This window comes from Neopelma chrysocephalum, unplaced genomic scaffold (genome assembly GCF_003984885.1).
Source record: "Neopelma chrysocephalum unplaced genomic scaffold, ASM398488v2 Primary Assembly neopelma1_119, whole genome shotgun sequence".
Classification (NCBI taxonomy): Eukaryota; Metazoa; Chordata; class Aves; order Passeriformes; family Pipridae; genus Neopelma; species Neopelma chrysocephalum.
The window spans coordinates 4669653-4741031 of NW_020897781.1; the positions used below are offsets into that span (position 1 = coordinate 4669653).

General features: G+C 44.0%; 3 protein-coding genes across 9 annotated transcripts in view; all 3 read right to left on the minus strand.

Annotated features, from left to right (window-relative positions):
- The window catches only part of GNAS (GNAS complex locus), a 138102-nt gene extending 133969 nt beyond the window's left edge, over positions 1-4133 (minus strand). Inside the window, exon 1 of the mRNA XM_027697586.1 lies at positions 3870-4133. Within this exon, the coding sequence (XP_027553387.1) occupies positions 3870-4116 (247 nt within the window). The 5' untranslated portion in view covers positions 4117-4133. The remainder of the gene's footprint in view (positions 1-3869) is intronic.
- Positions 4134-29124: 24991 nt separating this feature from the next.
- On the minus strand, positions 29125-42381 carry NPEPL1 (aminopeptidase like 1). The gene is made up of 12 exons (XM_027697227.1): positions 42204-42381; positions 41151-41336; positions 39853-40023; positions 37446-37535; positions 36704-36785; positions 36364-36506; positions 35730-35807; positions 33181-33281; positions 32428-32551; positions 31574-31750; positions 30802-30912; positions 29125-30021 (listed from the first exon to the last, which is right to left on the minus strand). Exons 1-12 carry the CDS (start codon positions 42351-42353, stop codon positions 29863-29865), a joined length of 1572 nt encoding a protein of 523 aa, XP_027553028.1. The 5' UTR covers positions 42354-42381; the 3' UTR covers positions 29125-29862.
- Positions 42382-42918: 537 nt separating this feature from the next.
- On the minus strand, positions 42919-57377 carry STX16 (syntaxin 16). 7 transcript variants are annotated; one of them, XR_003536511.1, is made up of 10 exons: positions 56985-57252; positions 54667-54678; positions 53480-53587; positions 52134-52274; positions 51456-51618; positions 50430-50521; positions 49407-49550; positions 48767-48847; positions 45576-46833; positions 42919-43266 (listed from the first exon to the last, which is right to left on the minus strand). XR_003536511.1 is itself a non-coding variant. In XM_027697232.1 (9 exons), the coding sequence occupies exons 1-9, from the start codon at positions 57117-57119 to the stop codon at positions 46729-46731; spliced, it is 927 nt and encodes a 308-aa protein (XP_027553033.1). In that variant the 5' UTR covers positions 57120-57346; the 3' UTR covers positions 44845-46728. The 7 variants fall into 7 exon arrangements, 5 of the variants coding, with proteins under 5 accessions (XP_027553033.1, XP_027553032.1, XP_027553030.1 ...); XR_003536510.1 differs by lacking the exon at positions 42919-43266 and having other exon boundaries at positions 44845-45801; positions 46637-46833; XM_027697232.1 differs by lacking the exon at positions 42919-43266 and having other exon boundaries at positions 44845-46833; positions 57039-57346.
- Between the last annotated feature and the right edge of the window lie 14002 nt (positions 57378-71379).

The window sequence follows — 71379 nt, forward strand, 5'->3', positions numbered from 1 at the left end:
TTTCCCAGCCTGGCATCCACAAAAGAAGGATCCCACCTCATTTCACAGCAGTGCCATGCACTGACATTTATGAAGCATTCAGTCCCTGCAGTGATCAGCACTAGAGCAAAGCCCATGAGGAGTTCAACAGTTCTTTATTCAGCACAGGGTAGGGATGGTGTGTCGTAAATAGGGCACAGGGTGACACATTGTATGAGGAGGATAAGAATATTGAATAGCTGCTCATTCACTGCACAACATCCATCTTGTGCCCTGAATGAAGTACCAGCCCTGTGGAAAAAAATACAATGTAAACCATACAAGTCTTTAATTATATGGTTAGGAGGGGTTTACCATGCAGCACACACAGAGAGGGTGACTGTGTCTTCACACTGATATTTCCCAGCTTTTTAAAGTATGTTTTTCTTCTATATAACATATTCCACCATAAAAACTTCACATTTGCATGCCCTATATTCATATTTGTACCAGTGTAAATATTTCTGTTAAAAACATTTTTACTTAAGCACTGATATAGGTAAGATTCAAAATGGCCATTATTTAATATATTGTAGTTTAAGACATATGCCTAAGATGACAAGTGCATATATCTATATTGGTAAATTGATATCAGCATTTCCTTTACAATATGGGGATAAACTACAAGAACTTTTTACATGGGCAAGAGTTCAGCCTGAGAGAATGAAAAAGAAATAAGCACACAAAGATTGGCAAAGCACTGAGAAGGGACCAGCCCAAGTTTATTCTCTTACAGAAAACCAGATTTATACTTTAAAGTCTTAAAAAAAAAAAAAAGAGGAAGACCCACATTACTGTCACCAGTGAGAAAGCACACAAAGAATGGAATTGTTTTATGACAAAGCTTAGAATCCTTTCCCCTGTAAGCACGTACTTTCACTTTTAGAGCCAGGATTGTTCTCAAACAAAAAAACAACCCCAATGCACTGAAAAAATCACCCTCCAATTCCCAGTAGTAACCGTGAACTCACTATGCTGCCAACATAACAATGATTGTAATCTTGAAGTAGTGACTTGCACAGTTCACTAAACAAAATCCATTGAGATCACACCTGGTTGAGCATTTCACAGAAACTATAAAAGTAAAAGGTACTATGCTGCAAGTACAAAGTCAGATTATTGCTTCCAAAATAGAGCAGATGTAAAATCTTTGCTTTACTGAAATTAAAACAAGTTCCAGGACTCGGGAATTTACCTTATACAACTGTAGTGATGAAAAAAAGACTGAAAAATTATTAAAGAGACCTAAAGATCATTTAACAGGGCATAAAATCATTCACTGAGTAACTACACTGAACACCCCTGGGCACTCCGATAAAATGATGAACTTCTCCTTCCAAAAAAAGGAACTACAAAGTGGGAACATAAGTATCAGTTGTGCTGAAGAGCACTAACCCAAGTAATACTCTTGAGTAACTTGAGACTAGGATGTTACACACACACTACAACATGAAACCACACACAAGCACAGGGACTTTGTGCCGAGCACACGATAGGAAGAAACACTTCACATTTCCAGCACAGCCCTTGGAAATACATGAGCTGCTGCAGCCATATGTTACAAATAATTTAGCCTTGGGGACAGACCAGACCTGAATCATCAGTGCAGTTTGCATTTAAATTCTGTTACTCTCAAAGAGCAGGCACCCCTGGTGTCCTCCTCTGTGCACATCAGTGATGCTCCTGCAGGAGCTCATCAGCCTGAAAAGTTGGGAGCACAAGTAAGAAACCATGACTACCTACTGCAGCTTTTGTCATTGAGCCTTCACCCCAAGCAAGGAGACATCCCTGGCTCTGCACTTCTTCAGTCTTTTTTCCCCCACCTCAAGTCCATTCCTTAAAAGACTCAGTTATAGCTTTAAATTCCAGCTGGATGCTCCTGCCCCCCTCACTCAACATTACTGTCCTGCTCTATTTGTGTGTGCAATCTCTAAGCATCTAGGCAAAGTCACACTCAGCTGTGGCAGCAATACCTGCTGATGTACATGAAGTATAACCAAATATGCTCCAAACTTCATATTCCAGCTTAGGAACCGAAAATTCACAAAGCAGCAGTGAGAGTGGGATGCAGAGGAGAAGCAGCAGGGGAAGGAAGCTAAACTGACAGTCCCTGTGCAAGGAGCAGGGAAATGGGTCTCTTAGGCATCCCAAGATTTACAAGAGGGCCAAAAAGTGACTTCCTGCTATTCAAGTCCAGGCTGAAATATAATAAACGACTGCCAGCATAACACTGACTCATATCCATCAGATTTATAAATCAGTACTTTGACAAAGAATGCTCTCTCTGTTGGCTTCACCATAGACAACTCTAAACCACTAAGAAATGTTGTTTAACCCACTCAGTGTTCAATGTCATTGCTGCAAAAACCAGTTCTGTGGCACAACACGTTAGAAGCAATATTAAAAACCAGACAAATGAAATATTGCCTGATGAGAATACAGAAGCCTATCAGATAGCCTTTATGACTTAAAGGTTTGCAGATTAACATCAAAATTAGCCCTACTGTTGGGAGTTTTTCCTTAGTTATTTAATCTACAAAGAAAAAAACAGTTCTCACGGGTCCTTCTTCACACACTTGTTCCCTACAGAACAAACTTGAAATATGTTAAAAAAAAAAAAACACCAAACCATAGCATAACTACAAGTAGCCTGTGCATGGGAATGCCAGGTTGGTTAGAGGAGTGATTCCTCACCAACACAGCCACAGCACACAAGCTTTACTTTTTCCACGAGTGTTGCTCAACCCCTTTCTCATGAGAAGGAGGTACAACTTCATGAACAGACTCACATCAGCAGAGCTGCAACCACACAAAAAGATGCTGTACTTCTGGAATAAAAGCTTTTACCACTAAGACACAGAAAACGAGGTCAAACATTGTTTTCTAAAGCTCCCTAAAGGTCAGCTCTTCTTTTACAGGCTACAAACACACATCAAAAAGAGGGGGGCCAAATGTTGCTGTTTATTGCCCACAGAACCATGCACACTTCGAGAGCAAGAGGCACTTAACTTATTTGTGGACATTTGAAAATATTCTCTATTATTCCAAGATGTTCAGGATAATCTGTATTCCACCTGCGCTGTGCTGGGGGAAGAGAGATTAGAAAAATCTCCAAACCTCATTGACTTATCTGAAGGCCAACACATGACTTTCTATGACCGTTTTGGTTGGGGTCATGTATCATACAAGCTCAGACATCACGCAAGTCGCCTTTCCACAGGGCATCCCTCGGGAAGGCAGTGCCGGTGCTGCCACCGTGCAGGAGCATCCCCTGCCCGGGAGCCCTGCCCAGACCAGAGGCAGGGGCGAGGGGCCATGCAGGGAGCAGGGGCTGGTGCATCGCGCAGAGATGGATGGCACCGGCACCGCCTGGGAGGCTGCATCTCCAGAGGCGAAGTGGGCAAAGGCAGAACACTAAGGCACATAGGAAAATTCAGGCTTTCTCCTTACAGAGGAGCTCAATAACCGCTCCTGCAGTCCCGATGCGTGGCTCTGTGTCAACAGCCAGCGCGGGGACAGCGTGAGGACAGGCGGACACGGTACCGAGCATCACCTTCACAGGGGTGCGCAAGGCTGCCCCTTTCCTCAGACCGGCCACTGGCTCCTACCACAGCGGCACCCGCGGGCACGGCGACCCCCCGGCCGAGCACGGTACCCCCCATGCACGGCGACCCCCGGGCACAGCATCCCCCGGACCCCCGAGCACAGCATCCCCCGGACCCCCGCCCGGCGGTGCCGCCACGTGCGCGCCCCGCCCCGCCGCCCCTCCGCCCGCGGGCACCGGCGGCGGCCTCGGCCCCCGCACCTGCCGGGCCGGGCCGGGCCAGACCGGGCTGTGCCGTCCCGCTCACCCAGCAGCAGCAGCCGGTGCGTCTGCTTGTACTCCCGCTTCTCCGCCTTCAGCGTCTTGTCGATGCTCTTGCTCCGCTTCTTGTCCGCCCGCTCCTTGGCCACCAGGTCCTGCCGCAGCCGGTGCCGCACCTGCGGGTCCCCGTGCTCCGCCGCCGCGCCGGGGGTGTCCGGCTCGCCGCGGCCGCCGTAGGGCGCGGAGGGGTGCGCGGCGGCCAGGCGGGAGCGCAGGCTGTAGCACAGCCCCATGGTGCCGGAGCCGCCCGCCCTACGGCGCCGCGGGCATCGCTCTCCGCCGGCCGGGGCGGGCAGGGCGAGGCGAGGCGGCGGCGCCCGGGCGGCCTCTTAAAGCGGCCCCGCTCGGCGGGCGCGGGGCGCGGGTCCCGTCCCGTCCCTCCCGTCCCGCCCCCCGGCCGGTGCCGCGCCGGGCCCGCGGGAGCGGCCGCACGTGATGCGGACATGTTTTACCGTATTCTCTGGAAAGCGGCCCCCGCCGCAGCCGTGAGGGGGGGGGGGCCCCCCCCCCCCCCCCCCCCCCCCCCCCCCGCCGCGTCCCTCCGGACACCCCCCCGCCGCGTCCCTTCGTGTCACTTCTGCCCTCTCCGGGGTGCGGGGGTCGCGTCCCGCAGTGCCCGAGGACTCCCTTCCCCGCGCCTGCCCCGCGGGGGGTGCCGGGCAGCCCACCACGGGCTGCGAGTGCCGGGAGAGCCGGCGGTCAGCGCTTCCCATTCCCAACATCCCAAACGGATGGAGCCAGCGCTGGTTTGACATTTCACCCTCGCCTGGGTAAGGCTTTTGCCCCGGCCACGGGTCAAGGTCCGGACATGAGGCGATATCCCGGCCTCTGGCATGTCGTGAGGATGCTGCGGCGGCAGGGACAGCCCTGGTCCATGGGGAGGTAACGTCCAGTTTGGACACTGCATCAGAGCTCCTCCAACACAGCACCTCATCCCACTAGAAAGAAGGTCGTGACACCAAGACCTGCACCATTTTCATGCCCCATTTTTAATTCATTTCCTGCCACACGCGTATTTCTCAGTGACTTCTTGTTATTTTCTACCGATGCCATCATCTAGTGCAGAAGTTACTGATGGAGCTTGCTCTGGAGGCACCACCTCTGCCTTCTAACAACAAACTTCACAATCACCTCCTCGGTTCTATCACTGTACCTGGGCTGGGGTGATGATGCTGGTTGTGCTGTGCCCCCCTCCCTGGCAGCATGGGCCGTGCACAGCACTGCCAACTTTGTCATGCTGTATTTTGTACTCATCTCCGGCCAGCTCTGAGCATTCACTTAGGAGATGACTAATACTCTCTGGGGCCTGGCCACACATCCTGCACTCTGGAGTTGAAGCTTTCCAACCAGCTCTCTGTGCTGTAGCCTGTCCTCTGCAAATAGCCTATGTGGTTCTCACCAAAATCTCTGTTTCTCCTCTCGGGGCTTTCTCCCAAGTTATGCGTCTTCTTGATACAAATTTCTCTTTCAAAATCTTCTGCAGATCCGTGTCAGCAGAAGGACAGATCCTGCTTCAGTGGCCCTCTCTTCCCTCTTTATTAGCACCACGCAAAAGGCTGAGCAGGTCATATCCTCTATGACACCTTTGAGGATTTCTGTTGCTGACGCATCAGAACAGCTTTGCCAGAGTAGGAGCTGCCCACGGAGGTCACTGTTAACCAGGTGAGCTTTTGTTACTCCCAGTCTTGGGATCCAGCCTTAAGTCAACCCTTATGATTGCACTGGAGCAGAGGAGGAGCAGTGCCCCGGGTCCAGCAGAGAGCACCGTCCTGGCAGGCAGCAGAGAGGTTTTGGTGAGGCTCACCCTGTGCCCTGCCCTGCAGGAGGGAGTTCAGGCTTCTCTGCAAACTGGCTCCCTGGTGTCCTGTTCCCAGAGCGGTTCCAGGAACAATCAGTGACAGCAAGAGAGGGTGCCAGAACAAAGTTCAGGAAATGTGTTTGAATGGTCTGTGAATTTGGGCTCAGGCAGATCCAAGCACATGCTTCACAGTGGGGACATGCCTGGAAACACTCGCGTCTGTTCTGTAAGGAGATGCTCTGTGTGTGTCCCATGCAGGAAGGATGCTTGTCATTTCAGCAAGTTTATTTCTATTTGACTCACTTTCAGTCAGGTCTAGGAACTGATGGCCAGTTCTGTACCTCTTCTCTCCTGCAAGTTATCCTGTGGAAAGTCAGTGTGTCTTTTCCCGAAGAAAGACATCACCTGAGCAAAGGGAGACAACATCCCCTCCTTCCCTGTCCCTCCTCCTGCCTGTGTCCCGCTCAAGGCACCTAATCAATAACTCTCTGCTTGTCTGTTACAGCAATTAGTAAGTGTACAAATGAGATCATTACATGGCAGACAAGTTCACTTTACACATCACTGTTAGCCCAAGGTTCAGCAGCGGTTGCTGCCTGTAGCAGGAATTAATCCATCTCACATCAGGCTCAAAATGCCCACATGACTCATTCTGTCTCCACTGCTGTAATGTCTTTTCCTCTGGGACCGAGAGTTCGTTCTTCTGATGAACACACCCCTGAGAATGTAATATAACAAGAAAATGTAAAGGTCAGCCTAGAATATTATTAATAGTAGTTTTCTTTTTCTTCCTGTGCTTTTCAGAGAGACACCAAAACAAGAGGAGTCTTATAGACAGGACAGTTCTTTGAAGCACTATGTGTTGTGGGGATCTGCAAAAGGAAAGGGAACTCTCCAGGGCTGTGAGGAAAACAAATCCAAACCAACCCAAAAGCTAAAATGGGATATTAGTTAGTAACATTCAGCTTATGAATTTGTTCTCCTGGCTCTGAGGGTAGGCAAGCAGAGTTTTCCTGCTTGTGCAATTCACAGCAAAGAGAAGTTTAAGGTCAGTCTGTCTTGGTTTGGTTACTCTGAAAACTTTTCCAGTGCAGATGACAAGTTCTACAGAGCACACCAAACCTGCCTTCACTGCAATGTTCATCCTCTCCCAGATGTCTCTGAAGCAGAAATCTGAAAATGAAGTAGGATTTCAAAGTGGAAGACAGGCTTTCCCTCGTCCTATTATTTTAAACCCCTAGAAAAACTCAAAATCTTATCAATTACTTGTTTCAGGAAACCAAAAATTTCACATCCTGGTATAGCCCTGGCTATGGCCCTGCCTCTAGATGTAGTTACTTGAATTCCAGCTCTTTACAGTGTCAGAGGCACAATTCATCACTTCCCAGCTTACACCAGTTTTAGTTGGTGGCAAGAAGTGACAGCAAGGATAAAGTCACATGTTTCACCTGGGTAAAGAGTGCTGACACAGACTGACAGCTTCTTGAAATCACACACAGCTTCAAAGGTAGAGGAGGAAATTACCTTGAAGCTCTGCCTCTTCCTGACTCCCAGCAGGGAGGGAAGGAATAGAGAGTTGTCCTTCCCCGAGCACTGGGCTGCAGATCTCTCTGCATTTTTATTCTGTTATTTCTACCATCTGCAACGGGGGGAAATAAAAAGTGGAGGGGTTAAAAAGCATAGTGGGCCATCTGTGAATGCAAAAAATACCACAGAAGAAAGGAAGAGAGGCAACAACTGTGAGACTGCAGTGTTAAGGGACATGGACACATAAGCAAAAAAACTTGGAGCAACACCAGGAAATATGACAGCGAGAGAAATGTAAATGAGTAAAATTTGCATTTATTTGTACCTTGGGAGGGAAAATAATGGGTTGAACTCAAACTCCCACCCCTATTACTGTAAGGGATCTATATGTACAACCTTCATTTCTCGATACAGAGCACCGTGTACATGTCAGACCGGCTGCTGGCGCTGCCCTCCCACAGTCAGCCTCTCCAGGGCACTGCTTTGCACTCAACTTTTCCAATGTAGGTGGCTGTAGCCTGGCACTGTGCTAAAGACGTCCTGGGTAAAGGCATGAGCTTTTCAAACAGGCCCTGGGATTGCTGTGCACAGTGTGGCTGGAGCAACACAGGGTGCTGAGCACCCCTGAAAATAAATCGTGCCACCCAGTTAGAAAACAGGGCTTTTAGGGCAGAAGGAGAGGAATCTACATTTGTGGAACTTGCTCAGTGTTTATATGACTGAACACCCCGTACAGACTACGAGAATTTAACTTTAGCTGAAGCAGGTTCTATCTGGTCTTTGCTTTTGGTCCTTTGCTTCACTTAATACTTACTTTTCTATCATTCCTCTGTTTCCTACGTGGAAGTTTACATTTAAAATAGTGACTAATTTCAATCTTGGATTCCTAAATCCTTGTTTAAGTATCAATCTAAACTGTTAATTTTTTTGTTTTCTTTCAGAAAGCCTGAAAACCAAGAGTTCCTGATACGTAAAACCACAAAGCCACCATCAGTGGCCTCGTCACGTCTCCTCACCTAAAAGCTGGTTCATCTGCAAAGTAAACACCATGATACACAGATAAGGCACGAAAAATAGAATTAGCTCCATATGAACTGTATTTCAGATATAAAGTGACAAAAGGTGTTGGTGCTTCTAGTCATGGGAAAGTGTTCTGAAGAGATGGTCAACAAATGCAGTATTGCTGTTCAGAGATGGCAGTGGGACTTGGATATCCATACCTGAGAGCATCATTATGGATTCAGACTGGCATTAAATAATAAAATAATTAAAATTAAATAATAATTAAATAAAATAATTAAAATAAAGTGTGACTGTTTGGTCCTGGGTCCATTCCTCTTGCCAGACTTGAGAAGGCACCCATGTAGGTGTCTTTGAGTAGTAGTGATAGCTGTGCTCAGGGGAGGTAACAACTCCCTAGCAGGGAGGCTGCACTGGGCACAGAACCAGCCAGTGTCACCATCCAAGCTCCAAAGTACAAACTTTTCCCTCTCAAGTACAATAAAACTTGCCACCTTTCCCCTTGGCTATCTTTATGGTTGGTTTTCCCTTGACTATTTTTGTTTGCAGCATCATGCCCCAGTTTTCCTTCAGGAATATCAAAATACTTTCCTTTTTTTTTTTTTACTTCCCACCACAGACCATGTGTGACCTCTCTACGGTGAGGTTCTTTGCTCTGGCCATCCCAGAGCAGTCACCTGAAAACATATTTATGGCTGCAGGCGGAAAGAAGAGAAAATCCCATTGTCAAACTCATTCCATTCAGACATCACTTAACGAGATGATCTACCCAATTCCACTGATTTTACTGGGCTTTATACACATATCTGGCATTAACCTGCCACAGAAGAGACGCCCTGAGCTGGGCTAGAAAACCACTGGCATTGCACTTGTGAAAACAGCAAAGCAATATTTTGATAAAGCAGCTTATTTCCATTTCTTAACTGCTTTTCCTACAGCCTGCAGATACTTCCTGCTTCCCCTCTGTCCCTCTCCAGCAGATAAAGGGACACGTTTGTTGTTGAGATCATTGTGGCACCCTCAGCAAGCCGAGGTTGTCATGGGACTCCCTGCACAAACAGAGCAGGTTTTCAAGGATAATACACAGCATAAATGAGCAGTCTTGTTCTGTCAACAAAAGCCTGTGTGTTTATAAGGACCCTCGAACGTGTTTTTAAAAATACTCGGGCGGGTATTTTTAGCTGTGAGAGCCTCTCCAGCCGCCCCTAACACACCGATACTGTTCCCGGCGCCGCTCTCCCCCTCGCCCGGGTCTGTCGCGGCCGTCTGAGGGTGGAACTCCCACCCAGGGGTGTTCCTGCGGGAGCAGAGCCCCGAGCAGAGCACGGCCCCGTGTTATTCAGGCTGCACTGACATCTGTTGGCTCTTATCAGCCGGGGTAGGAAAAAGCAGCCCCGTGTGGTTTCCCGCCCTGAGATAGCGCCCGCGGGCAGAGGCGAGGGACGGGGCGGGCGGTCCCGCAATAGCGCTGCTGGCACCGGGGGTGACCGGGGCTCATGGGCAGCAGGCAGCGGCCGGCAGGCAGCGGCGAGCCAGTTCAACAGCTCGGTTGGCAACGTGATGTATTCCCAATGAAACACGCGATTCCCAGCCCTCATCCTTCCAATCCCGTGGCTGTCCTCGTATCCTGACACAGCTCAGGTTGCCTTTCTGCAGGAGGAGGCTGAAGCCTGCCTGGAGAAGCTCTGCGCTCCTCTGCCAGCATGTTGTTCACTTATTAAACCAGTAGGACATGAACACTCATTTCTGAATCAGTGTCTGAAAAGATCACATAACCTTTTGGAAAAAACGAGTAAGATCTGAGCAAAGCGTTTCACTTGAACTGGCAAACTGTTACTCAGATGTACAATTTGGATGATATAACTGTATGTTCGGTGCAATAAGCAAAGAACAACTGTATGCCCTGGAGTTCAGCCAGCATCCTGCTTTGGTTAGAAGCTCCGTCCTGCAAATACTGTATCATATGTCAGTGCTCTTATTCACGGAATTAACACAAGACTTAACTGAAGTGGGTAACAGTGCTACACGCTCCTCTGTCAGGCTTAGTGAGGGAGCAATTACAGCCCTCTGGTTTTAAGTGACTAATGCCCAAAGTGTGGCAAGTCCCAAGCCTGACTGTGCAGCCCAAAGGGGTTTTCTGAGAAACACTCTGTAAACATGGGGCCTGGCTGATTTGGGCACTGAGGGTCCTGCAGCGCTTTGTGAGTGAGAGAAAGAGCAAACAAGTAGCACAGAGGTGTTGTGGGCATGGGAGGAAGTCACAGAAAAGAGGACTTTTAGAATAGCATAGACTGGAGGGGCAGTCTTGAGAGAGATGGAGACTACCATCCATTTCCTGTTTGAGTGGAAACAGTTCCAGAAATCCTTCTCCCTGCTATTCCTCAAAAATACTTGTTATGTGATTGGGTCAACAGTGTTTAATTTTGGCCGTATGAAGTATAACCTCATTTTTAAATGTCACATTTGCCCTTTGATTTTAAAGACAGTTTGTGCTGTTCAGGTTTTGAAATAATCTAAAACAGAATTAGCTTATTTTACAGCTTTATAAATCTCTCCTGGTTGGCTCCAGTGTTAAGTAGGTTGTTAAATTCTACCAGTAAAGATTTCATCATTTCTCTGAGCGCTGCAGTTTAATATTTGCTGTTGAAGCACTGGGTCAGGCTGACTTTGCCTGCTAGACTTCACTGTTCTCGTGCAGCTTTAAAGGAGAAAATGTCAGAGAAACAAGGGATCTACTTTCTTGGTAAAAAAGCACTGAACATGAAAGCACTGCTGGTTGTGCAGGACAGGGAAGGTGGGGAAGGCTGGTATCCCCATTGCTGGCAAGCCCTGGAGCAGCCTGGCAGCTCTGCCACTGAACAGCTCTGTGCCAACACACTCCAGAGCCAAGGGAGAGCTGCAGCTGCCAGGACCAAGGAGGCTGAGCAAACCCAAGCTCTCAGGAAGGCACTGCAGTGACATGCCTCAAAGAGCTGGGAGGCAGCAGCCCTGCAGAGGAGTTTGAGCTCCCACTTACACCTTCTCTGTATATTTTTTTCATGCTGCCTGAACACCTGCCTCTTGCCTCTCATTAGGACTGCAGAAAATAGAGGCATCAATGCACCAGAGCTGCAGTTGTAGTAATAATTCTGATTATTTGTGCACCACTTCCAGGGCAGAATACTGTCAGTGAAGGGAGGGGAACGGGGGATATGATCCCAGAGCACAGCAGCTGCATCTGCTCTGTGTCACACACCATCACTCAACCCCGGCTCTGGGAACAGTGTCAGAGCTTCCCCAGTCACAGGCTCCTGATAAGTCAGTCACAGCAGTGAAATAGCAGATTTTTGTCTCTGTTCCTCCCTTCCAGCAGCACAGTTCACACCATAAGCTAATGAAAGCTGAAGCTACAGCGAGGGCTGCAGAGGGAGGAAAGCAGAGCGTTTCCTCAGGGGCAGTTACACGTGCACAGGGGTTGGTTTTTAATGTTCTCCTCTGCCCCATCAGCCTGAGATAAGCCCAGCTGGCTGCAGGAGATGTCCCACGGCTGGGAAGCCCGTCCTTCCACAGCACGGAGCTGTGGCTGACGCCGAGAGCTGGAGTCCTCTAGATGTCACCAGTGCCACGGGCTTGCTGGTGCCTGGTCCTGCGGTAGCACATCTCAAAGTGTCCACCCAGAACAAAGGCAGAGCTGCTGTCTTTGAGATGGCCAGCTTTAAAGCCGCCTGTAAGCTGCTAATGAGGCCCCAGTGTATTAGCACCAGCCTCATTAGAAGTTAAAAAAAGAACAAAACTGCTTCGTTTCTTTTTCACCGTTTCGGCTGTTATTTCACTCTGTGCTTTCTCATATCTGGTGTCTGATCAATCCAGGCGTTCTCTTGTCCTTGCTAATGCTGCAGTGCTCAGGTGCAGGCACAAAAAAAATCAGAAATTTACCTTTTCTGGTGCAACACCAGGAAAAAAACCTTGAGAGGAAAATACAATGTTCCTTCTCATCCTCCTCACATGCTGGATTTTGCTGTTACTTCACCTTCATTAACTGTCATATCTTTCAACTTCCCAGTACTTCTGTAGAGTAAGGATTGGTTAACTCTTTGCCTGGACAGAGACAAACCACATCTAGTTGAGGGTCCCAAGGAAAAGGCTCATGTTTGTTAGGACAGACAGGCCTCTGCCCTTTGCAGGGACAGACAGACAGCTGCCCTTCACCCAGGAGGGTCTTTCTGTGCTGAGCTGAAGACCTGAAGGCTCCACCAAACCAAATGGAAAGGCCCAAATGAAAGAGAGAACAAAGATGTCAAAGGAAAAAAGCCCTCCTGGAAATGCAAAGCGTTCACAATTCCCCTTGCTGTTATCACTACTGAAAAAAAGAATGGAACACTGGAGACAATTAGGTCTTTTCATGTTAAGAAACGTGACAAAAAAGACACCAAAGGCTGTATTAACAATGGGTACAGAGGCTACAAGAGGAAAAAGGCAGAAGTCTATCATTTTATAGATGTGAAAGCAAGTACTGACAAAGAATTCTTGCTTTCAGAGCCACAGGCCAGAATTTTTTAGGTATTCTATACCAAGGAGATTTTTTTGCCTAACCTGTACCTACATTTTGATTTCAGTCAGCTCGGGTACAGCTGGTAAGAAAACATGAAAACAAGACTTTTAAAATATTTCATTTTCTCCAAAGTTGCCTTTTCTGGGGAAAAAAAAATCTCAATGGTTTTTCCAGAGTAGATATTCATGTTTTTCTTAGATTTGTTCAATATTTTATTGCCACATCATAGTGACACCAGAACATACCAGGATGCACAAGTTCACACCTTGCTGAGAACTTAGGCAACCTCCAAGATCACTGGGCTTGTGCCTTCCTTACAATCCCCTATTTCCCACTTCTCTCTAGCCGTAAAAATCAATCAGTAAATCACCGCAGCGTTTTCCTTTAAACCACTTGTATACCTTTAATCTGTTTCCACAAATTAAACAAAGCAATCTGTGCTTTACACGGGGAGAGCTCAGCTGGATTATAACATCACCTTATCACTTTAATCATTCCTTTGTTTATATGATACAAAAGACTTTGGTTTCTGTTCCATTTAAAAACGTGCTTTTCCACGTCAGTCGTATCTCAAGTGGTGTTTGTTGCTGGACTGCACAGGAAGTTTTGATGAGCTTTATTAATTTTTGCTGATGACATTTGCACTCCCGTTATGAAATATTTCTTTCTACATCCGGGGCAGGAGATGGTGTCTGTGGTCTTTCCAATAAGATTTTAGGTGCAGAATGCAATGTCCTTCACGTGGACTGAATTAAATTCCACTGAGAGTAGGAATAGCTTGGAGGTGAAATTGGTAAACAGATGTGAGCATGTACAGCCTGCAGAGTGTCACTCCTTGACTGACTCCCTCACGCTGAGGATTTCAGAAAGACTCATTCCTCTGCAGGACTGACACTCCACAGAGACAAACTCCCTTTGGACAGACTGTAATTACAGACCCTGAACTAGTTCCTGTTCCAGTGTGGGAACAGCAGGCAGCTGCCCAGGGCTGGAGGAAGCCCTGAGAATTGGTGGGACACAGGGCACCTGCATCATTTCAACCAAGCATTTGCACCCAGGTGCTGAGCAGTACAAACGTTCCAGCACTCTGGCTGGACTCTGGATGAGAGCTCTGCTTCAGCCTGTGATTAGTTTCCTTTAAAACTCACAATAACATAAAAGGAGACTTCACACAAATGCCAGCCTCAAAACAGCTTGTAATTGTTTTCTTGGCAAATAGTCATAAAGAGCTCTGTGTTTTCAGAGCTGCAAAGTTCATTCACAGATAAATTTGGCAACAGAAGTCACAGACCCACCATACACTCTCTGTTGGGTTAGCTACTACAAACTCCTTAGCCACAGACCGAAAGGAAAATTCACAGAAGTATTTCAGCTTTCACAGTTTAAGTGGTAAATGTCTTCAGTAAATAATTAATATGACAGAAAGAGGATTTGTTGAGTGAGGCAACAGTATCAGTATCGCTAGATCAACTTCATTGTGTTCTGCCTTGCTGGTTAATTCTGCCCTGCCTATTACTATGGGTATAGGATTGCTGCTTAGAATGTTCTCTAAAGTCTCTCCACTTGGCCTATTAAACATTTAAGAATACGCTGCGTACAGACTGTCTGCACTCACCTTAAACTCAAGAATTAGACTTTTGACCATTAATTAAAAAAAAAAAAAAAAAGAAAAACCAGGCATTTTTTGGTTTGTTTTCAATTTGAAGAACACTTCTGTTCCAACTAGTTATTTGTATCAGGTAAGAAATCAAGCAGAGAAACTCTGATTTAGAAAGAAGGATCCTACAGCCACATTTCAGAGTAATTGTTCAGCAATAAAGAGTCTGGATTAAAGTGAAACACGAGATCAATAGTTCTCATTTCAGAGAAAATGAGGATTATTGGACAGAAAGCAAATCCCAGCCTTTGGTTTGATGTTTGGAAATGTATACAGTAAATATACCTGCAAAGCAATCGATGGACACAGTTTGTGCTTTCCATTTGAGAGAACTGAGGGGGGAGGGATCAGGAACAGCTCTCTGTAAGGTTGTTCCCCCTTCTCAAAGCAACGGGAACAATTCCTGCAGCTCACAATTTGGGGAAACGTCACAGTTTGCCACACCAACCACAGAAGTAACACAGCAACTACGGAGAATAATTTAGCTTCTGGGTTTATTTATTAGAATCGTTTTGCCATTGGCTTTGATAGCAAATAAAACCATTTATTCATGGCTAGAACAATGCAGTAAAATGATGGGAAAATTCCTAAAGTCATCACACAAAGTTCGACGTAGCTGGAGCAGGACTGAAGCTGAATCAAGTTACCAGAACAGAGAGGAAAAAGTATAAATTTAGAAACATGATTTTTAGGAGGTGTATTCACTTAACAAAAAAATCCAGCAGAAAGATAAGGCATTGCCTGGACTAAAGAACTGGGCACATATGCAGGGCAGCCTCAGAAGCTCTCCAGTGCTCTCTGACATATTTATTTGGCAGAACCTTGGAAGACTATTTTTTTCCCCAGAAGATTTTTCTTATAGATAATGTCAGAGAAAAAGAGTGAGAGAGAGAGAGGGAGAGAATAATGATGCTTGAAAAGGAAGAGTTGCTTTAAAAAAGTGCTGTTGTTGGCACAGGGATATTAGTTGCACCTCACCTTCACCACCAGCATTTTTTTTCCATAAAGGATTTCTCCTTAAAACAGCCTTACTTATAAAATATGCACAGTTAAAATTTTAATCTATCACATATAACTTCATTTATCCTGCTGAAACTTTTGCATTCTTACAGTTCTTGTACCTGAGTGCAACTTAGCATGGAAAGCTCTCCTGGAGAAGAAAGATAACTTTTTCCGTTGTTCTATTACACAAAAAATTTACTTTACTTACTTTAAATTCGATTAGCTGAGTTTTTAATTATCTGATATGAACTTGCTTTCCTGTGTTTATTATTTTTGGAAACTTGTTTTGAAGAATAGTCTGTGCAATATACCCTTGGTTATTCTTTACCCTTAAAGAAAATACTGACTTGGTAAACTTTGTACATGAAACAATTGGACAACATGAATATATGACCTAATTTATGAGTGTTGCTTTTTTTGGCACAGCCTACCCCTCATTGAAAGCAGCACCCTGTAACTGCATTATTAGCTTGGCAATACCCACTGCACTGAAGAGGGAGCTGAAATCTGTGCTTCTCCATTTCATTAACAGTCCAAACTCTTTACAGACCCACACCTTGAGAGAAAAATTAGCAATAAAATATTGTTGACTTACAAAACATGCCAGTCCTTCTTTTATTTTATTTTAAACTGGCATTTTGTCAGTATTGTGTCTGAAGAAACAAAATTAGTATTTCAGGGGTTTCCATGTGCTATTGGTTAATTTAAAATACAGGTTTTGTTCATTAAAGGTTATTAGCTGGATTCTACTTTCATTGGTTAGGCAAGAACCACTCTGATTTCAATAAAAGATATTTAACATATGGGGCAGAAGAAAACTCAGGAAAAAGTGCTACTCTTTACCTTGAAAAAGAAACCAAACCGTGTCTTGTCATTTAAAAGTCAAAGTTTACCCAAAGCTTCTTGTCCCCACACCCAGATGGGATCACACTCACCCTGATGAGAAAGTGCATCAAAGATGTTTTGAGCCTTGTTTAGCAATAGCTTGGTTTTGCCATTATTCTTCACACTGATCCCTCCTCCTTTTTATGGGATTGCTCATAGAAGAATTTAAGGGTGTTGGTAAAACTGTGGTAACAAGCTGGTATCAGTGGTAGTGGACAGTGTGTAGCTGTGCTACAGGAAAATGATATCCCAGGGGGATATTTAATGGAGGAGTGCAGGCAAGAAGTCCTAATGTGCCCAGCTGAGAGCAGAAGTCTGGAGCAGGACAATGTGCTGCAGCTGAGCAAGAATGAAGGGAATAAAGCAGACTGGCTTTACCTCTGACCAACACGAATGTGTACTGAGAAATCCAGAGCTATTGCTTTTCCTTCCCTGCTTTTTCCCTCCACCCATTTGCATTTCTTAACAAACAAATCCAGTGTTCACAAAACCAACACCTTGTCAGCCCAGCCAGCAGGCAGGAACAGCGAGTCATTAGAGAGCAGTTCCAGTGCCCTGTAACAGTGCACCAGAAAAATCTGTGGGAAGGTGAGGTTGCACCTACGATACCCTTGTGTTTCATCTCTCAGGGAGCTCGTTTTGCAAGCAGAGGCTGGCAGGACTCTCCCTGTCACCGTGTGTGCACAGCATGTCCTGCACAGCTCCTGCCACTGCTGGCCCAGTGCACGGCCCTCCTTTATCAGGTACGGGACACCAAGAGGGATTGTTACATGACCAAGCCTGACACAGACCAAAGCACAGTGGCCACCTAATCCTGTCTTAAAAAAGGAGGTGGCTGTGTTGTGAATTCACAGCCTTGGGGAGCAGTTACCCACCATTCATGGCCCAGCAATGCTCAGACACTTACATGCTGTAGGAGGGACTCATTTCCCTTACAACCAACACAAGCAAACACAAAAGATTCTCTCTGACATTTGGGATTTTTCGGGGGGGGGGAGGGTCCACAGGGAAAGGGAAACACAACTGTTTGGATGGGAGGTGCTACATCCTTTAGCTTTTTTACCATGGCTAGGCAATATACGATTGAATGAGGAAATTCCAGTGCCAGATGAGCTCAAAAAATAAAATTTGGCTGCAAGAGCTTTATGATGATGAAGAGCATACACGCTCACTTGATCAGTTATGTCTATCTGAACTGACTTTGTGACACATTAACAGTATAGTTTTGTAACATTTGAACATAATTTTAATGTACTTCCAGCGTCACATCTGCTTCCTCCTGAAATGGGACAATAATGGCATTTGGAACAGCAAGTAAAAGGCACAGGGACTGTGTACACAAACTCTAAGTGTGACAGAGACCATGACCAGACCAAGAAACATGTCCAAAGGAACACTGACCCCTGATTCCCTTCCTCATTCCTTACAGACACGCCAAATCACACTTTGGGATGCCCCTTTGTTTGGTGCAGACACACATTTTTACTCTGGAACAGATTAATCCTTGATTTTGCTTTGCACAAGGGAATCCAAAGGGATAACACAGAAAATCTATGCAATAATATATCTATTTTTTGAGGCATACTGGAATTTTAATGGCAGCATTTCTTCCCCTGAGTGTTTCTGTTGCCTTGCAGCCTCAGAGCATTGCACATTCCCGCTGCTCCACTTTTGTTCTGCTGGTTTGGTCCTGCATCACTCGGGTGGCTCGTGACCAGAGGCATTATGCCTTGCGTAGTTCCCAATTCCTTCCTGCTTTTGGGAACATCCTGGTTGACCTAAGTTTCTTTGCAGGGCTAAATATCTCCCCAAAGGAATTCTTCCCTGCAAGCCCACAATCAGTTCTCATCAGCTTTGGCTTCAAACCACACTGACTGCCAAGCTTGCCTCTTGGCAGGGAGGTAGGAATTCCACATTTTCTCACTCCCTGGTCAGGTGAGCCAACCTCTGAGAGAAAAGTAAAACTATGTTTTCATTCTGGTGCTGTATTGTACTCCCTCTTAACCCAAAACACGTTAGGAATGATGTGAGGGACAAACCAAAATTCCTTGGCAAAGGCATTAATGAAATCCATGCTGTTTGGTGTGTACATTTTCAGCATCTGAGGGCAGGCCACATGCAAAGTCCCACACTCATCATTAAATCTTGGGAGCTTGTTCCAGGCCTACCAGTTTATCATAGCCCAAGAATTTCACTTTGTAAGAGAGCCTGGAGTGGTGAGTGGCCAGTCCTGGAGTCTGCACGGGAGAACACTGCGGTGTTGGGAACACTTGTCATTTGGTTTGTCGGAGACACTTCAACACAGGACATGGAATTCAGAGGAGATCGTGCTCTGTAGCCAAGTGAAACCTTCTTCTTCCTATGCTGACTTAATTAACTGTTGGGGAAAAGAGCCATTTGCTCATACTGAAGAAAAGTGCAGCCATTAAATGTTGCCCTCATTTCTGATAATGCTCAGACCTCACAGTGTGCTGTGCAACACCCACACAAAACAAGTCCTGCCTTCGAAGCCTTTGCAACCTGAACTCCTTAACTTACACATATAAAAGCCATGGCCACTGGGGCAGACATCCTCTCCAAGGTATGCTGCCTTTCTGACTTGTTTAGGTAGTTTGTAAGGTTCTAGTTCTCTCTCAATTACCAAACCAGGAAAGGTTTTGCTTGTCTACCTCTGCGAATTCTGTGGAAAAAGTAAGGTGCAAATGTGGTTTAATTGCAGCTCCTCTATGCATTCACAGTCTGGCTGTTGCTAAGACAACATGTGATTGAGAGACATAAGAAGGATAAAAAGGAATCTCTCAGAAAAGTGATATGGAATGGAAACAGTAAAGAAACAACACAAGTTCATCCTAGGGTGGTTCTCTGACCTTCTCTTCAGCAATACAGTTAAGCATCGAGTTTTGCTAAACTAAGGGTGAAACCTGTTACCAAAATATTCTAAGGACAGTTTTAATAAATATCAGCTGTGCAAACACGAGCACTTGATTTGTGTACACAGGTACCTGCGTGTCTGGGAGGTTCCACGTGTGCTTTGCTTTGGTGCTGGAATGAGAACAGACTTGGTATCACATAACAGCACATGGGGCAGAGGTGGGAGATGTGTTCATGCTCACAGGAGAGACCTTCCAGCCATTCTGGGAGTAACACAGAGTATCACAAGGACCATACCTGGCTCCTGAAGCAGAAGTTTCTGCAGCCAAGAACGTACCTTTTTGTCCACCAGTTGTTCAGCTCCCACTGGTTGCTGTTTCAAGTTAAGTGTATTTGGGAAAGACAAGTGGATGCCATGCAAGGTAGAAGACAGCAAGTTACATGTATTCAGGAGCAGTAACCACTCTTTGGGACTGCCAGTCTCCTCTGCATTTTTGACCTCAGTTGCTAAGTGACAATGTTTAAGGCAAGATAAGTCACCTGCTATAGAGGCGTTTGCAGCCACAGGCAGGGATAATTATAAAAAAGGTGTCAAGTCAGTGCAGTGATAGCATCATGCCCAACAGATTTGTTTTCTTCTCATTACAGAAGGGGACAAACCACATAATCTTCTTTTGGAAATCCTTGGTTTTCTGCTTAAGGGAACATTAGTTAAACACTGGAGCTATTTCTGTGCTCCCACGTTTTTAATTCTCAGCCTCGACGGCAGCGTGGTGGCACATGGACCACGCTGTGCTCTTCTGGTTCTGTGTGGCCCAGTACCAGGTAAGCATGAAAATCAAATTTATAGTGTCTTTTAGCACAGATTTTCAGAGGGATTAAACTGTCACTTCTAGAATTTTGTTGGGGAAAATGAAAAAGAAAGGTTTTGTCAACCTAAGCTTAATGGACACCACTGTGCCAGGCTGAAGGAGCTGCTGCACAAACCTGCTCCGTGCTGTGCTCCTGTTGATCCACAGGCTGGTGCTGAGAGCTCTGGGGGAGTAATGGCTCTTTGACCCTGCCTCGAGGTGGGAGCCCTATTTTAATAAGTGAAAGGTTGCTGGAACAATGTCATAGGAGGGCCAGGCAGTCCCAAGCTCTGCTGCATATCAGGCTGTGGTGTTTACCAGGAGGAGGGCCTTGCAGTATGAGCAGGATTTGCACTGACTGCTTCTTGGGTTGGGTTTTTTTTTCTCCAGCACAGTTCCACTAATTTTCACCCTTCTATTTTGTTTGGCTTTCTCTTTTAAGGAGAGCTAGAACGTACTTGCCAGTTGGCCAGAAATCATTTAAATGACTGGTTCAGTCAGTAGGCTAAATAATCCATTACCTGCATGGGATAAACGGGATGTAAAAGGTTCTTTAAAATAAAAAATCCTCTTTAGATAGTTGTGACTGCCAATGGAGAGGAGATTTATGAAACAAATAATATTTTCTCAGCTATCTTAGTGCATTGTTCTTGTTTCACTCTGCTAAAGCCCTCTCCCACTAAGATCTTTATTGCACAACTCCAGGAACATTATTCCTTGAAATTGCTGCTGGCTCAAATCCTTTAGTTATTGCTGTTACTGCAGAAGTACGAGGAGGATCTTCCCACATCATGACATTGCATGTGTTCCAGGCTGGAAATGGGCTATGGGTCATCCAGTTCTCACTGAGCTGCTGCTCCTAAAAACAGCCCCAGAAAGTGGTATACACAGATTATCTTCCCAGCAGAGAAAGGCACAGAAGAACATTTTAAATGCTGTGATTTGAGTGGCTTCACCTTTCCCAGTTATTACTTAGTACCACATTTTGGATTTCTTTACACCTAAGACTATTTTGCACAGATTTTGAAGAACTGCACAGTTATTTTTGAGCAATGGCAGTGGAGATGATGGTGCATCTCATTCAGCTTGTCAGCTGGGTTCAAAGCCAGCTGCCACCACCCATGAAGGGATTGGATTTGAGAGCATTACTCAGGAGCACTTGGATGATTTGACTCAGCTGTGTCAAATATTTTCTCACCTACAGTTTTTCCAAATTTGGATGGGAGGTGAGGAAATATAAGGAGACTAGAAGGATCCTAAGGAACGGGGCATCAGTTTGCCAAGGTATTAAAACACCCATGGTAAACTCAGTTAAACAGAGGCCAAATTCTCTCATGCCATAAGCCCACGCACCAGCAGGGATATACAGATGCCATCTCTTCCCTTGGGGCACCTGCTGTGTCTGATACCACTCAGGGCTGCACAACACAGCTAGAGGAGGGTTGTGGTATCAGGGGTTCTCATCAGCTCTCAGGGCTGTCACCCACTTGCACAGCAAACCAGAATATTGCTTTTAATGTTCCACTCTGTAAATAACAACATTGCTCCCTGGCTTCTATAAGCAAAGTCTAACTAATACAGCAATTTAAGTAATCTCTGAGTACAGACACTCCTACTCCAGCAGACTCTTTCTTTCTTTCTTAAATGTTTGTTCAAACTGTTCTCAAGTTGCACAAGCCAAATCAGGGTAATTTTCTAAATGACAGCACACTGTAACCTGCAAAGCCTGCCTGTTTCCTTGGCTCACTGCATCCCTGCAGATGCACCTCACTGCTGCCACCACGTTATCCCACACCGTGCAGGTTCCTACGTGCTGCTCGTGGATGTTGGGCAATCTGGAGAAGAGCTGTGGCTGAAATCTGGCCAAGGTGTTGCTGTTTGCTGGTCACTGTCGTGGCCTTCCAGCATTTGCTGAGTCCTGGCCCCTCTCCTGCTCTCTGCAAAGGTTTGCTTGGGGCAATTTTTAGGTTTGGAAAACTGAGAAGGCAGAAAAGACCCAAGAAGGAACTGGGCAAAGGGTGGCAGAGGAGGACTGGAGGGGTACTGCCCTTCCAGATGTGCAAGGGGAGTGGAAGAGTGAGATGAGGGATCACAGTCCACAGTGCCCCTGGCTGTCCTTTGAGCTCCCTTGGGATGCTCGTTCAGGAGCAGGGATTGACTGGTGAGAGGACCCCCAGCAAGGGGATGCAAACAGCTCTCCAAGCCTCACGTCACTGCTTCATTACTCCAACACGAGGCACATTTTGATCCTACAGTGAAGCCTTCCCAGTGCCTTTCTAGTGACCAGGGACCGATCAAACACTTCACGTTATCTGGGGCAGAATCTCACAGATGTTTCCTCGCAGGAACCTTGAGCAGAATAGCAAATGTTTCAACATCACATACAAAGCTGGGCCAGAGCCAACCCTTTATGGTGTTGTTTTGTGTTTGCCTATAGTATTGCATGTGCCTGTCAAATCCGCTTCCTGTCTCGGATATTAGATCTGGGGATGGACAGCTTCCAAATCCTGGCCAGCTCCAAAGTAAGCTGTGCTCCACAAAAATAAAAACAATAGTATCAGAAGAAGTATAAATACTCAGATGAATAACTGTCTCTTTATTATTTCCTGGCTTGCCCGCTTACATGTGTTCCTAGGAGGGGGGCAATTTTAAAAGACATAAGCTAAATTCCTGCTGGCCAAAGAGATGAAAGTCTCTGTTGCTCTCACAGCCTTTGTATCTTACATGTCAAAGTGATATCCAACAAAATATGCTTTTAAGAACCATCCTCATCCATTTTGACATTCATACAACGGGCTTTGGAATAGGTTTGTGAATGTTATTTTGCTATCAGAGCATGATTTCAGACAGATAGGAAAAGTGGTGAAGTGTTACCAAATTGCTTGTGAAGGATGTGGGATATCCAGTTTTAGGAGAAAGAATGTGACAGCCAGATGGGGAAGAAAATCGTGTGTGAGAGTGGGGATGCCCATAACAAACAAGTGGCTGGTGTTTTAAACACCAGGCCTAGACCCAGTGTCTCCTTGGCTTTAGCTTTAACCTTAGTTCTTCGGGAAAAATACTTCCAGATTTGCAACCTGGATTTACTTATTAGGGTTGGTTTAAAAGGAAAAAAAGTGTTGTAAAATACAGCAGAAAAAAAGTATTTGACTAGTTGAACAAAAAGAGTAGAAGAATTTAATGTTTCTCATTTCTTAAGTAATTTCTAAATCAAATCTGAATTTTCTGGTCATTTCTATAACACTGAAGTTACAGATTTATGCCACCGAGTTGTAACAAGGACAGTGTTTGTAAGACACTGAATTCAGAAAAAGTGGTCACCTAATTTGGAGCAGTTATTGACTTAATTTTGTTTTCAACAACTGCCTTAAACTATATGAACACTACATTTAAGATATTAATAAAGAGAATAAAAACATTAACTGGTGTTCCATTATTGTATGGTTAACTGGTAACACAATGTTAAACATGCACTGAGGTGTCCAACAGCACACACAGTATTTACAGGCACAATTCCTTTGGATTTTGAGGATTGTCCTTCTAAATCACCCACAAAACTCTGAACTCCACTGATTTTCAGACTGTTTTAGTGATTTGAACTGGTGGTTACCACCTCTCTGAGGCTGAGCATGAAGGGGAGGAGGACCCAGAGCACACAGGAAAGCACAGGTGGGATATTTGCCACTGGGCAAGAACCTCCTGTTACCTCTACCTAAAATTATCACAATCTATTAAAATATTTTTTTCTGATATTTTCAGGCTGTTCAAAACACATTTGTGCCACAATGCTGGAGAATTAAGTGGAGCTGAAGCAGCAGAAAAGATGGGAGCTGAAGACAGCATCAAAGGTGAGATGCCAGACATGGATCCCTCACCTGCTCAGTTTTCTAGCCTGGAGAATTGTTCATTAGTGGCAGATCACAACCCTTCCCCATCAATTCACGTGCAGTTGTTAAAAGGTTCCATTCTCCCATCCCCTGGTCTGATTTATTTATTTCTCTGGGCTAAAAATGCTGTTTAACAATCTCACAGCCCTTTTCCTAGAAAACAGAAATTATTCATCTGAACTGGTTTTTTTTTCCCTGCCACCCCTGTGGTTCAGGCTATTTCACGACCATGAACTGGAGGAGTCAGAGAGGTTTTATCTGTCTACTTTGTGCTTTGCTTTGTGGTGTCCAAGTTAGAAAGACTTTCTATTTCCTGATCATTCTGAATCGCAGGATTTCTGCTTCAATTCCCAATTTGGCTCTGCCCATTATTCTTTTTTTTTTCTCTGTCATTTTATCTTTTCCAAGGCCAAAAAAATCCTTCTGGATGACAGCTATTATTTATCCACAGGTATATTTTTCTTACTACTGTGAAGTTTTTCTTAGTATTGAAGTGAGTAACTTTGCAAACAAGGCATTTTTAAAGTACAATGAATGTCCTTCAGTTAGAGTGGATTAGCAAGGACACGAGACTTCAAATGTTTTGTTCATGGACTGTAGACAATTCATTGACTTGAAAATGAGAACTAAATTGAGTAAAAAGAAAAAATATTTATTCATCCTAAAGTTTCACTGGCTTTCAGAGCAAGATTTGCTTCCAGAGCTTCAAACCATTAAGAATGTCTGTTGGAACCATCCCCTATACTTAAAAAGTCTGCAGATTCCTCTGAGAATAATTATAGCTCAAAAATCCAGCTAATTTGGTTTCTTTACCCACACCTCTAGATAACAGTAGCTGTCAAATATTATCACAGTTTGGATTTTTTCCCTGGACCACTAAATTACATTGTGCCATCAATGCAGAAGAACCATTTGTTCTGCCAAATACTGTTGGGGTTGATGGTGGCTGGCTCTGTGCACTTTGATCTCATCCAGTTGCTGCTTTGTTACTGCATTGGTCAATCCTGAAGGTAGAATTCCATTCATGCAGAGAGGAATTTCCCCCCCCCGAATTGTGATGCATGTTTGCAGTTAAATTAAGTGATGTTCAATGTATTTTGTCTCACCTTTTTTTATAAATCCAAAGTTTACTTTTTTGCTTTAGGAAATACAACCTCAGCATCCAAACTTTGTTTTGAAGGTGCAGCCTGGGATAGTGGAAGGTGTCCCTGCCCACGGCAGGAGGTTTGGAACTAGATGGTCTTTAAGGTCCCTTCCAACCCAAACCCTTCCATGATTCCCCCTTCCTTCATGGAGGACTGGTCCAATTCTAAATAATTCCTCCATGAGTATTTCAGACACATGGTCTCCTCTCTGGCAGCCTCCCCTACGCTAAATTCTCTCTGGTGCCTGGAACAGCTGCTTATTCCTCCAGCTTGGGCCTTTGAGATGTAAATAGTGTAATCCGACTTCAAGAGGCAAGGAAATATTAGCAGAATTTAATGTAAATATTGTATAAATCATCCCAAAATAGCACGGCCACGGGATCAGCCAAAGACACTAACTGAAAGTTAAACAGACTAAGTAAATATAGACTAACTATATTCCCCTCCTGGAATTGCCTCTGGAATGGATCCAGACAGGAAATAGGTTAAAATGCAGTCTTGTGGCAGCGATATTAAAAAGCCATTGGCCCGTTTGGTGACATTTATAATGAATTTTATGTACTCCATACATTTTTAATACATGCCGAGTTAAATATTATCAAATCTATAAAAAGATTATGGAAAAAATGTCTGGTTTCATATGGGTGGACACTGCCTGGAACTCTCTCTGTGGGTTTTGTGTGAGAGAAGTGTTTGAGAGAGAACATGAAAGAGAAAAATAAAAATCCCCACGCTGCAGTTTTGGAAAACTATTACTTGTCCATCCAGAGCCCAGAAATCATCACGTATCAAGGCAACAGAATTTCCAAGACACAAACCACAATAGGGACTAAGGACTGAGATGTAATAATTCCATCCCTTACACAGGCAAAGGGAGAAATATCAATTTCATTGTCTGATGTGACTTTGAGCAGCTTCTGGGTCAGTGCAGTGGAAGTACAAAAGGACTTTTTTCCTGTATGGATGCTTTTCCAGCAGGTCCCTAATCTTGCTGTAGCAAACATGACAAATAGGAGCTTTGTGCATAGGTGTTAGAAGATAAAAGGTACTCTGACTCATCTAGAATAGTCGTCTTGGAATACAGGTGCTTGTCTTGATGTCCAAAAGACTATTTTCCAAGGAACTACTTTGTCCAAATTGTCCACATGACAAACAGGACAGGATTTCCTGCCTCCTGCTCTCACACTGTTCCCAGACACAGCAGGAGGTGTCTATGATCCCTCCACACCCAGCATGGCTCAGCTACCCTGCAGATTCAAACCAGAGGCTGCAGGTAAAGTCCAGCACACCCAGAGGGAACCCAGATGGGTCTGGACTAACACAACCTTAACGACAGAAAAGGCCTTTCCTGCAGTGAAGAAAACATCACAGGCAGGTTTTTGACTGACTGAGCACCAACTCCACTTTGACAAGCAAACCAGCAGATCACCCTTGTCCTCCCCCCCAAGTCTGCCACAAATTCACACAAACTGCTGCCCAGAGCATCAGCCCCCAGAGCTTGCTGGCCATGGTAGAGGCACTTCCTCACTCACCTGCTGCCTGTGTCAGCTTCCACAGCACCATCCTCAGGTAAGAGCAGCTCCAAGGAGGAAATAACATCTCCTGAAGGAGCATATCCACTTGTGATTAATCATCAACCTCCTCTTATAAGTGCTGGGCTCACAGCTGCAGTGATTTAAGCTCTAAGACCTACAAAACAACCTAGAGAGGCACTCCCTGGCTCTTGTGCTGCTCTGTGACCCTGCTGTAACCTCATGTGGTTGCTCAGAAGGCACCTGAGGAGTGGGAGGACATCTGGGAACCTGGAGTTTGGGAGTCCCCAAGTTTCAGTTCTTTAATTCAACACTAAGTTGACCTTTGGCAGCTCCCTGAGCCCTGTTCTGCTTTGGAAGGGTTTGTCCAGGGCTCTCCACAGAGTGGAGGACCCAAGGCCCAGCAGTTCACAAACATCTGCAGGTGCACCCTGCCCAGAGTAGGAGTGTTTCTATTTTAAGTTGCTTAAGTGGTGCCAGAATACACTTCAAGTGCAGTCACCTAAATCCAGAGGTCAACCTCTGGTGTCTGGAACAGTTTCCTGTAAATAACTGCTGTTCTGTCACATGGAAGGGCCTGTGGAGCTGTTTGTGTTAGTGCTGGTGGAACACAGCTAGTAAAGACATGGATGCCTTGAGCACCCTGCTCACCTCTGGCCACGCAGGGATTAGCAGTGGGTGGCAGCTGCAGAGGACAAAATCCAGCTCTGCTGCTCGACATGGGCTTATTTCTTATTTTGATAACTATCCCACATATGAATTTCTACATATTTGCTACTTCTAAGGCAGTTTTGGGATCTCCCTTTTCGTAAATTGCTTCCAGGTCTCACACCAAGATGCTTCAGGGCAAAACTGTCCAGCACCTGGAACTAGAAAAGTAAAACCAGGTGGTGGAAGTTCTTGAAGGAACTAAAATTCTACTCTTTAGGGGTCAAGAGACACTGTGAACTTAATAGGAATGATCCCAGTGCAAGCCCTGTGAAACACAGAAGAGAGAGAACCATTTAATTGGTAAAGACAGCTCACAAATCACTGTCTTGTGTAGGTCTAAAGCTTGTGCTCTAGAGAACAGACCTTTTATCAAAACAGAAGGAGATAATAATGTACATCAGGAACAGCAGGAAATTTTATTACAGATTTGAAAAAAAAGATATTTGACTTTTATTTTGTATCTCTGAAACAAAGGAAGGATCAAACGTTTTTATTATTAGGCGTTGAATTATTTATTTTACTCTGCTTAAGCAAACTTAAGCTGGTTTTCAGTTTTTGATTTCCCAGAAAATTATCCCATTTGCTTTTCAGGTATTTCATAATAGATTTCCTCATTATGAGGTATTTCTTTTTAAAAATGGCTTCTATTAAGTGCGTTCCAAATTAAATCCAGTAGAATTATATGCCTTGAGACACAGTAAAATGGAAGAATATGATTATCAGCCATCTAAATTGAACTTCTCTGCTATCATTCCGTGAATAACATTAGAATTTAGCCTCATGCCACAAAGCCAAAGTTACTTTTTATGTAAAAATCTGGCAAAACACTACATTTCAAAATTAGAATTGATTTATTTGAAGAGTGTTCCTACAAGACGGGCACTGAAGACTTGATTTCAGAGCACAGAAATGAGAACATGTTGCCATTCGCTTCAGTGCTCAGCAATGAAAACAACTTCATCAACACATCTCCCACAGCAGTTTTTGGTGGGATATGCTTTATCCCAAGTGTCCAGAATAACCAAAGGCAGAACTCATTTAGATATAAATCTCTTAAAACTATGCTCAAGTGGGCCAGGGAACCAGAACAGCAAGGGAGAAACAAATAAAAGAAGTAATGAAATTCTGGTGGGTTTGTTTCATTTAGTTTTTGAAGTTACGTTCTGTCTAAGAATCAAATAGGGCCAGAATAGAATGAAACTTGTTTCTTCTCCCTTCTGCATCAAGCTTTCCATGAAGTCTTTAATCAGGAAGACCAATTCCTAAGCCAGATGTGTATCCCACTGTAGGAACTCCAGTAAAACCAACACCAGTTCTCTAGAGATCCCCTCTGACACAAGGAAAGGTAAAATCCATCCCAGCTCAGCTTGACTTCACCTGCAAAGCAGCCAACTGTGTGCTGGGGAGATTTTTCACCATTGACACTGGTGGGGAGCCAAGGAATGTTTCCAAAGGCTGACGCTGGAACCACGGGACAGGGACTCGGTCGCTCCGTTCCCGGCGCTGCCGCTGACGTGACACAAACTGGGACAAGTCACTTCCCGAGGTGTCCCAGCCAAACCAGTGCCCGTAAGCAAACTGTGACTGGCTTGCACAGACACTCACTCTGTGCATCCCCAGCTGCTGCTGAATCCAACAAATGCGGTGAATCAGTCAGTTCCCCAGAACTGCCCCCAGCTGCTCAGTGGAAGCTGTTCCTCTCTTAGGCCTGGTTTGGGATGTGAGTGCTGGGAAGAGGAATGTGGACGGAGGAATGACAGCACACACAAACTCTTGGAGCACTCAGTGTTCTCGGAAATGTAAATAACACCACGAAACACCACATGGGATATGTAAGCTTCTTTAATAATAATAAATTTATGAAGTGGCAGGAAGCCACCACTTTGTAAACCGATTTTACTCAATCACAGTCCCTCTATTGTTTTCCTCATTTAACGTGAATACATTCTGTAATTTGTATGTGAAACAACTACACAGAGATATGTTCTGAACCCCTCTTGCTGATTTCACTGGTCAGAAAAACATTAAACATGCGGAAACAGCACCTTATTAAAACTATAGGCCTTTTCTCATTACATCTCCTTTTCCTAAGCTAAAATGTCTCTGAATAAGCCAAATCTAGAGTTTTTTTACCTTGTCCTGTGTTCTGAGATGTAGAGGGGCCTGCAGAGACGTCTGATAAAACCTCACATATAATAAGTAATTCAGAAGGCTTTGTAAGCAATAGCTGCAGTTGCTTCTTCAGACTAGAGAGAGCTTCTCATGCATTAATGCACTTAGTTAGGTTTTGTGAGGAGCTCAGAGGAGGACATGCCCTCTTCCTGATACAGTTAGTTGAGCCTGGACTCTGCACCACTGATATTGTTCAGCAACTGTGTGCACCAATAATTTAAAAAAAAACAATACATCAGGCTGTTCTTATCAGAAACAAATAATAAATCTTATCATGATAGTAAAAAAAAAAAAAATGGCAATTTCTGATGTGTGACATTTTCATTGCTTGAGAATGAATCAGTGCAAAGTGAGGTAACCCACACCCCCATCCCTCGGGGCTGGGGCGCGTTAAACCAGGCGCCGTCTCTTGGAATCCCTCTCCATGTCTTCAGTGGGAGAGTCTCCATTGCACCCAAGAGGAGACACCAAGTTTAGCAAAGGGTCTTCAGATGCCCCTCCAAACAGGGACAGCAACAAAGCCACGCCATAGCCAGTAGCTCGTTCACCCTAGAACAGAACCAGAACCACACAGTTCGTACCTCAGATTGTATGAACTGAATTTAGTTTTAATTTACCCCCTCACTCAGTCAGAGGAATGATGGTGAAGAGCCACAGCCAACACTCAGGGTCCCTGGCAGGCCTTGTGCTGCTGTATCCTCACTGCTACTGGAATCTGTCCTGGCTGGATTAACCCAACACATCAGCTGATTCACATGAGAACAGAGCTCACACTGACTTGAGCCTGGATTTACACCAGCATTGTTCAGGGCAGGGAATCTTCCACCCAGGCTGAGTATGGATTTGGAGCTGAAGCTGAATAAACTGGGTTTAAAAAAAAAGGAGGCAGAGGGAGTAAATTGGCTTGGTTTTTAGGAAAAAAAAGAATATACACAAGTTCCATCAAAGGGAGGAGGGGAAACCCCCAAGAGGGAACACGTTTTCTATGCTGCAGGTCAGCAGGCAGGATGATCAACTCTGGTCAATCATCTTAAAACAACATGGGTGAAAATGGAAGGCTGGGATTACTGCCATGAACAGAAAGCAGGCAAGTTGTCAAAAGTCTACAATGTTAAAGATGCTGCTGATTAAAGCGTCTGTCAGAATATTTTTAGAACCAAAATGAAAAATACAAACAGATGAAACTACCAAACCAAAGAAATTCGCAACGGAGACGACGAGTCAGCTTTTCCCAAGAACTCTTCTCCTCCTATTTCTGTCCCTCTGAACTGGATGGACACAACTCAGAGCCCCTGCAGGTGTCTTTACCCACCACATGAACATACTCACTGCGTGCACGGGCGCAGCAATGTCTATATGGACCCAGACACCAGGCCAGTCGAAGCCGATGTGGGAAGCAATGAAGAGCCCGGCACAGGAGCTTGGAGTATTGTCTCTGTCCTGCAGGAACAGTAAACACACAGTTGGTCTTGTAAGAAAAGAAAATGGCAACGGTTCATTCTGCCTACAGAAAAGGCAGTTATGCAAATCTTGTTCAAAGCTTAATCAATGGCCCTAAACCAAACCATTTATGCTGTAAATCCTTTGCTCTGTCCCTGGTAGCAGTCCCTGCTCAATTCCTGCTCTGCCCACGCTCCTTCCTGCAGTGTTGTTGGAACTTAACTGCACATTGTAACTCTCGAATGCAGCAAAAGCAGCTGCAGCAATTCCTGAGGTCTCTGTCCTCAATTTCCTGGTTTCTGCATTCCCAGTTACAGCCTCTGCTGGTTATGCATGATCTGAGGAATACATGTCTTAACTTCCTAAATGGTCTCCATCCAGGAATGGATTCATTTAGGGCCATGTTTAACAGGCAAGCAGCACAAAGACACCTTTGCAGCAGAGCACCCCGTTTAAAACTGACACTGAATATCACTGCAGCCACATACAGCCTGCAAAGCCCCAGGGAAAAGGCCCTGAAGTCCAGAACAATATGGCCACTTCTGAAAGATTAGAACCCTCAGGAAGAGCTTCCAGCCAGCTACCAGCAGGCCAGCACACTGCCCAGAAAACATACATTTTTATGTAATAAAGAAATTTAAAAGAAAAAAATAATTCTTACTGCCACAGAGTTCTTCATATCAGCTACAGCAGAGGTAAATTCACTGAAGTGGAGCTCAGGGCAATACACCAGAGGATGGACCAAGTCTCCACAGTTCCTGCCAGCTTTAACACAAGCCTTTTCCCACTCTTCATTATTGGTAAGGACAGCAGCATGGTACTTTCCTGTAGCAATTCCCTAGTGAGACAAGAGACAAAATCAGGAAGAAGTCACCTTAATGGCACCGGGCAGGATAATTCTGTACTGTTCTCCCTCACCATCAAGAGCTGCTTTCCATCTAACAAAACCACCAAGAAAAAATGGCTCAGAACTACTCCACAATAAATTAATGCTACAAAGACATTGTAGCTCCTGCTGAATCTTTTAAATTTTCTGAAAATCCATTCTGTGGTGAAACAGTCTTCATTTGTATGTCCTATTCAAATCACTGTCCCAAGAACATATTTATTTGTAATTGCTGAGCAAGCAAACTCTATCACTTTGCAATTATTCATCCTTAGAAATAAAATTAAATACGAAACAAATTATAAATAAAAAATCTAAAATGCACACACAGAGGATACCTCAGCAATGTGTGTCCATCACAGTTTGAATGTAACATCCTCATTAATTGGAAAGGTTGCTTCCTTCCAAACACACAAAACCCAGAAGCGACTAACAAATCATTTTTCCAGCATGAAAATGATGGGAAAGGATTCAATTCAAAGGATTGATGTTTACACCAATATATGCAAAATTCACGCTTCTAAAATTTGCCACCATTTCTCCTCCTGATATGAACACCAGTTCATTCTGTAGAAAATTACACCACAAGAATAACTGCTCCCTGCCCAGCAGCCATTCCGGGTCAGCACCTGAGCTCCAGTAAGAGTGGCCATGTCCAGGATGATGTCAGCTCCAAGATCTTTGCATGCATAAGCTACTCCATCAGCCAGTATCAGTCTGCCTTCTGCATCAGTGTTATTGATTTCCACAGTTCTAGGAGCAAGAGAGAGGGCATTTAAGACAAGAGTGCTTCAGGCTGGGAGTTAAGACTCACCTGCCTGGACTAGAACACTGGAGGAGAGCAGAGTCAAACACAGTGTGCTTTCTTATTTGACCCTGACAGTCTGTACAGCTGCTTATTCCCCAGCTCCAAGCATCCAGAGCACACGTGGAAAAGGGATATGACAGTACTGTCCTCATGGCAGGGTCTACTTGCTGAGCCTGTGTGATGCTCAGCATGTTGAGCTGGGATTCTACAAATTACTGCCACAGAGGTCACATACTCTGCTTAAAAGAGATTCTGATCCAGTGGTAACCTGTGACTGAGACAACAAGGACTACAGATGGATACAGAAAACTGGCTGTACTACAAAAAAACACCTAAATTTGAGTGACCTAAGGAATCAGCTCATGATACACATGTACTTTGCTATGTATTTACACACCCAACAGAAAACTCTAAGCACACTTAAAACTCACTACTATGGCTGTCTGAAACACTATCATCAATATTTAGGGAAGCTGATTAGGGGCAGGTTCACCATTTACGTGGCTCTCAGATAAACAGAACCAAAAATCATGTTTGCTCTCAGCTTCTGGGAAAAGGACAGACACAATCTTACTTTCCAGAGTAAAGAACATGAATGTCATCAGGTCTTGTTGCCCGTGGTCCGACTGCGTTCTCGGCCAGACAAAAAACAGCATGAAGATTGTCTTTAAAACCCTGTAAAACCATGGGAGAGAAATGGCTTTTGAGTCACATCAAGCTAATTTATTTGGACTGAAATCAATGAGGGATTATGACTTCTTGACAAAAATGCCACTAATTTCATGGGAAATCTGTGTTTCTTTGTCATTTTTTTTCATGTATCATTCCTGCTGGGAGGCACACAGCATCTTCAACCTGTTTTTTTTCCCCTTAGCCTGCCTTCTTCTGGTATATCTCATACTGGTTTGCTTTGGTTTAAAATCAATTATGGATGATATTTTAAAATGAATGATGATTTTGTTACTTATGCAGTAGTTGTATTGTGTGGAGGGATCCTGGAACAGACAGGGAGACAGCAGCCTTTAACAAATGAAAACACAATTCCTCCTCAACTGGGATAGTTAGCCCTAATAACATTAGATACTGAGGGAAACCAGGGCCAGTTTTACTGTTAATCTCTTGATAAAAGTCCCTGGCTGAAGGAATCTGGGCTTCCTGAACCAGCTCATGTTCTGAAGTCTAAAGGGCAAATGCATCAATCAAAACCTTCCAAAATAATGGGCAGCATCTGGAAGCCAGAAAGTAACTTTGCAGTTTCTCATCCAGTCAAATGGGCTGGTGAGACAACCTTCCATCCAGGACCCTCTGCTCTTCCAAAATGGTCTGTGCTGCAACCCCCCACTCTGTTCACAGTATCTCACTGGACTGCACTGAACTTTCCTCCTCCTAGAGAGACGTGAAAATCTGTATCAGTTGCCCTTTCCTGAATCTCATTCTGCCTGTAGCTCTCCAAAAGCAGGATTCACTGTGTTAACATGCAGGATCAAGAAAGAATTCAAAAATTTGAGTGTTTTTCTCTTCTCCATTGTGTTAGAAAACTCACAATAGATGAAATGCATGTTTCTAGGAAAAGAAAAAATCACTTGCTGAATTTTACTATCCAAAGCCTTTTAAAACCACATTGTGAAACTGCTGAGCAGCATGCAGGCAGGTATTTTCTGAGGATGGATAATAACCTCTGCCCCTCTTCCCACTGAGCTTGCTATCCAACACCCATTTCCCAATTCAGTCTCTGTGACAAAGCATAGCTCATTTAAACCTCTTCCAGCTTTTATCCTTAAAATCATTTTAAAAACCCAGTTTTGAAACAGTAACAAGAACAAATTCTTCCCACTGCCTATCTGAACACATTTTCTGCAGGGATGACATTAACAGGTCTTCTTACATGAGGTTGTAAAATTAAGCACTGAGCTCATTCTTTTGTTTTTACACATAAAGGCACAGATTCTCCAGGCTCAGTTGGCCCAATTCACTATTACAGGAATTGTATATGAAATGACAGATCACCTGCATCCACATCTGCTGTGATTGTGAATGGACTTCTCTCAGTGCAGATAATCACACACAAAACTGCTCTGGAAACAAGACTGAATCACTGAAACAACAACATCCATGGCTTTCCCAGACTCTCCCAAAGCCCTGTGTAAGTTCCAGCTCATGTCCCTTGCAAACCTGTAATTTAACTTTCTGAAGGACTTAATTATGGCAAGGTAGTCGTTCTGCCTAAGATGCAGCTCACACATCTGTTTTCAATTTTAATTCTCTGCAGATAACTGCGAAGTTTACAATCTTTCCACATCAAACATGCTGCCAGGGCCAAGGCACAGAGCTAAACTATTGGGAAATGGGAATTTGGCACTGATCAGCCCCTGGACGAAGCTTCCATCAGATCTATGCATTAATCTGCAGCAGTAAATATTCTTTGAACTTTGGATACTCCTTGGAGGCAAGAGCTGCTCTGTCAGCAAGACTCAGTCATTGGATTTGTGGGGAGGGCAGAGTTTTATTGGCAGCAGCCACTTTTCCCCAGATCATATTGTTAAAGTGCAATATGCATTTTTTAAATTCTTCATATTTCAATACCTGGCTTCTTCTCAGCTCCCCCACTACTTTCTGACCACAGAAGCAAACCAACCAGCAGCTCCTGGTGAGACTAGAGCTGCCATTTCCCCAGCAGGTTAATATTAGACCTGGCACAGGATTTGGAACATGGAAAGACTTCATATCCCAGAGTTGCTCATCCCCTTCTTTGCTAAGGTGACGACAGCTGCCCCAAATCCCACAGCTTAAACAAAATCAGCACTGGATAACTCAAGTAAAGATCTGATTCAAGGAACTAGAAACCACTCAGTCCACAGAACCAACTCTGAAATTCAAGAGAGACTCTTGAAAAAAAAAAAATCAGCACTCAAGGAATTTCTCACAATTCTCAAGATCCCAGCAAAGATGTGAAATATTTTCCTGAAATAGCAGAGAGAGCAGGGTGGCTCCAGCTCACTCACAGCAGTGTCAGGTCAGACCTTCAGGATTAGACCGGCCTCCATATCTGGGAATACATCCAAAAGCCAGACTGCTCCTTGGCAATGCTGGGATACATGATATCAATTAACACATTTTACTTACTTGTTTTACAGTGGCTTTGAAGGCACCCAAAATAGCAGCTGCTCCACCACAGTCTCGTTTCATTCCAGGCATAGTAGTCTGTTTAAACAGAACCATAGAATATTTTTTTCTCTTTAAAAGAGAATTTCACAGTAATGCCTGCTAGAACTAGTGTTTCTGATGCTTCTGTGACTCTGGTTTTGACAGTGCTCAGCTGCAGCAGAAACAAGGAACATGTGCATCTATTTATTGGTGGATCTGGCCTTAGAACTGAAAAATACTAAACCTCTGCTGCTAATTAGTTAGAAAAGTAAAATTAAAAGGGTTGTTTACAAGTTTCACACTGAGGCTAACTCCAGTGGGTTTTAGTTTAATCTCTGAAATCAGAAATTAAACATCTCTGTTTCTAGCTTTCTCCTAGCAGTGGGCAACATTTAAAGGGCAAAATATCAGGTTGCTATTTAATTGCTCTGTAAAGTGTTCCTCGAATCCCATTTGGTCTTCACCCCTAATAGTTTGTGTCCATATGCATGAGAGTAGATCAAGCCTTTACTCAAAAAAATGTCCTCTGGTTTCCTACAGACATTAACTGAATTATTTTCATCAGAAAACAACACTGTAAGTGAAGGCAGCAGCAGAACAAGTGTTTCTGTACCTTTCCCTTAATGCTGAGTCCTCCAGTGTCATACACAATACCTTTGCCCACCCAAGCAATGGTCTGTGTTGCACCATCTGGAGTGTGACTGAGAACTGCCAGGGCTGGAGGATGCAGAGCTGCCTTGCCAACTCCATAGATACCTGGAAAACAGAGAATTAAACCATTGGTGGGGAAGAAAGACTGTGGGGAGCACCTGTGGCTGTTTGCTGTAAAACATCCTGGAATATTATGGGCGATAAAATTGTTTAAAAAATGTGCAAATAAAATATTACATTGGAGATGGCAAAACATTCCAATTAAATGCTAGGAAAAAAGTGGAATATTCAACAAGATATACCTCCAAAGCCTCTCTCTTTCAGCTCCTCATCTCGGATAATGGTAGGAGTAATCCCAAGATCCTTGCCAACTTTTTTGATTTCCTTAATCATTGAAAGAGAAAGGACATTGTCAGTCAGTCATCAGGACACATTTGTGCCTTTCCACAAGTATGGGTACCCAATTAAAGGGTTTGTGTGATTTTTGCATGCATACACATACAAACATTGACAGTTTTGGAAGTGGTGTAGGTTTTCCAGTGGCCTAATTCCACTGAGACATCCTTGACTTACTATGGCATGAAATACAAATTTGACCTTTAAGCTCTGCCAGTAAAAGAAATCTTCAGAGGTAAAGGCCAACTGTTCACTCTGATCATGATGCAATAGGACAGGAATAATTTCATTCTCAACAGCTTTACTGATCCTTATGATAAAGCTCATTTGGAAATATGTCAACTGTCCCATAATTTCAGAAACTCTTATCACCATTAGGCTTAAGACAAGAAGTCAGTGTATAACCAAATCAAGAACTCCTGTCTTCTGCCTCCCAGTGTACTGTCCAAGCTGCACACTCTGCCTCTTTCCAACTTTGCAAAGTTCTACAAAATGTTAAAGGCCAAAGAAACAGCCTCAGCATCTCTAGTTTGATGTGCTTCCCACTGCTGACATACAGGTTCTGCTAGGAGACAGCTACAGTAGGTTTAGATTACTGTAGTCTAGACTTACAATTAGTAACTCTTACTCATCAGGTGCATTACCCACCTCCAGGAAGTTATCTGTGTTCATCTCATTGCACGGGGTGTCCACGATCCGAGCAGCCAGCCTGACTCCCTCTGTAGCACTTGCCAGGCACTACAGAAAGAAGGGAGGACACCTGAGAAGGGGCCTTGGCTTGGCTGGGTTTTGGCACAGCTTTGCATTTAGCCCTGTGCAGCCAACACCAGATGTGTGGTTCCTCTGGAGCACATTAATGCTTAACTGCAAGCACCAAAGGCACTGCAGAGTATTAAATAATGTTAACCAAGCTAACCATTACTTTTTGTATGAGTCAAACTTTTCCATGTGCTCTAATTTCTAAGCCACTGTGTTCCTTCCCCCAGTGAACTGATATTGCAAAATTAGTAGACTTCTCCACTATCAGACCAGGAAGGCAATGTGAGGTGGAGGAAAGAGATATAAGAGGAAGCTAATTCAGGAAGTCACAATGAGCTTATGGGCTGCTCAGGTTGGAAGCCTGCAGAGATTGTGTAATCTGCAACATGGGAAACTGCAGAGCTTGTACATGGCAGGCAGAGTGGCTGAGGGCAATAGAGATTACTAAAGCAACACATTCTATATGGCAGGCCCATGGGAAATGTGGAATATTTTATATTTGTGTTAAACATGTCTGTATCTGTTTCCTCATCCCTGTGGCAAAATGGTCTGACCTTCACCTGGACTGAGTAAAAACTTATCTGGGCAAGAGTGGGCAGAATCAAAATGATCAATGGTGAGCATGCCAAAGCCGTTTCCTTCAAGAAGGTTCCTTCTGGCAAAAAAAGGACAATGGGGACACAAAGACACTAAGCTTCAACTTTTAACCCCCATGAATCAACAACTTGAAGCTGTAAGACTAGGGGGAAGGAAATTCTGTGCAAGCTCTGCAGGAGCCACACTACACTGAAGACCACACACAGCAGATGGGCAAGTCAAGATGGGTTTCACAGGAACCTGAGGTGTTGGACAGTCACTTGTGCTGAGGTACCCGAAGTTTGGCTTGGCCAGAACAGCCTAAGGACTCCACACATTTTGTATCTCAGCAGACTCATAAACCTTGGCTTGCTTTGGAATGGTGCCCGATTCCCTACAATTACTTTTGATTGCTTCACTTTCCCTAAAGGGATAAGGACCTCCTCAGGAGCCAAGCTTGGTCTGGAGTGATTCCCTCTTAAGGCCATGCAGGTAAATGGAGGTGATCTGACCCAAAGGCCAAGCCCCAGGGGAACAGCAGGACTTACAGAAATGAGCTGTGCCTGTGTTTGTGCTTCCAGGGTACTCTAGAGAACCTGGATAATGGCAGCCTTTAATAAGTCCCTTGTAAAACTATGACAATCCCTGCTAGTCCTCACCATAAAATCTCCTGGACAAAGCAATAGATGTAAAATACAAGTGTCAAGGGAGAGGTTTAGATAAAAACATCCTACCACATGCCTCTTCCGTGTTCTATATTAGCTCCCTGGTGCTGGTTGAATTTAGGGGGTGCAAACTCAGCTTGGAGGAAGCCAGTCGTAGTTTTGGCATTGACATCAAGGGGAAGAACAGGAGGTAGAAATAGCTGCAGCTTCAATTTAAAAATAACCCAAGTGGTTTGGAATCTACCTATCTGAAGGAACTATTTCTGACACCAGTGAACTGCTTTTTCTGATTTGGGGCATGAAAAAATTGTGTGATCAACAGTTGTACTCACAGTATGCCTGTCTCTGCCACTTTCCTGAAAAATGGTCTGGCACCCTTTGCTGGGGCCAAATCAGTTCACAGAGTAAGGATCAAGTACAGAGGAAAAGATACTGAATAAAAAAGTACCCTAAAGCTGCAATTCTGTGAATTTCAGATGCAGCAACACCATATCCTTTGTCAAATCCACTGCCTAAACTTTTATGGGATTTGTACAGCCTCACTGATCAGCTAAGGCAGCATCCATCTGTACTGAAGCACAGAACCTTGAAACACTGAATAGGGAACTCCCTAACAGCTTAACAGCAAACCTTGGAATAATTTAAGTTTATGGATCTTGAAGAGGACCAAAGAAAGGGAGAAGCCCATGCACTGAAGACAATGTAATATTAAAGGCTAAAAATACATTATTTGCATCTATGATATACATACTTCCTTGTGCTATTTGTTTGGTGTTTTCCACCTCTGAAATCTAAATTCCAAATAATATCTTCAGCCTTTGCTGCACTAATATTTCAATATTGCTACAAGTAATAGTTCAATATTTGTCCTCATAGGTGCTGTGAATGGATCCATTTCAAGGAACTTTGACCTAGGATAATGTATGACTTTAGATACAACACCTATTCCACATGTAGCTTGAGGCAGATGTATTTGTGCACGCAACAAATGGAAGGAAAAAAACATTTCAGGGAATAATGGGAAAAAATGACAGAAAAAAACACAAAAATCTTACTTTAAGTGTTGCCACTTCTATTGGTCCGTTGTTCTGTCCAACCAGGAAGAACTCCACCGTGACAGTTTTCTTCTCCGTGCGTCTGGAGGCGCTGGAGCGGTGTGTGAACAGCGGGAAAGCCCTGGCCAAGGCACAGGCAGAAGCGAAGACTTCAGACCTCTCACAGACCATCTGAAACACCAGCCAGCAGGGAAACACGTCAGACAACACCAGGGGATGTGGGAGACGGCATTTAAAAGGATCTGTTACCTGGGGTATTATTGGTGAAGAGGGAAAAATGGAGGTGGGTGGGAAATAACCGATCTCTGAGTCAAGACGCGCTCATTCGTCATGTTTTGCATGGATGAACAGACCCACACTGAACTGGTTCATTCCCATATGGAAATGAATTACACTGTTGGACTGTGTGGGAATTAGTACATCCTTATAAGGGAGCTGGACTGTTTTAATTACACTACTGCAATTAACACAGGTTAGCTAACAGATCAAGACAAAAAAAAAAGGCATGGGAACCACCAATATGTGCTCAAAACAAATGAAACAAAGACAAATTTTATGAGAATGTGGCTAATATTAACCCAAAAGCTTTTTAACAGGGAGAATATTTTTCTGAAGTTCATTACAGAAATTACCAATGGAAAGCAGTTTTAGCTAAACATTTTCAAATTAACACCAAGGGTAAAAATTAAGTAATTACTCTTGCAAATAAGTTTTTCAAGTGAAGAGTATAATTAAATTTTTTTACTGGCACAGATTGCATGAGTCTTCTCTGACAACCTACAGATCTGATATAATCCGGAGAAGCCATAGAAACAAATCAATTCATCAGGCTCATACAGAAGATGACCAACGCAGTCTAAGAGCTTGTCCTGCAAAGGACTCACACTTGAGCATTAGTTTGCATCAGGACTTTTAAAACTCATTGAATAACACAAACAAGGCACCTTTCACGGGTTATGTGATACACCCATTGCACCCTGCATCAATCTCCCAAAGCATTGTGCTAACATCATAAATTCCAGTTTGGAAAAAGCCACCAATGGTTCCCTTTGCATGGGCATTCCTAGTTGAAGATGTTCCATACATATCCAACCTTAATGCCCTCCAACTGCTTGAGCACGCCCAGGCTACTGCAGTCAGGTCTTGCTTACGTGTCAGTGCAAAACCACTTGTGTCAGTGTAATTACATCGGCAAAACGTGTCCACCTCCAGTCTCCTTGGAGACAGCTGAAATCCGGGGAAAGTGGAGAAAACACTCAACCAGACATTTCACCAGGGACATTTTAGCAGCCACTTACAACGATGCATCTGTTGACACCTCCCGGCAGGCAGTTTCTGACCAGGCGGGTGATGAACTGTGCCGCAGACGGGCTGTTGTGCCGGCTCACCCTGGACGGCAGCGCGGCCACCGTGGCGTAGTTCAGGTAGAGAGGGCAGCTGTCCGTGGGGTTGGGGTTCAGGGTGCTCAGAGCAGACTGCCATATCTGGGGGGGGGGAAAAGAAGAATTTAAAGACAAAGCACGGTGTCAGACTTTTCTCTCCATCTCGTTCCCACTGTAGGCACTCTTTTAATGACAAGGATTTCAGGTGCTGGAAACAAAGAAGCTGTGCGTGCACTTTAAAGTGCAAGACCCTCTGAAGTGAAAAGAAACAGGAAATTTGACAAACGTGTTTATTATCCAGAAAATACAAGCGTACTTTCCATTACAAGCATCTCTTCTAAGCCATATGAACCACAATTTAAAACCACATTATTTAGTGCAAAGGCTGCTTCAGAGCTTCAAGTTGAGACAGTTTTCCTACTGATAAATAGAAGGACTGATTTACCAGCCCTGAACTACTGTTTCACATAGCAATTTAATTAAAACCAAACTAACCCAATAAAGATAAATATTGTCATAAGAGACTAAGGAGAGCCCTGCAAAATAAAAACACCCCTTGCCAAACACCCAGCGACCTAAAAGCCGCAATGCCAAACGTTCATCATTTCACCACAAGCCATCACCACCACCTCAACAAACAGATCCGCAGCGGCTGAGGAGGGAGGGGGCTCTTAACGCCAACTGTGTCCCCTCGCAGGGGGCAACGCGCCTTCCCCCGCCGCGGTGGGCACGGGGGATGCGGGACCGGCTGCCCCGGGCGCAGCAACAGGCTCGGGCCGGACCCGCCGAGGATTCCCGGGGCTCCAGGCCGGGTCCCCGGGAATGTGGGCACCGCAGCAGCCGCGGGCCGGGATCCGCCGCCGCCCCACGCGGCCGCCGGGGCCGGGCGGACACGCGGCGCGGGGCCCGCGGGCGGTGCCGGGGCTCTGAGGGCTCTGAGGGGACGCGGCCCCCGCGGCGCGGCCTCACCTCCTCGGTGACCCGCGGCTGCAGCTTCCCCCGCAGCTGCGCCCAGGGCAGGCGGTGCAGGTTGTGCAGCTGCCCCAGCACGAGCAGCGGGCGGCTCTGCGGGTCCGCCTCGCCCGCGCTGGCCTGGAACTGCAGCTGCACGTTCGCCATCTTCCTGCCCGGCCCGGCCGCTCCGCCCCGCCCGGGCCCGGCTCCGCGGGGCGGGGACGCGCCGGGTCACGGGAGCGCCGGGACACGGCCCCGGGACAGCGGGCACGGCAGCGGGCATGGACCGTGCCTTTGAGTCAACTGAAATGGTTGGGTTTAAACGTACTACGGGTTTTATTCTATTATTTTTTTTAATATATTTGCCAAGCGCCTCCTGTTAATGTTTGGTCAGTAGGCAATTATCCTGGGAGACCCATCGGGTTCATCCCGTCCAGCTGCTGGCCCTGCACAGACACCCCAGCAATCCCACCCTGTGCCTGAGAGCGTTGTCCAAGCGCTCCCTGAACTTCGGTGCTGTGGCCACTTCCCTGGGGAACCTGATACTCGCTGATCTGCATCCAGGAAAGCCGGGAAGGTCCGAGTAACAGAAAGGGAGGAAAAGTGAAACCTGATGCATGTAATAGAAATACATCTAAAAAGAGGGGAAAAAAACCCAACAAAACAGAAAACAAAACCCAACAAAACCCGGGCTGAATTCCAGGAAAAAAAACTTCCATACAGTAATGTCTTACTCGGTCTCTGAAGTGACATTATGGAAACTTTATTGCCTGATGCATTTAAAATTGCCCCGAATAAAAGTTGTAGGAACATCTGTTGCAGAGGTCGATCGTGCATCCTCACAGACGGGAAGGTAACTCAATAAACAAGCTCCAACTTTAACCGAGCCACAGAACACGCACTGTTCAGGGGTTCACTGTTATCCCAATACATTTGGATAGTGTGGGAGATAGGAATGACAGTACACACAGCAATTCAGGATTGAGGCATTCCAAGGATTCTGCCAGGCAGTAAAAAGTCATTGAGTGTTCCTGCTACTGTCAGAGTACAAATACAGCACATTCCCTGAATCCAGTGTCTGAAAGGCAAGCAAAATAGTAGGAAACACGCACCTAGCCCAGAATCCTTCTTTTGTCAGTTAAGGACAGCAGAGGAGTGTCCTCGTGAAGGGAACAGACTGAGGAAATCAATCCTACCTACAGAAATTCCCTGTGAATGTCCCACCAGCAGCAGCTGCAAACATTTCTATTTGTACGGGCCACGGCAGAAGCTGCAGCCAGGACCTGTCTCCAATTATTGATCCTCTACAAGTACTTGTGGAATCAACCCACTAAAACATCATCTTACATAATCCATCATAATTAATATGCAAAATTATAATGAATTCCCTGTTTTAATGGCTTTTATTCAAGAAGGCTGTTGGGTTTGGGGTTTATTTTATTTTATATTTTTTTTCCCAACAAAATTGGTTTCACTGCCACCTATCCACAAACTCACATTTTGCAATGCTGTATCAAAAGCAAACTTTCCAAAGATTTAAGCAAAGGAGTTAAGACTTTTAAGTGGTTCATAAAAGCAAACCTTAAATCAATGCAATCCAGGCAATCTTAGTAAACACCTCACCAATTACAGTTATTCAAATTTTTAGCACATTCCAAAAATCACCAAGCAAAAAACCAATTCTTCCGTTTCACTTTCCAGTTTCTAGAGAAAACTTGCAGTAGAAATAAATTTGCTATTACAGTGCTTTTAATGCTGTCCTTCCCGCATATGACTCCAATTGATTTCTGTTAACAAGTGGCAGCTCATTTTTTGCACGCTTACATGCATTTTAATGGAGAAATTCTGTACAAGCCCACGGCTTTATAGGCCATTCCCTCAGGTGAGGAGCCACAGATTCTCGGGAGATGCTCCAGCACTGCTGTTCTGTTCCTTTGTGTAAGGAATCAGAGCTTCCATACAGGCTGAGAAGAATTCAACAACCCCGAGGAGGCCACAACCTGCAGGAGAGAGGGCACCAGCTTTGTCTGCAGCAGCACAGAGGACTGGACACACACAGGGCTGGACAGAAGCACAGTCAGGAGGTTCAGGCAGCTCCTGCTCTTGGAACACCTGAGTAGGCAGTAACTGCTGTGGATTTTTGGGCTCTCACTGCCCAAAGGCACACACACCACCCCTTCTTTAGGAGGCCACATGGAGAGAGTCCCACAAAGCACAGCATCAGGGTCTGATTTAGCTGCTGATGGTTATTGAGGCTGACTCAGAATAAGTTACACACCTGCAATGATTTAGAAGCCTGATGTGGGTTTTCTTCCTCTATATAATCAGCTTCAATAAATTCCAGCTTGAGTTACGCAGGACAATTGACATCTGAGTTTAACCTCTTGTTTGATACATATTAAAAATGCATTTCCTTGTACAGAATTTGGATAGAATATAGGTAGCCAGTTACTTCAGTGGAGCTAGGATATCATGGCCATAACTCACGGGAAATAACTCTTGACAATGCAAGTTTACATTGTGCTACAAAAGTTATTTTTTTTTTAGATATTTCATGTCACTGCCACTTTCATTTAATTATGAAGAACAGAAATGCATTAACATCACGAAAGTATGTTTCAGTTTATATTTTTTTAAAAAATGAATAATTGCCCACTTGGGTTGGAAGTGTTTTATTACTCCTTCAGATTCATTTGCCATGATAAAATGTCAAAAGCACCGGTCAAGACAGAAATAAATAACACGATCTCATGTTAGAGAAAAAGTTGCAAATACAGTATATTAAATTATAGCAAGATGCTGCTTCACACCAGCTGATGCAGACAGCACGAGGGAGACAGTAGTTTTACTCACGATCATTGAAAAGATCTATCACCAGAACAGGGGAGCTGCACACCCAACCACAAGCCTCAGTCCTCCTTTTACCAATTTACTTTGTGAATTTAATGAAGAGTTTGAACTGGCAGTTTTGGTAGTCCAACATCCCCTTTCTCTAGCGGTAACAGGAGTGGTACAAAGCTTTTCGTAAGCCCCACAAAAAGCCAAGGCTTTCACGTCTTTGCAGTCTTTGATTTCAGGTCCATTCCTGAAAATGGTCAGTTTAAAGCCACGTCTCAAGTCCTCCTTTAGTACATAGTAAAGAAACTCCAGGCAGGCAACACATGCAACTTCAATAGTGTTACGAAACTGCATTCAGGGGTTGGAGCAGAGCATCTCTGCAACTGTACGGGGAGCACTTTTATCTGTCAGAAAATGAAGGAAGTTACAGTCCCTCTGGGAAAAAAAATAAAAAATATAAAAAAGCCATATTAAAAATATTAAGGCAAGGCCACTACAATTGCACACCACTTCAGGCCTGAATTAAATCAGGAGTATTCTATTACTTACATGTTGCCCTAATTCCTGTTGTATGGCCCGCAGCAAAGTTTTCCACTGAAAAAAATAGTGAAAAGAACCCCCAAATTCTCCACTGAAGGCCTTGGAACATGTCACTTGCATAACACCTCCCATGGTCAGTTAGAGACCATAAACACGTCCTCTTCCAGGCAGACATTTGAAAGAGAATCTTCTGCCAGGGAAAATGATGTAATATCTACTGTAGTGAAGTCACTTCCTGCACAAAAAACATAACCCATATGGGCAAAATGCACTGTAAAATAAAGAGCTTATACACCAACTAAAGTTTGAGACATCTGAGACCCACTACAGCAGGCCAGAGAGAGATTCTCTTTTTGGGTTTCTACTCCATTTTTTTCAGTTTAACTTTGCCACTGCTTTCATGTAATGCCTGTACTTTAAACTAAAAAAAATGATGCATGAAAAGATATATGATCATTCTGGTGAGGAAAATCATTCCCATGATTACTCAAGCTCAGAAAATTTTTTAATTAACTAAACATGTTAAATTATGCCAGTGATTACATCTTGTTATTTACAAGATCAAGTACCACTGATTCTTAGTAATGGGGCAGTATCTAAATTAAGATCACAGGGGTTGGATTACGTTCTGGTTGCTAAAAGCTTTCTGTTTTAGCTGTCTATCCAGTTCTTTGGAATTTTGAGTCTGGAAGAAAGGGGATCACATCAAACAATTTTGCGCCTCGACATATTTTACACCTGGATCAATTTTTGATATCTAATCCCATCGACTCAGTAACATGGTTTAAATTTGAAACCTGTCACAATTATGACATAAGAATATAGAAGACAACACATTTTTGTTCACAGTAACACACTAATTATTGTACTCACTGGTAAACTTCAATTTTTAATAATTTTTAAATACTGTGTTTTCCAAATACCTCAGCATAGAATGCCAATTTTTTTGTGGGGGAGCATCAGATTTCCTGAATTTTTCCACATAATCCTTACAAACACCTCACAGATCACCAAACTTGGAAGAATTCTACAGAAACATTGCACAGACGTTGCACCACAAGGGCTCGTACATTCAAAGGCAGCTTTCTGGAGTGCAGGTCCATCCATTCACATTGGGAAAAAAGTTCACAGAAACTCCAAAAATGAGAAAATGAAGCGAAACCTAGTGTGACTTTACACCAATAAGAACAACAATGAGGACAATTACTATAACAAACAAAATTAAAATAACGAGCATCTTCCGGTTCTTCTTTTGATATTGCTCTGCCTGTAAAACAGAAAAGGAGGAGTTAATATTTAGATTTCTGCAGAGCTGAGGTACAGACTCTTACTTGGTATAAGTGAAATACATGTGCTTCAGATGGTTCTTCGGTTACCTGACATTCCATACAATGTATATTGCAAGCAATTCCCACAAAATAACTCTGATCTGCACCACAGACTCCAGTGAATTAAGTCTGCACTGAAGTCTCATTTACCTGTGTTAAAGAGCAGACTCACTTTGATTCCTGTTTTATATTTGAAGGTCATTAAAATTCACAACAAAACTTCATTTTTTTAATAGGCATTTTTGTTGGACCTTACCCAGCTGTGCATTTTCATTTAATTTCAATTAGCACTGAAAGCTTTCTTTCTGATTTGGTTCTCAGTTTTCTGCTTCTTTCCTTCTTTCTTCTAACCATATTTTCTCATCCCTTGCCTCTTTTTCCCAAGGGAATCAAAAGGGCACAATGTGGAGAAAACTCTCCAAAAGCCAAATGAAAGTCTGCTAATAGAAGCTAAATGGAACAAAGCTTGCATTTAATTTTATTTAATTAATAAACCTTCAAAATTTAAAGGGAAAACTATATTAATTCTTCTCCTTTATAGTCCCTGGAAAGTAATTAATTACCAGATCTGCTAAAGAGGAATTTTTGACCTGAAACTATGTAACATGCAACCACTGTGACTACTGACTTCATTAGTAACCGATTCCAATTTTCATGTGAAGCAGGAATTGGTAACTAGGGATTCATATCACCAGACTTTTGCAGTGAATTAGTGCAATTCTTGTTGTCTTGGTAGTTTATAAAAATTATGCCAATTAAAACAGAAAAAAAAATTGACATTATAGATATTAAATCAGAATAAAGCTACCACTAGTATTGAAAACACCAGGGTATCTCTGATATTCCTACTCAGACCTGTCTGTATGTCTTCCATGACAGGTGAAAAAATTCTTATGCTGTATTGAAAGCAGGTATATATTGGATCAAAAATCCATACTCCAGCCAGCAATCCAACCAGGGGCTTGCTGAGAATTCATTACCCACCACTAGACCAGAAATAACATTGATTCCAACTAATTAATTTATTTCCAGTTCAATCTGTACAAATGGCTTCCAATTACTTTAGGCTTTGCTCATCCACAGTCAACACCTTGTTTCAGTGATGTCCAATTTACTTTTGTGTATAACAAGAATAATCCTATAACCAATTTATTTTGCTTTTCCTCAAATGGCACATTTTTTGCTGTCCATATATTACAAGTCTACCACCATAGGAAGTTGAGTGTGTAGAAATCAGATGTCCAGGTTTCCAAAACAGAATGTTTTACTTAAGAGGCTTTTGCATAAATCTCTATTGGACTTTATTTCCAGCAATGGAAGGACTGAACTGAGCTGACAAGTCAGAACTTACCATAGACTCAAAACAGAACAAAAAAGCCAACAAAACAAAATAACCACAAAACTCTGCTCTGCTGCCAACTAAAACTTTTCAGGTGTTCATTCTAAAAACTGTTTAAAGTGTCAGATGGTGAGAGAAAACATTAATAATTATTCTTGCTGATTAGGTAATGTTTTCAAACTGAAATCTGTAGTGAGGTACCCAATAACCAGTCCTGTTTCCCAAGTGCCTGGCTCTCCAAACAGACAGGGAATTGCACATAGGTTCCAGCAGGTCTGCAGTATAAATATCAAAGCACATTGCTTGGATGCCCAGAAAGTCATTTAAGAAATTAACACTGGGCATCAAGTGTGACATTAAAAGAAGTTATATGGAAAGCTCCTACTGCAGTACAGTTGGACATTTTATACTGTACACCAATCATTTCTAAAAGGGACTATGTCCAATTGAAAATTGACTGAATAACTTAACAGCTATCAAATTATAAAATATTATTAGATATGCAAAACAGCTTAATTATTCCATCAGCTTACCTTATGTAGTTGTTTTAGACCCTCTTCAGTTTTCATACACGACTGTTCAATATTATAGTCAATTCTATCTAGAACTGTTCCCTAAATAAAAAGGAAAAAACAAGCAGCAAATTGAAGCAAAATGAACTTCATAAAGCAATTATTATTATAAACAGCAGAGTAATTAACAACACTCACAGTAAACAGCTCATGCATTATGTAAACAATGAACTTTTACAGAAGAACTTCTTGGGACTTCACGAAACAACTTCCTTGCTCAATGCCCAATGGCAGCTCTCTCCACATCTCACATCACATCCCTAATTATCACCTTACTTCCAGACCAGGTGCTTTTGGCTGACACACTGAACATGAACTGAATCTCTGGGAGAAATAACCATCAGAACTTCGGCTTTCTATGGCCTTTTTATTTTTTATTATTTTTTTCAGTCTAACACACATAACCACTTGAATTCTTATTTATTTATTTCCACTAATTCAACTTCTGGAAGGTTTCAACCTTGAAGATAAGGATTATCTTATCCTGAAGATAAGAGGTAAGTTAGGAAAAGTGAGCAGCACATGAAAACAGGAAGAGTCTGGAAGCCTCAACACGACACGGAATCTCCTCTTTCTTACTAACACTGTGATGTCCATGTACCTGTTCTACTATCATTGCTCCCAGGTCCCTAAATATTTCATTGAGATCAGAGATGGACTGTACAATCTGACGGATTTCTCGTTCCCGCTCCTCCACCATTAGTGTGTTTTGCTCCACCAACGCCAGCTGGTCATCTGTAAAACCCTGTGGAAATAAAAGATTTAGGTGTTGAATTAGCATTAACAGCATGAAAACACTAGAAATAATTATATGGATTACAAGGTCTTATAACACAACAATCCTTTTGGAATTTCCTTAGTAGACAAGAATCGAAGAAAAAAATGCATTTTAAAAAGATTTTCAGGGTCTCTAAAATAACTTGGATAGCTATTTATAGCTGGAGGAGAGAAAATGCACATCTTGTATCCTGCCCAAATACATAAACAACTGATTTTAAAATAAGAGCTGTCCTAATCCAATGTTTTTGTTGGTGTACAAAATCAATACACGCAAGTGTTCAGCAGTTACAGAATATCTATTGACTGATCAGCATGACAGAAACTCCCATAATGCCAATGTGTACAGACAGCAGCAATTCTGCTATTTTTATTAACCATAGAGACCTTCCTGTTTTTGTCTCCCAAGGCCAATCACAACTGAACATTGTCCTTTCCCCATCACTCTTCCTTGAGATAAGTGAAAAACCTCTTGTACACAGGATTAGCTGAAAAGGTGCCTTGACTTTTTCAGTAAGTTTTCAGCTGAATGTTAACTGAATGTTAACAGCTAAGAATATTCTGTGGCACTATTAGTGAGGACACAACAGAACAACTCCCACTCTGATTAGAAATGCAGTATCCCCAAACTCCACAAAGTAAAACAAAGTCTGATAGAGCTCTACAACATTATTTGTGCAGAAACAAATCACTGCACCATTTTTTCAGCACTCTGTCATATTCAAAGTCTTCAATTACTCTTTAAAGTTCACTTTAAAGAGTGCCACCTTCCATCCAAACTCAGAATCACAGTTTTCTACAATTGCTCTTGCATGTGGCCAGAAAGGTGCTGTGACAAGGGACTTACTCTGTCATAAAGTGTATCATCCTCCCCATCATCCATCAGTGGGACTGAGGTGTCGAAGAAGTGTTTGGATCTTTCTTCTCTATTCTTCATGCCTGTAAAAGACAAGCCATGTTTGAGCACAATATTTAAGCACACTAAGATCAGAGTAAGAGTAAAGTCTGAAGTACCAGATAGAAAAGCACAAAAAAGAAATTTTGGCTAATAAATGACATAAATAATAGTACGTAAATTTTAATTGTCACACAGGCTTCCTATTTAACAAAGCACAACAAATTCAACCAGACTTGCAAGATTAATTAAATCAGTGATTTTGAAGTCATTCTGTCCTACGTAGTTAAAAAAATTAGGTAAGTTAAGAGCCTTAAAGCGTGATCACTTTAGGCTATTTTATAACAAATTCTCTTAGGACCATCCCTTGTCTGAACTGTGATCTTCAGTTCCACCTGTGCCATTTATACCATGGGAGGAAGAAATATCAATGTTAAATTTGAAGATCAAGTTTTTGTGGGTTTCTTCCAAGATTAAAATAATCTTACTTAGCCAAAAGTAGAATTGCACACAATTTTAGAGTTTTAAACAGAAGCTATTCCACTTCCAATCTGTTTATGGATGCAGAATTTTAATTTATCATAGACAACCTCTTGAAGTTTTGTCTATCACAGCCTGCCATCTACAGCAGGTATCATGGCTGAAGAGCAATGGCTGCTTCATCAGTGTCACAGAAGCAGCTTTTCAGACCACAATTAGAGAAGCAAAGATGCATTAAAAATGTGGATGGGTGAAATACACTGATTTGGTTGATATGCTTAACCATGACATTTCTCCTTCAGCAATATGAAAGAGAAGTAGAATAAAGCAGTTTGTACATGGGTGAACCAGAAACCCTCAAATTCTACCCTCTAGCTAGTCCTGTGGGCATCATTTAACCCTTCCACGCTTGAACTTTCCCAACCAAGAAAAGAAGCACACCTCCACCAGTGGTTTCCATAGGAGGTGCCCCTGTATTACTGTATCTCTTATGCTTACGTTTGAGATAGTCAGACTGTGCATGCCTAAAGTTGGTGGACAGGTCCTGAAGGGACTGTGCTAAGGAAGACACTACATTCCTGAGAACACGTGCTTCTTGTTCTGTACAACTACGGGACCTGCTCTGCAAGACCTGGACTGCTCTCTGACATCTGTGGAATAACTGAGAAAACAAGTCCATTAGTAAAAACACAGACAGCAGCTCACACTTCAAATGTCACATTGCAAAAGTGCCAAATTGAACACTAATATTTTGATTTCTAGATTTTTATAATTAATTTTTATTGCCTCGTGCAGTGTTTAAAAAGATACAGAAACAGAACAAACAAAGTTAACAAGGTAGCTGAGTAACACAACTAATTCTGACCAAAGGCATTTGCTTCATTATAATTGCTTGGCCTTGGAATTGATATCTGTATTTCTCTGAGACATCTGTAAACTTGATCTGATTAATCCTATTCCAAGTAGAAAAACCAACAAGTAAGTAACTGAACAGGGAGGTTAATGACTCGTTGGGAAGTTCACCGAGACGGTGAGTGCAGTTCTGAGCACAGAGCCCAGGACTTCTCACTCTAACACTGATAACAAATGAAATGCTTTCCTCAAAGCAAACCATCCCTTGTCCTAATGCTTAAAGATATTTCAAATGGGAGAGTTAGAGCTGAAATGAGCCTGTACCTGTGTGATCTCCTGGGTTGTTATTTCTATTGCCCGTTCCTCTTCACTGCTGTCATCCAGTGTGGGCCTGTTTAGATGTTTATCGTGAAGACTGGCTAATTCTTTCATCTTCTGTTTAACCCTGGCAATATCGTACTGAATCTAAAACAGAAAGCCCAACAGGAACAAAGGGAAGTAACTCGTGTTTCAGAGGAAAGGGTTCTGACAAATGTTAGACAAAAATCATTGACAGAAATCTGTAACGTCAAAAGCAGACCAAAGATCATTATAAACCAGATAAAAAGCTGACTAAGAAGCAACTGAATACTCTTATAGACTTTGAGTTTGGAACCTTTTTAAACCTACTCTTGTTAATCTTAGGCAAGACTGCTGTTTTTAAATGTGCTTCATTAAGTTAGAATAATATTTTTATCATTATATAGTATCATAGCAAGAAGATTTAGCCAACTCCCAAAAATATTAATGAAAATTCAGGCCACAGCTTCAACTGTCACACATTGAATAGCCTGAACTTAACAGGAGAAGTTAAATGACACGCTTGCAAACATGTAATTAAAAATAAATATGTAAGAGTGATTATTATAGTAGTAAAAAGGAGACTGAGCACCTTTCTGCAAAATGGGTTGTGTACAAACTGATGAGGCAACATGTGTTCTGAGAGTACATTTAAAAAGAGATTTTCTGAAAGTCAAGAATAGCTTCACATTCCAAATACAGAGAAAGGTTTTTAACTGGATGCCTCCAGAATCATTCCCTCGCGTATGTCCAAATATTTCCGTAACTTGCAAGGCATCCATAGTGCACAGGCAGGAAAATTCTCCTGCTAGAAGACACTACCATTTCCTGTTTTCAAACAGTAAACTGCTCATCTCCACCATTTTAGGGTCTACTCAACTGGATTCAACAGGTTCAAACAAAAATTCCACTGCAAGTACTAATTTTTTGGTACCTTCCCTTCCAAGTTTTAAATGAGAAGAACTTTGCTTTGCTAAGAGCTTTAGGACCTTCCCGTGTCTCAAGTCTAAAAGCTCAGCTATAGCACATTTACCCTAATAGTCTCAGTGTACTTTTAATACTGGGCTCCCATTAATGATACATAGTGTTCCAGAACTCCTGGCCCTGGATAATCTCCATTTATTTCACTTGCAATATACCCTTCAAGATAATAAGTCACAGCTTGCCTCATATTTTCCTCTAAACAACCTGGGCAACTTAGAAAACACTAATTTTAATCTTTCTTCTAATACTACTTTGGTCATAAAACTGACAGCATTGAGAAAGTAACTGACAACACCAATAAATCCCTACATGAGAAGCCAAACTGTTGGATTTGCCACAGAACTTACCTCATCTGCCCCATCGACCCATTTGGGAGGTAAACGTTTCGTGACTCCAATTGCTGCTTCGGGATCTAAACTGATTCCCGACACCAGTGCCATGCGATCATCAGCCAGCTGCAGGGGAGAGAAAACCACAGCAAATTAATTCAATTCGAGTCAGATCCAAATCCTTGAACATCAGGAAAAGTGCATGTGTGCCTTCTCATAAAAAGTAACCTCGAAGATGTGTTCACACATGACGCAGCTACGATCACACACCACATCTCCTGGTTTGTCCCTATGTGCCAGTGACCTAAGTCCTCCCACTTCCCACAGGATCTGAGAGATGAGAGTCAGTCTTAAAATAAATTCTCAGGAGATTTTCAAGGAGAAAATATGGTATTGCAGTGAGAATTCAAGTAGCTCTCATGTTGGTACTTTTTTCCAGCACAGTTTATATCAGGCCGGGCAAGTTTGAAAACTGCATTTGGGAGAATCTCAAAAAAAATGTTTATTGTAACTGCAAGAAATAAAATAGTACCCCATGCTTGTTCTCAAAACGATGTTATTTAGACAGACATTCAGCTAAGAGGCAGCTGAAGGACAAACACTCTTGCAAACTGACATGAAGCTAAAATGGTTAAATTACTTGTTTAGTGGACATGAAAATGTGCTAAACACAAATAGCCAAGGCAGTTCTAGAGATGATCATCAGTGATACCACTTGAAACATAACTAATCACTGCTTGTTCTCAGGGAAAGATTTAATACAAACACCTCCCTTCCTAGTTTCTCTCAAATTTCTAATTTTCCTTTATCAGGCCTGTAAAGCTTCACGGTTCTCTACTCCATCCCTCTTCCTTCCTGGGTAATGCTTTCTTGAAAGCCCTTTTTATCCCTGACCTTATTCCTGATCAATAAAGTTTGTATAATTCATGCATAGCATGAACAATAGTTACTGGCTTCATTGTGCAAAGTCATTCTATCCCACACATGTACAGTTAGTCAGACTAGTTTATACATTTATCTATTCACAGTGTAATATTGCATCACTAAATGCTTGACTTTATGCAGCCTCGTCCTTCTACTGTGCATGGAGACACTTCATCCTATATAAAGAAATTCAGTAAACCAGCAGAATAAGGAAAGGAACATTTTAGGTCAATGATGTAGACTTGATGTACCATGGCAGAATAAAATGTGAAAAACAATACCTCATCCAGCTCCTGAAGTGATTTGTGGATCCCATCAGCCCCATCCAGTTAGAGACAGCAAAAGATAAAAGGGAAAAAAGAGACATAGGACAGATATAGGGCATGGTCAGTTGAGAAAATACTGATTGATGTTTAAAGCATGATGGTTTACCAAGAACAAACAAACAGCCCTTTAAAGACATGACTAATCAATAAATATATCATGATACTGTATTTTAAGTCAGCATTTTGCTTGATGCACCAACTTTTTAAAGAAATATTTCAGTTCCTTGGTAAACTGCAAGAACATAAGAGATCAAGTCCAGAGCTTGGTTTGTTTTCCAAAGTAACTGCACAGTCAATATCTAAACTGTCAGGCAGAGACACTGCAATAGAACACACTGAAGTAGGACAGCAAAGGCCACTGACTGCAGCATTCAGCATCCACAGGGGAGTTGGAGGGTTTGACTATGATTGGAGGAGGCACAGACAAGCTTTTGAAAGATATTTATCAACAAGCACTCCAGTTACCACAGGATAACACAGACAGCAAAAGACAAAAAGCAAAAGCAAATGCAGCATATGCTCACTTCTGTACACACTGGAGTTGTGCTCTGCTTTCAGGGCACATTAACCCTGCAAGGATCTGAAAAAATATAAAAAGCAACCAATCTGCAGCTTCTCTGTTCATCAGTGTTTGCACTGTGTGTGTGAGCAAAAGGGTATTTCACTTACAGATGAACAAAGCAGATCTAAAATGAGGACAAACACTTGTGGTTTAACAAAGCAGCATCAACTGATGGCCCTTATCCCAGCCCAAGCTCTTGAAACAGGACTATACTGTTAAAATGCTGCTGTGATTATCTGAGTTTTAAGAGTGGCTGAGTGTCCTCATGAGGGTGCATCTGCCAGGGCAGAAGGTGATTTTGGACATAGAGTTCTCATAGCAAAGGATGTCTTGAGGAGAAGCCTGGGGAGTGAACTCAGGTGAGCTGAAGTACTGTGAGAGAGAACTTGCAGCCCTGCCCTGCTGGCACAGGCAGCTCTGCTCTGGGGGCATCACCCAAAGGAAAACCTGCAGCTGACAGGGACAGGCACCTGAAAACCTGACAGACAAATAACTCATACTAACAGTGTTACACTTCTTGCTAAAACAGTTCACTCCTGATAACTACAGAACTCTGAATGTCCACCAGGATCCAGACTGAGCCATTGACTCACTTCACCCACTGCACAGAGGGAATTTCCAGTCGCTGTTCACCTTTGTGTGAATGAGCAGCCCAGCAAACACCTTCAATTCATGTTGAAAAACACTGTCAATAAACGTTTTATGCATGTTTTAAGTGATACTGCACTCACTGCTGAGCAAAGTGCATTTCACTGCTCAGTTGTCTGTATGGGAGTTTAAACCATCACTGCCTTTTCTGGGTGATATTTTAAAAACCCCCAAGCATCTAAAGAAGTGATATTGATATTGGCAAGGAAACCTTAACAAGGACTAAATGCAGAGCCAAGTTACACTTGTGTAATACAAATTACCATTGACATTTCCTGTTCTACAAAAGCAATTTCATACACAGCTGGTTAGACACAGGTGTAATAAAGTTAACAAGGAACAAATACCATAAACAGCAACATGAAGCACTGCTTTTCCTGACAAAAATGCATTAATATTAAGCAATTTAGAACGATGAGACTGCCAGCAGATAGTTACTGGTGTCTATGACAAATAAATGATAAGCTTAAACAGAAGGTGTGAAAACCTGAGCAGAGCTGAGCTGCCAGGCAGCCTATCATGGTTCAAAACTTAGAAAAAGCTGCAGAAACTGCCTCTGAATGCATAACTTTTATGAGGGAAATCTACTGACTTCCTCTCTCAAAGATGTCTGAGTACTATTTGTATTTACAGAAAATTAAAATAAAAAGGGCAGTGAACACCAGAGCAAGTTATGGAGAAATTTAAGCAATGGGAATAAACTATACCAAGTGTATTTAACAGTGCCCACACTGAGGTGAATAGAAGAGTTCTGCTCTATGCAATGATTTTGGGTTTTCTTTGAGGTAGAGGCATCAAAAACCAAAGAGGACCAAAAACCTCATGTCAACGCTAACACGAAGCTCTTAGAGCAATAATTTATTATTCACGAAGGGACTAGAGATCAGCACACAGAGAGATCTCTTCTATTCGCTTTCCGTGAGGGAGCAAGGAAAGGGATCAACAGGGCGGGGAGGGAGGGAGGCGGGAGGGGGGTTGAGGAGAGGGCTCGGAGGAGGGGAGAGGGTCGGGGCACAGCTCGGCTGCCCGGCGAGGTACAGAAGGATGAAGGGAGGAGACTCACCGCAGCAGCCATGCTACGTGACCCCCGAGGGCTGGAGGAGCCGAAACTACTCACTTGCTCGGCCAGCAGCTGCCGGCTCTGCACCGCGTTGTTCCGCAACAACAAGAACGCGTCCGTGAGACGCCGGGTGGCCATGGCCCCCCTGCCCGCCGGGCCCGCGGCCCGAGCACAGCCCGGCACGCGCGGCGGCCGCCCCTCAGAGGGCCGGGGCGGAGACCCCTAGGAGGGCCGGTAGCGGGAGCCCTCAGCGGGCCGTGCCCGGGCCGGCCCTGGCCCTGCCGGGTCCCGGTTCCCCCCTGTCCCTGTCCCCGTCCCGGCCCCCGCCGGGCGCCGCCATGGCCCCGGCCCGCGCCGACACTTCCGCGTTGTGCAGCGCCCAACGCCTTCCGGCCCGCGCGCCCCGCGCCGCTCCGCCCGCGCCCGCGGCCCCGCCACCAGCGTTCCGGCCCTCATGGGGCCGGGGCACGGACACTCCAGATCCGTTCCGAAATCCAACCCTAAATCCATTCCCGCATCCAGCCCCAAATCCAGCCACACATCTGTCCCAACATCCACCCCTAAGCCCATCCCCACGTCTGTCCCCATCCAGCCAGAAGTCTATGCCCACGTGCAGCCCCACGCCCACCCCACATCCCTCCACACATCCAGGTCCACAGCCCACCCCAGAAGTGGCCCCACCTCCAACCCCACATCCTGCCCAAATCCAGACCCACATGCAGCCCCAAGTGCAGCCCCACATATGGCACCACACCCATTCCTCAATCTGTGCCCACAACCAACCATCCCACATCCATCCCAACTGCCAACCTCACATCCATCTGTCCATCCAACTCCATATCCTCTTCCACATCCAAATCCACATCAGCGCCACCTCATCCATCCACATGTCCATCCCTGTGTCCATCCCTGGCTCCATCCCATGCCCATGTTCCCTGAAAACGGACAAGCTATTTAAAATGACAGTATGGGGTTTGACTTTACAAAAGAGGCTTTTCAATAAGGCGACTGAAATGATTTTCTCCTGCTGCTCTGTCAGGCCGGACGGACTGCTCCCAGTGCGGGGCAAATGTGACTCGAGGTGGTTTTGGGGTCCCTCTGGTGCATCCTATGCCAGGTGCCTGCACTCCAGGGGACATCCAGCATAATCCCCAAGGAAACACCAGCAGCCACTGCCCAGCACAGCCAGGGAAGCTGCTCCCCACAGGTCATCAGGAGATTAAACCCTCAAAAAAACCCCAAACCAACTAGTATTTACACATATGGCAGGAACAGTGACTGTAATCACAACCACATTTGCTGGAAATGTTATCTCGTTTTATCCAACCGCCTGGGCAAACTTGTATGGTGAAAAATAGGAACAAAAAAATATTCCTCTGCTATTATAAGATATTTGGGGGGTTTTCTTGAACAGCCCTTCTGCCTCAGCGGGAGAGACCTGAAACTTGGAATTTAGCAAGGAAATAAGCTCCAGTCATACAAGGCCTAATGCACGCATTTCATTTTTCGTGGTCTGGTGAAATCTGTTTTCATTTTGGCTGCCTGACAAAGGCTTTAAAAATGTATGTATGGGCTTCATTTCTTCATGCTAATTTTTAATCTACTGTAACAATTTTTTATACCATGAGAACAGTTTCAGCTAATGACCTTCCTGCCTCCTCTTGGCACTGCTGCCATGGCTGTAGGTCAAGAGAAATTTCTCCTGCAGTCAACAGTCTTGCCGTGATCTTTTAGATTCGTGTGCATGTGCAGGGAAAACCAGTTGGAATATCCCGCACAGTGGGATGGAGAACCCAACAGGAAGCCTAATGTGCTGGAAATTGGTACACACTAGCAATTAACATTTTGTTTCCCGATTTTTGACAGCTTAAAAAGGTTTGAATGTTGGGCAGGCTTGAAATTTAAGCAGGGGCTATAAAAAGGATTTGGGACTTGTACACCGAGGGATAAAACTCCACAAGGAAGGGGTCCAGACCTAACCCGGTGAAAAAACACTTCAAAGTGGATATTAGAAATAAGCAAAGGGAGTAGAAGGAATGGAAAAAAAGGATTAAGCAAAGAAAACTATGTCTTAGAAGTTAGGAAATGTAGGCATAAAGGGAAATGTGCCAGAAGTGAAGGCGAGGTAGACCTTGCAAAGGAAATTAAAACAAATAGCAAAATGTTTTTCAGGCATTCATACCAGGAGAGGAAGGAGAGAAGAGGTAGAGGTGATGAAAGGGGGAGAGGCAGGACACAAATGAATGCATAATATGTAGTGGAAATGTACACAGAGGAAATGAATGCATGGAGACAGAAATGACCTCATCCAAGTGGAACAAATCATAAAGATCATAACGCGACAATAATTTGGGCTAAATGATCGTTATAGATCCCTTTCAACTGAAATATTCTAATTTCTGACTCAGACATCTAACAGGACTTTGCATCTGGCTGTGTAACAGCATCGCTGCAGGAGCAACGCAACACAAGTTGAGAGCAGGAAAAACTGTTCCAGCTTTTAAAATGAGGAAAAACAATTAAAGTCTGATCCAAATAAAATACGAGACTTTTGGATAAGTTTAGCAGGAAAGAATGATAGCAGACATGATGGCAGATAGAAATGGGCTAACGTACAATACATGCATTTACTGAAGGTGGACAGTGCTTGACTAACCTGAGGACTTTGTAAGATAGTTTTCATAACAGATAAGAGCTAGTAGTTTTATTCTGTCTGGTAATGAATAAATGTAGGCTGGATATTAGAAGAATTTGTGTTACCATCAGAGGAATTAGGTCCTGGTATGTCTTTTCTACACGCATGGCAACCACATTATAAAGTAGCACTTGATCTGTTCATAAAAAAACCCAGATCATATTTTCCATTCCTAAGACAGCACATATCCCTGAACATATCTTTCTAAGCATATACTATTAATATTTAGGGCTGTTGCATGTTGGTGCCTAAGCCCCACTGCCATAGGTTTGGAGCCTGTGTCTTCCTTTTTATCTGCTTTTTAAATGTCTGTTCTTTTCTACTGCTGCTGGTGAGCAATGAGACAGCAATGCTGCCTGCACTGGCACATTCCAGCACCCACCACCTCCCACAAGCAGAGCCTGGTCCAAAATGGTGGGAACTTTCCAGTTACTACTGTGGCATTTGGATCAAGGCTTCTGGTGGAAAAAAATACTCCATATTCAGGAGAACGTTCTATTTTGAGGTGAATAGATAAGCTTTTTTTTTTTTAATGGCGAGATAATCAGAGCCATATTTCAAACTCCAGCTTTTAAACTGTGCTTGCAAACTCCTTCATCGTGGTCCAGTCCCTGTATCACCACTGGTACCCAGGCCAAGTCAAGGGCAAACAGACCTTATGCTTCAGTGATCAGATGAAGGTCAATCCCCACGACATTTTATCTTGTGTAATTGAGTAGATACACGGAGGAGGTGAAATATTGCACTCTTTTGAAGCTTGAACAATCAGCTTGAGCCAAAGGTAGGATTAATGGACCATGAAGTGCATTTTGCCCTGGAAAATCCCACCATCCTTTTGCAGCTGGAACACTTGGCTGCCAGAAAAGTTCTTCTGCAGGAAAGTTTCTAAGGAAAAATAATCAGCAAAGTGGCAGGGTTAGCTCTGTCATTGCAAGAGTTACCTTTTTTTGCATGGGAACTGAGGGGCTTTTGGGAAAATAGACCACGTTCTTGCCTTTATTTTGTTGCAGAAGGATTTCAGGTTTCAGGGCTGTCAAACTCAGTTTCAAGAGTGTGTTAATCACTGAACCGGGGTTTGTTTGGCCGGGGAACTGGAATTTCCCGAGATTTGCAGTGAGTGTGATTCTGACAACGTCTCTGTAGATGGTGCTGCAAGGCAGGGAGATGGGAGCAAACATAGCCTTTTAAAATGCAAATCCTTGGTTTCTTAGCCAGCTCTTGGTATTCCAGCTTCCTTAAAAGAAAATGAGACATAGTTGCCCATAGTGTCTTTATTTTGATGAGCTATAATCCAAATGCACTCTTTGGAAATATAAACAAAGGAGAACTGTTATTTTCTCTGGATTCAAAGAGTTGGCATTCTGTACTCTGCCTGGAAAACTGCTGTTGAACAAACTATCTTTTCATATTGATCTGACTGTACCAGCATTTTAACAGCAGATTGTAGAATCTAGTGATTTCGAGAAAAACATCTGAAAAAGAATATTAATTTGGTCATGTAGAGACACTAAGCAATGGATGTTTAAATTATAAAGAGAAAGAAATTCACATGTCTAAGTGGGCTCTGTCCTCTTTTGCTCAACACTCAAATGTTGCCTTGAGTTCAACTGTTCTTCTGCACATTGAAAAATGGTATAATGGACCCTGCAACTGTGTCTGTAGTCCTCCCCTGCTCTGAAATGCAATCAATCCAGGTGGAATCAAGTCTTACCTCAAGCTGGGTAGGCAGTGAAGACTGATGTGTCTGCTTGGAGGGCTGGGAGGAATTTTTTAATCAAAATTCAGCTGCATGAATTTGGTGTTCCCAGGCAGACATACTTCACATACATAATTAGACAGGCAACCTTGTTCAAAGGCAGATGTGAGAGTCACTGTCTATGAGCTTGTACCCCAGTCTCATGACAGGCTAATAATGCCTGTGGTACTTAAACAATGGAACAACTTTGTCATCTAATATTGTGCAAAATTCCTTTCCTCAGCTGGGCACTATATTAAATCTTCTGTGTCACCATGGTTCTAGGTCACCTCTACAACAAAGATAAAAGATTGCTCATTGTAGACATTTATGTCTCTGCTTATCCTAATTCTCTCTCCAGTAGTCACGTGGGGATATTCTGATTTTAGATTGAGCTATCAAATAGAAAAATTTATTAGTGCTCTCTTTCTTCTAAGGTAGTTATATATGTATATACAAAGATTTTAGATCCAGGTGGGATACCCAGCTGTCATGGATGTGTGTTTTAGCTGAGCAAAAATTGTGGGGCTGGATGTACGGCAGTAATTAGGTGGTCATGCACAGAGAGAGCAGTATGAATTCAAGATGTTTCTGTCCCCTGGCTGCTTGCTATTGACAGAGTGATGATTTATCTAGCACAGGACACTCTGTGAGTGCTTCTCGTGTGCTTTAGTGCAAGTTGATCAGTTTAGTTACTAACAGAGCAGCTTTCTTGGAGAGGTCAAACCACCAGCTCAAACCCACATTCAAGGGTCCAACAGCACCATCTCTAGAGTAAGAGAGGAGAGAAATGTGTTGTTTGCATATTGTGGCAGAGTCCCACAGTACTTCAGGTACACCCAAACATCAAAAAAAAGTAATCAAAATAAGTAGACAAGGGAAGTATTGCTATTGCTCTTTTAGAGACGAGGAACCAAGCCACAAAGAGATTGAATGAGCAGTTCCCCCACAGAAACACGTAATGTAAGAGCTGGCAATAAAACACAGGATTCATCATTCCTGCCATTTTACAGACGGAAAAATCAAGTCACAGAACAACAGTGGCTTGCTCAAGGTCGCACAGGGTATTTATAGCAAACCCAGGACCTGAATCTGGAGCTGCCGAGTCCTGGTCAGCATTTATCATGGATAAGGAGATTAATGTCAATAATTTCCTCCAAAGCAGCAGAATTTCAGTAAGAGAAGGAAGATTGTTCCAGAAAAATAATGCCTCTTCTTGTGTTAGAAAAAAGAAGCTTACACTCCAGTATCCCCAGCAACTCATATCTGTGTTCTTGTTATCCTAATTAGTGGCAATGTTCCACTTCCAGAAGGTTTTATCTCTTTAAATTAGGTGGTGGTTTTTCAACTAATAAAATTAGAGAAGGCAATTCAAAAAGATGTATTACTGTAGATCATGGTCTGACATTCATTCCAGCAATAACAACTGTTATCAAAGAAAGATCTGTTTCATAAACGTAGGAAACAAGTCAGGCTAATAAAGACATGAATAGGCTTTTGCACATTACAGTGTAAAAATAATCAATGAAACAGTGAAAAAAAAATCTAGTCAGAAAGTCTGCCTAATGACTGTTATCTTGCACAGAAGCAGTCTGACTCTGCTTTATAATGATTGCATTTAGCCATAAATCATTCTGAAACAAGAGGGAAGGAAGGAATGACCCTGCCAATTCCAATGCCAGTTGGGAGCAGCAGAGGGCACGTAAGAGCGGGGTCCTACTTAACAAATCTTCAGGTTTTTTGGGCCTAGATCTTCCTGTAGAATCACAAATTGCAAATACTGATTTTCCTAATGAACTGGTGCCCAGTGATTAGCAACTGGGCATCTTCTGGTGAAAAAATCTTTGATTACTGAGCTGGTATTCTGTTGCTTAGGACTGCTGCCTGCAGCTGACATGTTATGCCAAGATACTGCTGGATGTGGTGTTAATTGCTGTTCTCAGAGGTGCTTAGAAATAGGAAATGCTAGTACCTGAGATAAGCACAAAGATGATGTAAGAGCACAAGGAAGGAAACTGGACTAAGCAAAAAAAAAGTTTATTAGACCAAGTGGAGCAAGGCAGGGAGGTGGGGTCAGAGCTGCAGCTGAGAATGGCCTTGGGGAGATGATGAAATCCCCTTTCTGCCCTAAATAGCATCACAGTAGAAAAAAAAAAGCAAACCATAAATCTGAAATCAAAACAAAAGGATTGCAAGGAGCATCAGAACAGCAGCTCCAAGAAATGAACTGCTCCTGCATCTTTCCCTTTTCTACCTGTTGCTCAGATGAAAGAATTTCAGTGCCTCCAGAAACATTTTTACTGCCATTTGTAAACTTCCACTCCCCAGAGCAAGGCCTCGCAGGAACACATCCTGTTGTCCCCAATTTGAAGAGACTGAGGTGAGAGAGCGTGATGCTGATTTGACAATGTCCTGGTTTCAGATGGAATGAGGCTTATTTTCCGCCTAGTAGCTGGTACAGTGCTGTGTTTTGGATTTGGGATGAGAATAATGTTGATAATGATGGTTTAGCTGTTGCTGAGCAGTGGCCAAGGACTTTTCAACCTCTCGTGCTGCCCTGCCGGTAAGGAGGGTGGGGGACACAAGAAACTGGGAGGGGACACAAGAAGCTGAGAGGGGACACAGCCAGGACAGCTGACCCCACAGACCAAAGGGATATTCCAGACCACAGGGCATCATGCTGAACAAAAAGCAACGGTAGGAGTCAGCCAGGCAGTGGTGGGTGCTGTTTGGGGACTGGCTGGGCATTGGTCAGCGAGTGGTGAGCAATTGCACTGTGCATCACTTGTTTTGTGTATCCTTTTTTCATTATTGCTGCTATTTACCTTTCATTTTCTGTCTTATTAAACTGCCTTTATCTCAACCCACGAGTTTTCCCTTTTTTACAATTCTCTTCCCCATCCCACTGTGGGGGATTGAGTGAAGGGCCTGGGTGATGTTTAGCTGCCTGCTGGGTTGAACCACAACAATCAGCTTTTCTCCAAGCTATCCTTACTTCATCCCTCTGTAGACATGAATTCACCTTGGATGACTTACGCAGCCCAGACTCAACTAGTTTACCTCCCACTGATGCCCCCATGGTTGGCTTTGGGTCAGGACCCCTCAGCTGTTGTCTGTGGGCTCCAGCTGGTCTGCAGTGATAGTGAATATCCCCTTCAATCATCTCCCCACTCACCCCCCACTGCTGGGAGAGGATCATCAGTGCTCTGTGAATGATGGCAGCAGTGGGCAGAGTGGGCAGGGGGTTATTTTGATCTCCCACCTCCATGCTGTCATGTATAGGCTGATCTGGGGGGCTCTGTGGTCTCCAGGGTGTATGGCCTCATCTCTGTGTTCTGCTCGTTGCATCCCTCCTGAGAAAGGCAGTCCAGTGCCTGTTGGCTGAGCTTTACAGGGGTGGTCACATCTTCCCATGCATGGAGTCCATCCATCATTGACCACAGGAGGCTGGGGTTCTTGAAACCCTAAGCTGAGTTGCAGGGGAAAAAAAAAGAGGCATATGTCTGAATTGGTGTACTCGAGGGAGGGCTGGATCCAGCCTGTGCCAGTTACTCTGACACAGCCACCCCATTTTCCTTGCATGGGAATGTTCACCCTGGCTTCTCTCCACTGTGTCCCTCTAAAATCCATAGAAGAGCCTGCCAGAATCACTCAGCCAGCAGGAAACACCGGGCACAAGGACCATGGAATTGTGTTATTCTTGGTCTTTCAGTGTCCCAGCTGACAGCAGTGGCTTTTCCCACCATTGAGAAGGAGAGCACGTGAGAGACCAGGAGGTGGTTCCATAGCAGGGGCCAAGGTAAAGGTCCAAGTGCTGACCTGCTTTCCCCACAGCATAATTGTAGAAGATGATGGGCTGGGAGAAGTTAACGGGAAATTTGGCTCCACATGTTTTCTTGAGGTATTCTGTCTAAGTAGGCTCAGCAGCTTTACCTATCCCCATCTCAGTTTCCTGACCAAAGATGAGGTGTGAGGAACTGAACCACATTCCCTGGGAAGAGCTGATAGAGCCTCCCCCGCTTCTCCCCCTCCTCTGGTGCTTCAAACCAAAACAGCTGGAAACTTCTTGTGGCTGGAGATGTGCTGAGTGGCCTGGCTGGAGTTCAGGGAGAGGTAAAGGAATCCCACCCACCAGTAGCAAGGGCTCTGTGCCACCACGAGCCCTTGCGTGCCCTAAATCCTGGCTTCCTGGTAATTGCTATCTCCATAAATACCAGCCATCCAGCAAGAGAAGGGACTCGCATCACTGGACTGTGTTTTATCGTGTGAAATATGAGGTGTGACAAAATACACTGGCATTAGGTGAAGGACTTGTCTGCTGATGTGGTGACACATTTGAGGCAAAACTGGAAAATTTGATCCCTTCCTGCCCCGGTCCCGCGGGCGCTGTGGTGAGGAACGCTGGGCTCGCTCTGCTCGGGGATGTTGAGGGAAAAGGAAACGCACAGGCCAGCACCGTCTGCAGGTCACGAACTCAGATGTGTCAGGTTGGCAAGTGCCCGCAAGGCCGATCGCTTTGCTGAGCCTGGGTCCTGCCACAGCTGGGTTATCCTGGCCGAGCACAGCCCAGCCAGGTTTGTCCCCAGTGAAGCTCAAGGGAGGTGAAGAATGCTGAGCTGGTTTTGGCAGTGTTATATCAGAGATGACTTTGGCCAGTAGTTGGTCTGGCTTCAGATCCAGCTCAAAATGTCTCCCTGCTGCATTAGTTATCCCATTCTCCACCCTGCAGGACCAGGGTTCACTCCTACTGAATCTAAGAACAACAGAGCATTTGTCTTTGATTCTCCTGAACGTGCAGTCCGAGCGTGACAGAGACCTGTGAACACCTTTCTGTGCTCTCTGTATTTGCTTCTTCACCTTTCTCTTCTTCATTTCTGTCTCTGGATAACTTTTCTCCTTTTCTAAGCATGATGGCAGCTGTGTTACAGAGATCAAACCCCTGCACAAGGAGAATTTGCCCTCTCCTGCAGTGTGGTTATTAGTTTTTCTGTTTTCATGGCCCAGGGACAGAATGATGCTGTCCATGAGTGACCATGAAACTATCACTGCGGTCAGTGCTAATAGTTGTAGACCCAGAATTGCATATCTAATCCTCACATAGTCTGACAGCAGAGCAATCACAGGGGGGTGACAGCAGAGACAAACTGCTGGGGGCTGAGAACAGGAATCTCCCTCCTATTATGGACTGCACCTCAGTGAAATGCCTCCTGTAGCTCCGAGCAGTCCTGCAGATACCCACCTCCCTCTAAGTGCCACTCCTGAGAGTGTCAAAGGCAATTATGTTGGGGTTCCCATGCGGATTTTGTAAAACCAATTTTGTAAAACAACCCAACAAAGCCATACAATGAATACTAATTTCTGTCAGTTCTAGCACAGCCCTTGCACAGGGAAATGAGAATCTCCAACATGTCTATGATGCTCCTTAGGGTAAAGCACACACACATCCACAAGGATTTCTGATTGTTTATGTAATACAAGTGTCTTGAAACGGATCTGTTTGCTCTGAAGACCAAAGGATTAATGAATAACATGCAATTAAACCCTGGACAGGAGGTAGCAAGTAAGAACAGCTCCAGCTCTGCTCCCTTCTCGGGATTTGTTTCATGTGCACATTAAAGGAGTGCTTGTTTAAAGTAATACCTCTCTTTCTATTCTTTGGGACAGATTTCTCAACAGGGCTTTAGAAAGGCAATGACAGAACAGTGCCCCTCATCCCACACGTGCCAGCTGGACAGGCGTGAGCCTGGGAGGGAACAGTGGTGGCACATGAAGGTCTCGGGGTCGTTGCTTACAGCCAGCCCTGTTCAGTGGAAAAGGTTCATCTCATGGAGGGGTGTTTGCCTGGATGCAAATCCAACACTCTGCATGACCATCAGTGCTGACACACATTTCCTGTGTGACCTCCAGCGAGCTGCTTTGGGCTCCAACAGACACACTGTGCCAAACCTTCCCGGGGAGGTGAAGGAACAGGCCTCTGTTTTCATAAGGGAAGGGGAGAGAGGCACCAATGTCTGCCAGGTCCTGGGCCTGCTGTATTACCTTACACTGGTGATTTAATTTACTGCCTTGAATGTGAACTGCAGGGGCAGAGCTGTGATTTCTGCCACAGCCGCTGGGCTGTGACAGCAGCTTCCAGTGATCAGCCCAGTGATCAGACTGCCCCAGATGAGCCCAACAGAGCCTTTCCCACTCAGCAAGGCCTGTCTGCTCTTTACCCAGGCCCCCAGCAAGAAATTCTGTGTTCCCACACTGGTTTTGAGCTCTTTCGAAAGTGATTCCATCACCCTGGGTTTGGGAGTTCAGGCTCCAGCTATTGTGAGACAGAAGGAAGAAGCAGGGATAATCTTATGGGAGAAAATAAACTCTGTACTGCTGTTGACTGCAGAGGGGACCAAACCCCAGGAAGTTTGGAGCCTGGTTTTTGCAGCTCAGGTCATTGCCCAAATGGTGAATCCCTGGACATGGACTTTGTTTCTGTTTTGCAGGTGGGAAAACCCTGGTGCAGGATGACATGAGCAACGGAGAGGCAAGTCTGTGACTGAGAGTGACACAAATAACATTTGAGTTTGAGCCTTCACCAGCAGATCAAGACCTCCATACTAGTAGAAAAATATGCTGGAGTATTCACTGCACATACTGCTCTCCCTCAAAGGACCAGAAGTGTGCACATCATTAAAAGGAAGTATTTTATGCTGATCATTCCCACATGCCTGCTCTGTATCTATCTGGGTTCTTAAGCAGCACCCATTCTGCACATAATGTCATGCATTTACATCTCACAAAGAAGATCAGACCTCCTCAGGCTAAGGAATTGTGTTCTGGGTCCTGATAAAACCATTTTATGGAGATGAATAACTTGTGTGGTTTCATGCTTCCTTTCCCTGAAATGCCGTTAGATGAACACCAAGTGCTTTTGTATTTATTTGAGGGAATTTCCTTTTAGACTCTGCAGGCAGAGAAAAAAATGGGCATGGGAAGGGAGCTTGGGACTGAATTATGCCGCTGACTGGCAGTGCCTCAGCGAGAGCCAAGGAGCTCGGCTTGCTGCCTCATTCATATCCATCAGAGGTGCCATGAGCTGCAGACTGGGATAAGTTACCTTGTCTGAAGGACTGAAATACCACATCAAAGCACCACGTGGATCAAAGGTGAAAGCAACAGGCATTCCCGTCTGGCTCATCTTTCAGACCTTTCTCTCTCTTTAGTTTCCACTTTGAATCTGATAATGCAGCCTGAACGCAGCCTTTCATATGGCTTCATTCCTCAAGGCACAGGTGGTATGGAGCATGTATTTCCTTGTCAGCAGGCTTCATGGGGCATAAGATTTCCAGGGCTTAGCTCCCAGGCATCAGTGACAAAAAAGATCTATGATTTTGAGCAAGGCAGAGCAAGACTGGTGGAGTTGGTGCAGCAGAGCAGAGCTCTCCTGCCCCAGGTACAGAATGGGGTGCAAACCTACAAAGTGAAGCACCAGTTTTCATCTGTAACACACGGTGTTCTCAGGGCCCTCCCAGAGAATCAAACCAGCCAAGACTTTATATGAAGAGACACTAAAGCATCTGTGAGCCTTGGAGAGGACACACTCAAACACACAGGGTAAAATTGAAAAGGCTACTTCCAATGACACACAGGTCCCAGTGGGACTTGGAAGCACATTGAAAATCTTTATGCTAAACAAAGCAAATGTCAAAGTAAATGACTTCAGAGACTCAGAAAGTAGACTTTCACCCCGCTGGTGTGTGATTTCTGTCCCACAGAAGATGGTGGGAGGCTGTGTTGCTCAGTGTCTATGAAAATCTGGATGTTAATCTTCCATATTGTAGGTTCATCCTGCAGTATTTCTTGTCAGAGAGGATCAGAGTCACCACAGCATGAAGGAAAGGCCTCATGACCGGAAAAAAAATCTTGATTCTGACATTTTCCATCCTTCAGACCTTTTCATTCATGTCACCAAACTATTGAGTCCCTAGTGGCTCTCTGAGTGGAAGTCTCTCCCTGATAGATGTTCTCAGCTGTGCATTCTTGCTGCAGTTTGGTGTCAGAATCAATATATGTGCTTCGGATTTGTGGAGTTGTTGTCTTCTGGATTCAGAGCTCAGTGATAGTTTGTAGGGCCTTAGCGAGTAGCTTTTGAATTCTTCTATATCTGTGGGTTTATGTAATATGAAATATCACCTCGTGTTAAAGATGAACTGGATTCTGGTATGTCAGGGTTGGACTCCAAGGTTTATAAAGCCTTTCAGACTGGCAGGGAGATGAACAAGGCATTGTATGGCTCTTTCCCCTGCTCCAATCTGCGAAAGAAAAACATTGTGACTCACCAGGCAGAGAAGTTGTGTTTTCTTCAGCAGGAAGCTTTGCAGATTCTCTGCTCCCAGATCTCGTTACACTCTTCCATCCCACCATCCTGGAAAACCTCCCACAGAAAGACAGGCAGATATTTTAATCAAGAAATGCCCCTTATTTCCATTAGCAACAGCTGTTTTCCTTTTAATTCAATTCTGCATTCTGCAGTCTGTTTATGAAAGCTGCCATTAATTACGTTTTTCATCAGTCAGTGTTCAGAGATGGCTAATGGCCCAGCACACCTAATTAGTCCTTCATGTATGATAATGTTTCATCAAGTCTGCAGTTAGTGTGTAGGGCAGATATCCTCTGTGCAGTGGAGCTGAGTGGGGCTGCACAGACTCTCCTGGTGTGTGACAGATCCTGTTACAGCCGCGTTCCCCGGCTGCTGCCAGCGTGGGGAGCTGGGGGCTGCAGTTACTGGGCTGTGATAACAGCGAGGGCCAGAAGTGGCTTCCAATGTCACTCTGAGCAACGGGGTGAAGAATTCAAGCTGCCTGTGCAAGCTCTTTGAAGACAGGGAGCGCAGAGACTGGAATTATGGCTACTTTTGTTTTTGTTTTAAATTATGCCCTCGATAAGTGTTAGTGATGGCTAAATTCACTGTGCTACAGTGCTTTCCTTTAGCACCTTCTGTGCATCCTTGCCTAGGTATTCCCAGCTGATCCATCTGTGTCAAAGGTGGCTGTCTGTGATGCAAAGAGTGTTGCCTGCTTTAATGTCAGTGTGGAGACACTGGCATGACTTAACCTCACTTACCTAGTGATCCATCTGGCTTTAGGCAGGTCTTTGGATAGGTATAGCCCAAAGCTTGACACAACTGTCCAGAAACTAGGGGCATGGAAAACAACTCATCTTTGTTCAACAAGATGCAGGAGTAGGTTGAATGAATTCCTCACATACCTTAAAGCCAGAGCTGGAGTTTGAATATCAGACTCACTTGGAACTTTGCCTTCATTTTGAAGGTGTTTGCAGCTGCAAAGAATAGTAATAGTTATTGGCAGGTAGCCTCAGGTAAGAAACATTTCAAATCCTCCAGTACAGAGATTGCTTTGAAAAATATCCCCATCTGTCACAATCATGTATTGAAATGCCATCGGCGTGTGTGCAGAGAGCTGTCTCTGTTCCCTTGCCCAGGCTGTCACCTGCAGAGTTCAGGCCATTGTAGAAAACTGCAGGCACTGAGCAGGGGCATGTTTTGTTTATCTTGGTAGGAAAGTGGCAAACGACCAGCAGAGGATTTGCAGTCGTGTATCACACAAAGCAGTCAGTCACCTCCAGCCTGAGGCAGCCCGGGCCCACGGCCATTCTTCACTCACTTCATCTGCCTTTGCTGTGAGCCCCACGGGAGGCTGCAGGAAAGTCAAACTGATGTAGCGGCATTTGTTGTATGTAATAATAACAATGTACTGCAGTGAAAACACCTCACTGTGTGTGAGTAATGAGAGATGCTCTAATATTCTACCTGATGCAGAGGTACTTCTCTGTCTGTAGAATTGTGTCAGGTTTATGAAGAGGTTCTCTGGTGAGTATTCAATTGGCCAATTTCCGACTGTGTGACCTCACTAAATTAAAGCCTTTTGACTGCTTGAGGAATGAATCTGCCATGCTGCTAAACAGGC

What these genes read in the sequence shown, in the direction of transcription:
- NPEPL1 (XM_027697227.1), bottom strand. Translation starts at nt 42,353, where the DNA reads ATGGCGAACGTGCAGCTGCAGTTCCAGGCCAGCGCGGGCGAGGCGGAC. An exon ending in GTGTCAACAGATGCATCGTT is followed by an intron (nt 40,024 to 41,150) that starts GTAAGTGGCTGC and finishes CTGGTGTTTCAG; the next exon opens with ATGGTCTGTGAGAGGTCTGA. An exon ending in ACACAGATAACTTCCTGGAG is followed by an intron (nt 36,786 to 37,445) that starts GTGGGTAATGCA and finishes TCAATGATTAAG; the next exon opens with GAAATCAAAAAAGTTGGCAA.
- STX16 (XM_027697229.1), bottom strand. Translation starts at nt 57,119, where the DNA reads ATGGCCACCCGGCGTCTCACGGACGCGTTCTTGTTGTTGCGGAACAAC. An exon ending in GGGTCGATGGGGCAGATGAG is followed by an intron (nt 52,275 to 53,479) that starts GTAAGTTCTGTG and finishes TTTCTGTTTTAG; the next exon opens with ATTCAGTACGATATTGCCAG. An exon ending in ATGATACACTTTATGACAGA is followed by an intron (nt 49,551 to 50,429) that starts GTAAGTCCCTTG and finishes TTATTTCCACAG; the next exon opens with GGTTTTACAGATGACCAGCT.